This window comes from Alexandromys fortis, unplaced genomic scaffold, assembly GCF_014885135.2.
Source record: "Alexandromys fortis isolate MF-2015 unplaced genomic scaffold, M_Fortis_MF-2015_v1.1 scaffold_56, whole genome shotgun sequence".
NCBI classification, from domain to species: domain Eukaryota; kingdom Metazoa; phylum Chordata; class Mammalia; order Rodentia; family Cricetidae; genus Alexandromys; species Alexandromys fortis.
Window position 1 is genome coordinate 7,394,382 of NW_026067935.1, and position 70,938 is coordinate 7,465,319.

General features: G+C 48.7%; 2 protein-coding genes across 7 annotated transcripts in view; both read right to left on the bottom strand.

Annotated features, from left to right (window-relative positions):
* Positions 1 to 2,935: 2,935 nt before the first annotated feature.
* On the bottom strand, positions 2,936 to 36,617 carry Bcl7a (BAF chromatin remodeling complex subunit BCL7A). Of its 4 annotated transcripts, none has more exons than XM_050146402.1 (7): positions 36,371 to 36,617; positions 35,893 to 35,988; positions 29,394 to 29,475; positions 25,437 to 25,533; positions 16,535 to 16,702; positions 8,194 to 8,315; positions 2,936 to 5,844 (listed from the first exon to the last, which is right to left on the bottom strand). In XM_050146402.1, the coding sequence occupies exons 2-7, from the start codon at positions 35,982 to 35,984 to the stop codon at positions 5,773 to 5,775; spliced, it is 633 nt and encodes a 210-aa protein (XP_050002359.1). In that variant the 5' UTR covers positions 35,985 to 35,988; positions 36,371 to 36,617; the 3' UTR covers positions 2,936 to 5,772. The 4 variants fall into 4 exon arrangements, with proteins under 4 accessions (XP_050002359.1, XP_050002358.1, XP_050002361.1 ...); XM_050146401.1 differs by lacking the exon at positions 36,371 to 36,617 and adding an exon at positions 36,105 to 36,320; XM_050146404.1 differs by lacking the exon at positions 36,371 to 36,617 and having other exon boundaries at positions 2,936 to 3,779; positions 5,735 to 5,844; positions 35,893 to 36,098.
* A 12,132-nt stretch (positions 36,618 to 48,749) lies between these two features.
* Positions 48,750 to 70,938, bottom strand: part of Cfap251 (cilia and flagella associated protein 251) — a 90,468-nt gene continuing 68,279 nt past the window's right edge. For all 3 annotated transcript variants that reach the window (XM_050146607.1, XM_050146606.1, XM_050146605.1), the window contains 3 exons: positions 54,698 to 54,926; positions 53,006 to 53,107; positions 48,750 to 50,635 (listed from right to left, as the gene is read on the bottom strand). In XM_050146607.1, the coding sequence (XP_050002564.1) occupies positions 50,526 to 50,635; positions 53,006 to 53,107; positions 54,698 to 54,926 (441 nt within the window). In that variant the 3' untranslated portion in view covers positions 48,750 to 50,525. The remainder of the gene's footprint in view (positions 50,636 to 53,005; positions 53,108 to 54,697; positions 54,927 to 70,938) is intronic.

Sequence of the window (70,938 nt, forward strand, 5' to 3'; positions counted from 1 at the left end):
CTGTGCCAGTGGATTCTGCTTTCTCCCCCCCCTCCCCCGTTAAGTAAACAAAGTCCCTGTGATTTGTGTTTTGTACAGTTGAACCTTCCCTGGTGGGAGTTGATTTAGCCGAGCGACCAGTTCTGGTAAGAACCTGGGTACACGGAAGAGGACTGGAGCGGGAAGGACAGGCAGCTCGTTAGCTCCAAGGAGAAAACATTCATCTTCCCAGACCTCTTGGACAAACTTCCTACGCTCACCACCCGGGACCAGAGCCAAGTTTCGGCTGGAAGAAGTGAGATTGCACAGGCCAGAAAGAGCCCATGAGGGACTGCCGGGAACAAGCCAGGGGTTCTGCTTTGGGCCTGACCACCAGTGACCAGAAGCCCAGGTACGGTCAAGGCGAGGCTACAATTGTGTCCCCACTATAATCCAGTGAGTCTCTGCTATAGGCTAGAAACCCCTACAGCGGAGGAAACTTCAGTAATCTCCACGAGGGAACACAGATCTGGAAGGAGGGGGAAGTTTTGTTGTTTTAAGAGACAGGCTTTCTCTGTATAGCTTTGGAGCCTGTCCTGAAACTCACTCTGTACACCAGGCTGGCCTCGACCTCACAGAGATCAGCCTGCCTCTGCCTCCTCAATGTTGGTATTAAAGGGATGTGCCACCACCAGCCGGCTGGGATTTTTTTTTTTTTTTGAGCCAGACATGGTGGTACATATACCTATGTACAGACCTCTAACCCTAACACTTTAGAGGCTGAGACAGGAGGATCACAACTTCTAAAGCAATTTAGGCTACATAGCAAGACCCTGCTTTAAAGCAAAAACAAGACCTGAAGTGTGGGGACCCCCTTGCAATCCAAAGGGGAACAGTGCAAGGCTAGTCCTGGCTGGAGAGTGAACCCTTGTCTTAAAAATCCTAAAGCAAAACAAAATGAACCCCAAAACAAAAACCAGGAGAACTTCCCCCCGCCCCAGAGAAAATAGCATATTTGCAATGCTGAAGATTCAATTTTTTGTGTGTGGGGGGGAGAGTCTTTAGCCCAGGCTGACTCAAACACAATGTGGAACTGAGGAGGACCTTGAACTTATGATCCTCTTGCGTGTTCTAGAATTAAAGGTTTGTACCAATCCTGTTTGTATGGTGCTGAGAATCAAACCCAGGGCTTCAAGCTTGTTAGGCAAGCACTCTATAAACCAAGACCTTTGATTTTTTATTTTTTATTTTTTTTTTTAAATTATTTATTTATTATGTATACAATATCCTGTCTGCGTGTATGCCTGCAGGCCAGAAGAGGGCACCAGATCTCATTACAGATGGTTGTGAGCCACCATGTGGTTGCTGGGAATTGAACTCAGGACCAGCCCACCTTTGATTTTTTAAAATTACATTTATTGTGCGCATGTGTGCAGATATACATGTGCCAAGGTGGGTGTGAAGGTCAGAGGGCAGCTGTGGCAGTCAGTTCTTTCCTTCTACCATGTGGGGGCCTGGGAATCAAACTCAGCTCACTAGGGCCTTTTCCTGTAAGTCAGAGGTTCTCAATGTGTGGGTCGTGACCCCTGTGGGGTCAGTGGAACAACCCACTTCACAGGGTTCGTCTAAGACCATCGGAAAACACAAGACATTTACATTAGATTCATAACAGTAGCAAAATTAGTTATGAAGTAGCAACGAAAATAAGTTTTTTATTTTATTTTTTTTTTCCAGACAGGGTTTCTCTGTGTAGCCCCAGCTGTCTTGGAACTCACTTATATAGACCAGGCAGGCCTTGAACTCAGAGATCCACTTGCCTCTGCCTCCCAAGCGCTGTGACAAATAGGGTGTGTGCTGCCATCACTATCTGGCTAACAACGAAACTCATTTTACGGCTGGGGGGGGTCACCACAACATGAGGAACTGTACTAAAGGGTTGCAGCGTTAGGAATGTGAGAGTCATAGGGCCAAATCATCTCATCAGCACCCCCAGCTGCTGTCCACCCTTTGAAGATTTGCTCACTTTTCAGATCTATGTGTATCAATGTTTTACCTACAGACGCCAGGAGTGTGTTGGGCCCCGTAGAACTGGAGTCATAGATGGCTGTGAGCTGCTCTGTGGGTACAAGGAGCAGAACCACGGTCCTGCCTCTGCCTTAAAGGTATGGTCGAAGCTGGCTTTGATTCTTCCTCTTCCTCCTTCTCACCCTCTTCAGTATTTGCTCACCAGAATTGCTGCCATGACAGAATCTGTTTTTTTTTTCTGTTTGGGTGTCCTGTATCCCAGGCTCACCTGGTACTCGCTGTAGATAGGAAAACCTCAAACTTCTTTTTGTTGTTTTAGGTTTTTGTTTTTCGAGACAGGGTTTCTCTGTGAAACAGTTCTGGCTATCCTGGAACTCTCTGTAGACCAGGCTGGCCTCAAACTCTCAGAGATCCGCCTGCCCCGGCCTCCCAGGTGCTGGGATTACAGGTGTGCGCCACCACCGCCTGGCTAAACCTTGAGCTTCTAAACCCTCCTGCTCCTTTTCCTGGTGTGACCATGCTGTTTTACCTGGTGATGAGGACTGAACCCAGAAGGTATGGTCTGCTATGTAGTCCTGGCTAGCTTGCTATTTGCTAAGTAGTCTAGGCCTTGAACTCTCAGCAATCACCCTGCCTCAGCCTGCCCAGTCCTGGCTCCCAGGTATAGACATAGATTGGAGCTCTACCTGGCTGCACAAACTGGACAAGGTACAACTCTGCTGTCTACTCTGGTGCACAAGGTGACTGACAACACACACCCACAAAAAGGAGTGTCTAGTGGCTGGCCTGGCACCCACCCGGTGTTTAATAATGGCAGCTATCATAACTCTGGCTGGCAGCAGAGTCTCTTACAAGGAACGTTCCAGACTTGTGCAGAAGCAGCCAGAGCAGGCATCCATCCTCTTTATGCACCTGATTTTATTCTTTATTATAATAGGTTAAGCCATGGAACTCATGATCTGAATTTTTTTTATTTTCTGAAATGAAACCATTGTACATTGTACAAACAATATCTACCGATGGAATAAATAAGAGAAAAATTATACTGCTGTACAACACACCAAAAAAAACTGTAAGAGAGGAAAAAAAAGGTAACAGTGAAAAAAAGGTCTTTATATCTCTAACCAGGTCCTCGGCGATAACTAACATTCCAAACCATGACACCGTCTGATGGGCAGTCACCACCCTCTAGGAACCGGTCAATAGCCTTCCGGGTTGTGGGTGTAAGTGCCAGCACTTTGTGGAATGTGTAGCCGCCATTCCCCCACCTTCAAGTTTTGGGGGATGTTTGCCCTGGGAGCCCTTTAGGCCATGGGGCCTGATGTCCACGGAAGGCATTTGTTTAGGATCCCCAGCCCCTGGCTCGGCCAGATGAAAGGTCTTAGATTCTGTGGCGGGGATGAGGGCGGGGGTTCGGGGATGGGGACCATCGGCTCCGGAGAGAGGACCGTGGCGGGGAAGGAAGCACATTGATTTTGCAGTCTGACCGCTCCGCGTGGAAGGCTTTCCTGGCCAGCGTGCAGTGCAAGGCTGCTGGCTCTTTGCCTGGCGTGGCCGTCGGGGGCACCCGAATGGTCCCCATCAACAGCCCATTCCTACCTTCAGGCACTTCAGAGAAAAACTAATACAGCCTCGGTACCGTGGACCTCGTCGTTGTCTTCATCCTCAACTGCATCAACTCCTCTTGACTGTCCGGAGAGGCTGCAGTGGACAGAAGAGGTGCAGGTGGCCCTGGCCGCCCTGCTGGCTCCGTGGATGCATGTGCTGGGCTCTCCTTCAGCTGTGTGTTGTAACCGCTTGTTTCCCAGAAAAAGAAATAAATATCCAAATTCATCTTTCACCAAAATGGAGTTTTGCTGCAAAAGAAAAATGTTGCCCTAGCTCTAGAATCTGGAGGTAAAGCCGCCTTGACCTTGAGATATGTTGGAGGTCGTGCATCTGGTTGCTTTCCAGCAAAGACACAGAACACAGTTCTTCATAGAACTGACTGCCTGAGGGGCAAAATTGCTAAGTACAAGAATTTTCTTTTTTAAGACAGAAACATTTTAGCATTGCTAACTTCAACATTAAGATTTCAAAGTTTTTTTTTCTTCCCTTATTTCAGGAGATATTTTTGCATGAGGTATTTAAAATTCAGGAACATTTTGATTCTTCGTGAGTATAGGAAATAGACAGCTCCCTTGAAAACAGAAAAAGAAGTTGGAGCTTTCCTCCCCTCAGAAACTCTTAGAAAATGGAGCCTGGCAGACACTTCTCATGATGACTGGGAGAAAGATCCACACGTCACAAGGTGGTACCTGAATATGCACCAATTAGCAAACAAAACAAAACAAAACAAAAAACAAAAACAAACACCCCGCTCCCCCCACCCCAACATACAACTCGTAGGGAGTCAGTGCTCCAGTGCAGAAAGAAGCGGGGGAAGCCGTCAGGTCTGAGGGGTCCGTGGAGGAATTAAGAGCAAACCAGGCCTCAGAACTCAACAGTTGGGCAGCTGTCCAAGGGGTGTCTCCACTGAGTGAGAGAAAGCTGTCTCGGTGCAAGTGAGTGCAGGGGAAGAGGGAGCCTCCGTGGCTCCTTTCTGGGGCTGTGTGCAAATCTTCCCAGTTCCTCGGTGCCTTGGTTCTGGCCTTTGAGGCCCAATTGTTAAGGTCCGCTCCCCAGTGGAGGCTGACAGCTCATGCTGGAAATGAGACTCCACCCACCTGTTGCCTCTGAGAGTCAGAACATGATGCCAGGAGCATCTTGTCTGGGATCTGGGGCGTGGGAGGACAGGGACGAAGGGCATCAGGTTTCCATGGATTTGAAATCCAAGCAATGTCCTGTGGGAGAGTTCAGCACCAGCTATTCCTGCTGCCTGCTCCCAACCTCCCCAGCCCTGTATGATCCTAAGGAGACAAGCTCGCAGTCAGCCATTCTGTCCTCGGAGGGCCTGGAGAAAGCAGTGCCAGTGTGACTAGAGTGGGGGAGATAGGGTGGAAGTGCCAGAAGAATCTAAAGGCTTTGCATGTCAATCTGGGCTACTGTGGCTTGTAAACCCCTAGCCTCCAAGGCTCCAGGAGGTGAGGGCGTGTCCTGAACCAAGGAGGCCAGCCCTTGGGAAGCGAGGCTGAGACTTGGAGCCCTAGGGGCCCTGGGAGTTGGGGCTGGCTCCAGGTAGGGTGCAGGGTGTGCCCAAACACTGCCCACCTGAACCAGGAGCCACTGAAGGTGCCTGATCTCCTGTTCTCTACCCCACCTGCTCTGAAGCAGTCTCGGGGCAGGGAGGAGAGAGACAGGAAGGGGGCAGCAGCCAACCAAAATGAATGGGCACTTTGCCAGGAGAGATGCAAAAACCAGGAAGCATGCCAGAGGTAACCTCTAGGGTACAAGGCACAAAAAAAGAAAGCGGAAGGAATTGGTTGAAGAGTGAAAAAGCCCCTATGAAAAGCAAATTCCTGACTGGTACCACCCTCAAATAGCTTATATCATTAAATAGAGAAGTGGGGGCAGGGGATACAGCAGCAACACAAATGTAATCTTGGCTTCCGAGACAGTGTGCAGACACTCCTGAGCTGTCGGCCCACTTCCCAAGGACAGTCACTTGAAGGTTCGAGTGTTTCTCTTCACAGCAGAGCTCGCCAGCGTCTGAGAAGTTCCACCGTTCTAGGTTTTTCTTGGATTTGCACTTAGTAAACTTGAAACGTTAGTTCTGTTCGCGCCCAAGAGGAATCGCTTGAGCAGCGTTCTAGAATTAAGCCTGCTGATGTACCTGCCATGAAACATGGACCAAAGGGTTCCACTGGGCATCTACATCTCTTCAGAGTTCTGCTGAGAACATTCCAGCTTCATCTTTTTAGAGGGTGGCACTCCTTCCAAATCCTTCGGGGGAAGAAGAGAAGGGACTGGGGTCAGTAGAAGCAGGGAGGGCAGTTAGGACACCGGTGGGACAGCAGACTGGTTCCAGAGGGAAGCAAGAGAAAACTACTCAGCTCTACCTGGGGGGAGGGGAGGTTCCAGACACACAGCAAACTTGAAACCCAAATGCTTTGGAGAGCGTGTGAAACCCACCTACTCTATGACCACTGTTACTCTGAACCGCGACACGGGGTGTTCCCTCTGTACTTAGCCCCTGGCCTTTGATGCACAAACCTAGACCATGTTTCCCTTGTGACTAGTCTTCCTATCTGTAACCGTGGAGGGAAGCACCCGAGCGGAAGGAAGGTGCTGTGTGTCCCTCAGGTACAGGCACCCGGCTTGCTGCAAATGCTGAGCTCATGACGAGTGGACACAGGGACATTATTCTGGGGAAAGGGGTCCATCCTTGTCCATCCTTGTCACTGAATTCCCCAGAAGTCTTATGACACCCCAAAGGGTATTCACTCACCAGCTGTCACCTCTGGTCTCTCAGACCTCAGCCATCACCCGAGACCAAACGGCGCTCCCTGGCCTCTGTGATGTCTTCATGTCATCACAGGCGTGGAATAAAGCCTGTGCATGGACAGCCCCCTCTTTCCACTCATCCCACCCCTCGAAGCCTGTACTCTCCTGGGCTCATGGTTCTCAAACTTCAGGTACAGGAGACTCCTCTCAATCTAAAGAGAGCCCAAGTCTCCCAGGCTCCTCTCATGTTTCTCTGCATCAACCCACGCCATCTGTCCAGACAGAGGCTTAGTGTCCTGCGTCTGTCTATGAAACTTCTCTACCTGAGCCACCCTAATCCTGGAATAGGGCTTCGTCTGTAGCATGTGCTGTGTTAACTGTGTCAAAGAGGCACCAGTTTGGGCATCAGAACCAAACAGAAGGCTGAGTGAGCGTTCTCTGAGGACTCTGGACAAGGCCTGGCATCAGGGAAGCAGGTTCTCTTCCTCACTACCTTGGAATTTAATTTAATGTTTTATTACATTCATTCTTTATATGTACTGGGTATGCACATGGACATGTGTGCATGTAACAACATGTGCAGAGAGGTCAGAGGATAGCTTGAGGGAGTCATTTTTCTCTTTCCACTACATGGGTCCTAGATTTTGAACTTAGGTCATCAGGCTGGCGCAGTGCCTTGATCAGTGGCGTCATCTCGTTGCTCACCCTCCGGCTTCTTTGAGACAGGGTGTCACTATGCAGTCCTAGTTGGCTGGGAACCCAATATCTAGACTAGACTAGTATTGAACTCACAGCCATCAGCCTGCCTCTGCCTCCCAAGTGCTGGGATTAAAGGCCTGCGCCACCACACCTGGCTTCCTGGTTCGCTTTTTAAAGGGAGACACAGATATAAGAAGACAAAGTGGGCAAAGGTGCTGCCAGGGCTGTTGGGTCCTGTCTGAAGGAGCAGCCTTCTGCTGAGCGGAAGATCTAGCAGGGTGAGTCAGCTCGGGCTGCTCCACATCAAGACAGAGACGAGGAAAGTCCTGGGCTCTCAGGAAGATTGAACAATAGACTCAGGCCAGCAAAAAGGGGTCGTCCTGGCCCCAGAGCGAGGAAGATTTTTCTTCTTTCCCCTTTTTATGATGGGACATGCGAGGCAAGTACTCTACCACCGAGTTACACACAGCTGATGCTTCTGAATCTAACATCTTTTTAAAAATTCTACCTCCTGGGGCTGGAGAGATGGCTCAGAGGTTAAGAGCATTGCCTGCTCTTCCAAAGGTCCTGAGTTCAATTCCCAGCAACCACATGGTGGCTCACAACCATCTGTAATAAGGTCTGGTGCTCTCTTCTGGCCAGCAGGCATACACACAGACAGAATATTGTATACATAATAAATAAATATTTAAAAAAAATTCTACCTCCTGCCCCTGGGTCTTATTTTTGCACTGAACAATCCAAGAGATGTTGATGTTCAGTTACAACACAGAGGGGATCTGAGCAGGGGGCTGGATCAGAAGCAAAATTCCAAAGAAGAACCTATCTGGCCTTCAGGTTTCTGAGATGGAATCTTCCATCTTAAAAGACATGGGGTCACTGGGATGAGGTGATACTTTCATGGACCCAAAAAATACCGTCACTAAGCTGAGACTAGAACACGAGTGTGCATGCTCTACCCCAGAGGCTTCCTGAAGCAGGACCACGAGTCCCTCCTAGCACGGTGGCCCTGGTGACAGAGGCTAACACATTCAGCCGCTGTCCAGTGGACAAGCAGTGTTCCAGCTGTCCGACAGTGAAGCAGCTCGACTTTAGTGGACCACGGAGAAGCCTAGCTCCGCCCCACCGAGGCTGACTGCGGATGGATACCTGAGAGACTGCCGAAGTTTCCGCTGCCAACCCCGACTCTGCAGATGGCTGCCGTTCCACTTTTTCTGAACTGTTGATTGAGTTTTCCATCGGAGACTGTGAATTCTGCTCATCAGAAGCATCTGAGCAAAGAGCAAGACGACAGAAGCTGTTTTCAGACGCATGAGAAGCAGCACCAGATGCGCCAAATACTAAAAATACCTGGATCTGGGTAGTTTTGTGGCTGAGAACTTCCAGAGTTAGATGGGCTAAAACTTGGCAAGTTTTTCGTTTATCGGGTAGCAAGGCAGTTATCAATAGCCAAGCCACAGGGGGGTCTCCAACCCTCCTTCCATGCATACCTACCCTGCCTGAAGTACTTTGTACGCAATGCTGCCAGTGTCTGGTGCCCTCTGCTGGGCACCAGACACCATAGCAATCATCTCCTGGCTCCCAGACTTCAGCAGGCTTTTGTGTTTTTCGAAGGGTTATTTCTCTTTTATGCGGATGGGTGCTGTGCCTGCACTTATGCCTGTGCACCTCATATGTGCCCATTGCCTGCAGTGGCCAGGGAGGAACATCTAATCCCCTAGAATTGGGAGTTACAGATGGTTCTGAGCCACCAAGGGGGTGCCTGGAACCAAACCAGGGTTCTCTGCAAGAGCAGCACATACTCTTAATCACTGAGCCATCTTCCTAGCCTCTAATCTTTAAAAAAAAAAAAAAAAAAAAAAAGAAAGAAAGAAAAGAAAAGCAACAAAATCCCACGTTTATTTATTTACTGTATGTGCTTACTTGCCACAGAGAGCGTGTGGCGGTCAGAGGACAACCTGATAGAGTCTGTTCTCTCCTACCATATGAGTTCTGGTGGCTGAGCTCAAGTTGGCAGGCTTAGGGACAAGCACCTTCACCTGCTGAGCCATCTTGCCGCCCCCTAGACCAGCCCTGAATCTCTAAGTAGTTAGAATAACCTTGCACTTCTGTCCTGCGGACTCCACCTCCTGAATGCTGGGACCACAAGTGTGCACTGCCATTGTGTATTCAGTTCCGAGGATCAAACCCAGCGCTTCCTGAAGGCTTGACCAAGTGAGTACCCCACCAGCTGAACTAAATCCCTAGCCTAAAATTCCTCTTCATAATTAAGGACGTTTCTCCTGTGACCAGAGTAATGACTAGCTGTAAAAATCCAATCTCGCTGGGAGCCTTCACTTGTAAACAGTCGAATGGTCCTGTAGTGCCCGTGCCGCTACAAGACGGTAAGCGAGCCGGGAACTAAGCTGGAGACTTAAAAACACACACACACACACACACACACACACACACACACGCACGCACGCACGCACGCACGCACGCACGCACACGCACAGACACGGAGACATGGGTCACTCTTGATATAAGAGTGCCACACTTTATTGTGCTCAGGGGAAGCCATATAGGGACCCTTTGCCTGCTGGAGTGAACTGAGCAAAACACCTGTGCCCACAGTTGCTCTGAGCACGAGACCTTGATGGCAGGGGAGTGGGTTCTGATGAGGTCTGCAGCTGAAAGATCCCGAGAGCTGGGCGTGGCTAAGGATCCCTATATAAGCTGCCCCTGAGCATAATAAAGTGTGGCACTCTTGTATCAAGAGTGACCCATGTCTCACCCCCACCCCCCACCGTGTCTCTGTTTTTAAGTCTCCAGCTTCATTCCCGGCTCGCAGACCGCCTTGTAGCAGCACGGGCGCTATAGGACCATTTGGCTTTTGACAGCTAACCATTGAGAAAAGAGAAAAAGAAAAGTTAAAATCAACTGTGCCGGGCAGTGGTGGTGCATGCCTCTATAGTCTAGAAATAAGGAAGGAGGGCCTGCAGAATCCCACCTGAGCCTGAGCTCCTCACACAAGGCCACAGCGACAGATCACCCTGACTTTATCAATTTAGATTTTACTTATTTATTTATTTTGGTTTTCGAGACAGGGTTTCTCTGTATCAGCCCTAGCTGTCCTGGAACTAGCTCTTGTAGACCAGGCTGGCCTCGAACTCACAGAGATTCGCCTGCCTGCCTCCCGAGTGCTGGGAAGGAAACTTAAGTGCCTGGCACTTAAGTTTAATTGGAGGGGCTTGCGCACTTCAGTGAAGGAGTACGCAAAGGCTACAGGTGGTGGATTCCTGAGAACCAGAGTTACAGGAGTCGCAAACTGCCCAGCATGGGTGCTGGGAATCGAACTCAGATCACCGTTAACTGCTGAGCCATCTCTCCAGCCCTCACCCTGGTTTTATGCCTTATGTCTTCTTTGTCTCCAAATTTTTTTGAGACAGTATGTCTTCTTCTTCTTTCCTCCTCCTCCTTCTTCAAATTTTTTCAAGATACCATTTCTCTGTGTATCCCTGGCTGTCCTGGATCTTAGTCTGTAGAATAGGCTGGCCTCAACCTAACAGAGAGCCATCGGTTTCTGCCTCCTGAGTGCTGGGGTTAAAGGCGTGTGCCACCATCATCCAGCCTCACCTTGGTTTTAAAAGCCTACTAAGCAACCACGGCTTACTTTCTGAGGCAGAGGAATAACAAAGAGCAAAATCCAAACATGAACTGTGCCCACAGTACTTAGATATTCTTTTAGTTCATGTTTGGATTTTGCAGCTGTCTCGAGTCTGAGGCAGGTGGGGGTGCAGACAGCTAGCATGCAGGGCCGGTAGGAGCTGCAGGGCGGGTAGGAGCTCCAGGCCCTACTGGCACTCCGTTCCTATCCAGACCAGCAGCTCGCCTTTCCATGGCTGGCCAGAGTTCCTGTGCTGGGCTTCCTTACAGCCACTGGGGTGGGGAGGGGGCGCACTCCACTTACAACTCGGGATGCAGAGGGATGAAGTTTAGAGACAGATCTAAGTTCAAACACTGCCATTGCCTCTGGTGAATCATGGGATCCTGTCCAAGATCCCTGCCTCCCCTGTAAATACAAGGTTGACAATAGCCACCCTGGCCAGTGGCATAAGGCTGTGTAAAAAACCAGCGTTTGGAAGGCTGAGACAGGGCAAGCAAGAGTTCAAGGCTAATCTGGGCTCCGTAGTGACAACCTATCTCAAAAACATGCCCTCCCCAACTGCAAATTAACTCCAGGTGGAAGTAACTGGTGGATTATCTAGGACACAGACTCAAACTCTCTGTAAACCTGGAGGTTCTTTCAGAGTTTAGTATTGTCTACTTATTTATTATATATGAACTAGAACTCACTGCACAATTCGGGCTGGTTCCACCTGTGGTCTCTTGAATGTTGTGACTATAGGCCCAGACCTGAACGTCTGGCTTAGATTTGCCTTGAAAATCCACATTAACGGCAGTTCCTCAAAAACTTAAACACACGACCCAGAAATTCTATTTTCAAAAGAACTAAAACCAGAGACTCACAGAGTCTTGACTATGAACGCCACAGTGGCACTATTCCCAAAGATGACAGCAACAGAGGGAACAGCCAAACGGAGAAACAAAATGTGGCCTTCCTTACAGAGGAAGGCCATGGAGACGGCTGGGGGCAGGCGGTAAAGGTACTAGCCACACAAGCCTAAAAATCCAGATTTGCTCCCCAGAATCCACGTAAAAGCAGGGTGTAGCAGCACACGTCTGTAAACCAGCACTCCTGTGACACGGAGAGATGGGACGTGGAGACAGGAGACTAGTCGGCTCCAAAGGGCAAGGCCAGCTGGCCTGGATTATATAGCACAGCAGCAGAGACAGGACGGAAGGCAAGATGCATCACGTTCTTTATGTAACGTGTCCACTCTCACCAGCACACGCACGCACGCACGCAGCAAACTGGTCATTATGAGCAAGGCATGGGAGGGATTATACAGTATGCGCAGTTTCTTTGTGGACTGAGGAGACAGAATATTCTAGACACTGGTGAACTTTTTGTCACTTAGAACTGGTTCAGTTTGGGGGCTGGAGAGATGGCTCAGCAGTTAAGAGCGCTGGCTGCTCTTCCAGAGGTCCTGAGTTCAATTCCCAGCAACCACATAGTGGCTCACAACCATCTGTAAGGCGATCTGGTGCCCTCTTCTGGCCTGCAGGCATACACACAGACAAAACACTATATATATACACATAATAAATAAATAAATCTTTAAAAAAAAAATGGTTCAGCTTGCTGGGTGGTGGTAGCGCAGGCCTTCAATCCCAGCACTGGGGGCAGAGGCAGAGGCAGGCGGATCTCTGTGAGTTCAAGGCCAGCCTGGTCTACAGAGTGAGTTCCAGGACAGCCAAGGCTATACAGAAATATCCCATCTTGAACCGCCCCCCCCCCACACACACAAAAAAAAAGGAAAGGAAAAAAAGAAAAAAGAAAGAAAAGAAACGGTTCAGTTCAATCTTTTTTCTTTCTTTTTTTTTTTTTTGGGGGGGGTCCTGGGTGTTGAACCCTGGCTCTCTCATGGACCAAGCATATCTACCTACAGCTGAGCTTTACCATCACCAGAGTGGAAAAGTGGTTCATTTCATGCTACTTTCTTTTTTCTCTTTGGAGATAGGTTTGGCAATGAAGCTGTGGGGCACAGGCTAGTCTCGAGTCTGTGATCTTCCTGCTCCAGCCTCTTGAGTGCCGGGATTACATGTGGGAACCACCAGGTCTGGGCATGAATTTCAAGTTACTACATAGGAGAAGCTGGAACTGGCGAGAGGCTCAGGCACCTGCTGCTCTAGGGGCTCTTACTCCCTCTTCTGATCTGTCTGTCAGGGCATCACGCACACAGGTGGTACAAATGCATACCTATAGGTCAAGCATTTTCACACATAAATTTTTTTTTTTTAAAAGAAAAAGTTAAAGGGCCAGGCAGGGTGGCGCACTTTTAATCCTAACGCCTAGGAGGTAGAGAGGCAGGAGGATCTGTGTGAGCTCCAGGCTAGCCCAGGCTAGTGAGACCCTAACTCAAAAATAAAAGGGGAGGAGGAGAAATAAGAAAGCGAAGAAAATTTGGGCATGGCAGTAGTGCAAATTTGTTTGGATTTTGTTTTGTTTTGTTTTTCAAGACAGGGTTTCTGTGTATTTTTGGCGCATACCACCACGCCCGGCGGTTTGGCAGTGCATATTGTAACCTCAGCATTTGGGAGGTGGAAGTCTGAAGTTCAAGACCAGCCTTGGCTGCTACATGATATTCCGCTTGGAGAAAAGAAAAAATTTTGTATTCTATTTGTTTGCTTTAACAAAACACATATGTAACTGACCTAAAAAGTCTGCCTTATCGATGGCGTTTGCCTCTGTGGCCAGTTTGTTTTCTGCATGCACCGGGCTCTGCAGATGGAGGAGGGGAGGGTTTAACACACTCCAGACAGTCAGTTACAGGAGATCTGGAGATTCACACTGCCTGTTTGCTGGCAGAGGCATGCCTGGGCTCGAGGCTTCCTTGAGAGCCAGGCCTGAGGGCTCAGATGGAGCCAATGGTGCAGTTTGCAGCGTGCCAGGGCTCAAGACAGCAGCCTGTTCTCTGAGCATTCTGGTGCCTCTGGAACTCACCCAGGGGAAATTATTTTCCTGGGGCCTAAATTTAGTCCAGGGAGCTTGGACATTATGTCATTCCCTGAGCTTAACCAGCAGTAAACAAGTTCAAAGCAAGGTCAACAGCTGGGGGCCAATCCACCCTCCCAGTTTACCTATCTGTAGGGAGGTCACATGGGCCCTGGGCTTATGCCCTTCGCATGGGGAGCTGGGGCAGGTGGGTACAAGCCCAATGGTCTGAGGTGATTGGAAGAGGATCCTGGTATGATTCCCACCTGGGTCTATAAAGCATTTGATGCAATTGGGGTGTAGGGGTATAAAGGAGAGCAGTCAAGAAATGTCACCCCAAATATAACTCTGACAGCTGAGCTCAACTGGCCAGTTGGGGGGGGGGGGGGGAAATGAGGCTATAGCTGAACTGCAGGATCGGAATGAAGCCTGTGTGGCCCCAGAGGCGACACACTTGCCCTTGTTACCTCAGAGGCCCCGCCCCCACACACATACAGCAGGGGCGGGGAGGGCTCTCCTCAGCTCTGCAGCCCCTTCCACACATATTTTGCTGATATCACCACCTCCTTCATCCTTGTTACCCCCTGACAAAGGAAGCCACTTTATCGGTCCCATTTTAGAAACAAAACAACAGGTAGGGGCATGGGGGTCGGTGTCTCCCATCAAAAGCTGCTCTGTAGCCCCAGCCCCTCAGCCTTCTGCCTCAAATGTCATCTAACCAACTAGACGCTGGGAAGCCTAGTGGGTTTGCCTGACTACAAGGGCCCTCAAGGGAGAGGAGAGGGCATGTTCATAGAGTAGACGGAGAGAGCTTCAGCTGTGTGTCATAGCTCACTATTATAAGCCACAATGATAAGGAAACGTGTGTGTGTGTGTGTGTGTGCCACAGCTAGGGACAGGGAGCTACTGGCAGAGAGTAGGGTGTTCTGCAGCTTCCTGAACATACAGGACAGCCCCACAGCAAAGCATTCCTTAGTCTCCAAAGCCAACAGTGCCGAGGCCAAGAACCCTTGCTCTGGCACAAAGTCATATTACCCCATTACCTCACTGGAGGAACCTCCAGCAAGACTGCCACATTCGTGTGTGTGTGTGTGTGTGTGTGTGTGTGTGTGTGTGTGTGTGTGTGTGTGACAGAGAGAGAGAGAGAGACAGACAGACAGACAGACAGACAGACAGACAGACAGACTGGGGATTAAACCTAGGCCTTGCATGCCTGGTATAAGTTCTGCCACTGACCTATAGCTTCAGCCTTTTATTTATTTGTTTTATCTTGTGTATGAACATTCTCACTGCATGTAAGTGCACCACATACATGCAGTGCCCTTGCAGGGCAGAAGGCAGCACTGGATTGTATCCCCCTAGAACTGGAGTTACAGACAGGTATGAGTTACCATGCGGCAGCTGGGAATTGAACCTGGGCTCTCTCTGTAAGAGCAATCAATACTCTTAACCGCTGAGCCATCTCTCCAAACTTCTTCGTTTTGTTCTGTTAGCCCAAGAGTTGCTCTGTAGCCCAGGCTGGCCTCATACTGGTCACCTTGTACCTGCCTCCACTGGGCTGGAATTACAGCCAGTCATCAGACCTTGCACCACCCCCTCTGCTCCTAGCTGCAGTCTCACAAAGGTGCTGTCACCTCCACCCTAAACACCACGTCATTTTTTTCTGTTTCTTTTTTTGTTTGTTTGTTTGTTTGTTTTTCCTTTAAAGATTATACAGTGTCCTGCCTGCGTACACGTCTGCATTCCAGAAGAGGGCATCAGATCTCATTACAGATGGTTGTGAGCCACCATGTGGTTGCTGAGAACTGAACTTCTGAGCCAGCTCTCCAGCCTCCACCTTTTCTCAGTTCTTTAGGTCTAGTCAACCCATGCTCTTGTCTCTCTGCTCATAAAAAGCCAGGGACAATGGCTTTATGAGCTCACCACCTTTGGAGTTCAGCCCCCTCTCTGACTTCCATCTTACTTTTCCAATCCCTCACTCCCCGCCCGCCCCAAGACAGGTTTTTGTTTTTGTTTTTTTTTTTTTTTGTAGCTTTGGAGCCTATCCTGGAACTAGCTCTTGTAGCCCAGGCCTCAAACTCACAGAGATCCGCCTGCCTCTGCCTCCCGAGTGTTGGGATTAAAGGCGTGCTCCATCACAGCCTGGCTCTCACTTATATTTTTTGTTTGTCTTTTTGAGACAGGGTTTCTCTGTGGCTTTGGGGCCTGTCCTGAAACTCTGTAGACCAGGCTGGCCTCAAACTCACAGAGATCTGCCTGCCTCTGCCTCCTGAGCACTGGGATTAAAGGTGTGCGCCACCACCCCCAGGTGAGGTACATATGACTGCAATCCAGGCTGGCCCCAAACTCCTGATCCTCTTGCCTCTACCTCCCAAGGGCTAGGATCACAGGCATGAACTAAACGCTCAGTTAATGTGGTGTTGGGAGATGGAATCCAAAACAACTGTCTGATTTCTCCCTTTTTGATTTCTGTTGTTTTTCAAAATAGGGGTTCTCTGTGTAGCCCCACAAACTCACAGAGATATGCTTGTCTCTGCCTCCCAAGTATTGGGATCAAAGGTGTGCATCACTACTGTCCAGCTGATTGCTTTTCTTCCTCCTTTTTTGTTTTTTTGAGACAGGGTTTCTCTGTACAGCTTTGCTGTCTGTCCTGGAACTTACTCTGTAGACCAGGCTGGCCTTGAACTCACTGAGATCTGCCTGCGTCTGCCTCTGGAGTGCAGGGATTGAATTCTCCTTTTTAAATGGCTCTAAATCAGGCCTTACTTTTCTTCTATGGTCATGGTCTGGGCTTGGCACACTGCAAAGCACTCCTGAGAATACCTGCGGCTTGTCTGGCTGCAGGCTGCTGAGCAGCAGCCCCTCTGTGCCCCACCCCTGCATGGCAAGTACCTTCAGCTCCAGGGCGCTCTTTTCCATCTGCCTGTGCCTCATCGGCCTTGGCTTCGGGGCCATCACTGGGCACAGGTGCGCTGGGCTCTGGGGCAGGGCTGGAGTTGCTGCTGTTCTCCTGTTTGATGGGAGAGGCGTCTGCTATGGAGCTCTGGTTGCTGTTATCATCTGCACGGGAACAGAGCACAGGTTGACATCCTAGAGCCGCTGAGAGGGTAGCGTGGGTACGCGTGGCGTGCCTGGCTAGGGCTCAGCTTTTCTTTGCCTCAATGCCTTTGGCCTCACAACCTGTGAGGCCAGGAAGTCTCAGAGCTAGATCACCTCCTCCTACACCTCCCCCACAGTTCTTAGCTAACTAAGAAGGTCCCTGTGTCTGGGGCCAGACAGAGATGGTGGCAGATTGGTAACAGCCAGAGGCTGGGAAGCTCCTGGCCTTGACAGGACCCCAGCTGTTCAGGAAGGCACCAGAGCTTTGGCTGCTTGACGACCAAGGCATGAACATTTCATGCAAGGAGGGGCCACTGACTCTGCTGGGGGAGAGGCTATTTTCTTTAAGGGTGTCACCCTAAGCAGGCTGACCCGGCTCCAGTGGACTGGGCCATACCCATGAATGTCTGAGCAGCACAAATTAGATTCAGCTATCAAAAAAATAAATGAGTAAATAGAGAGCTGAGCGGTGGTGGCGGACACCTTTAATCCCAGCACTCAAGAGGCAGAGGCAGGCAGATCTCTGAGTTTGAGTCCAGCTTGGTCTACAAGAACTAGTTTTAGGACAGATTTCAAAGCTACAGAGAAATGCTGTCTCGAAAAACAAAACAAGGGCTGGAGAGATGGCTCAGCGGTTAAGAGCATTGCCTGCTCTTCCAAAGGTCCTGAGTTCAATTCCCAGCAACCACATGGTGGCCCACAACCATCTGTAATGAGGTCTGGTGCCCTCTTCTGACCTGCAGGCATACACACAGACAGAATATTGTATACATAATAAATATTAAAAAAAAAAGAAAAACAAAAAAAACAAGAAAAGAGGACACATAGGCCTGGAGAGATGGCTCAGCAGTGAGACCACTGGCTGTTCTTCCACAGGATGCAGGTGTGGCTGCCAGCACCCACACGGTGGCTCATAAACATCCATAACTCCAGTTCCAGGGGATCTGACCCTCTACTGGCCTCCTTACATGCGGCAAACAAACACGAAATGAAAATAAAGAAATCTTTTTTTTTTCTTTAGACATGGTCTCACTATGTAGTCTTCGCTGACCTGGAACTTGCTAGGTAGACCAGGCTGGCCTTGAACTCACACCTGCCTCTGCCTCTCAAATGCTAGAATTAAAGGTGTGTGCTACAATGCCAGATAAAATAATTAATCTTTCTGGGTGATGGTGGCACACACCTTTAATCTCAGCCCTCGGGAGACAGAGGCAGGTGGCTCTCTGTGAGTTCACGACTAAACTGGTGCACAAAGTGAGTCCTAGGACAGGCTCCAAAGCTACACAGAAAAACCCTGTCTCAAAAGAGAGAGAGAAAATATTTTTTTTTAAATATGGAAACAGCGAAGATAGATGGGATGGATGGAGTGGCTCTGGAAGGTCTTATGGGATGAACATAATAAAGATACATTGTATATATATCAAATTCTCAAAGGATGAAAATATTGAAAAAAAAACTTTGGGGTCATGAGAACTAATTCTGGGAGGGGAAAACCAGGTATTTTGTGCATGTAGCCTTGAAATAGTGTTACTACAGCATTCCACCTCATTTCCTGAAATTTCAGACTGGATTCTTGTTGATGCAAAGGCATGGTGGCACAGGCCTTCACACCCAGCACTGGGTAGGCAGAGTTAGGTGATCTCTGTGAGTTCCAGGCCCGACCGGGTTATGTAGCAAGAGAACCAGAAATCATTACTTATTTCTTATGTGTGTGTGCCTACAGGTAATTTTCCATGCACCATCACACACATGCTTGTGGAAAACAGAAAAGTTCCCCTGAAACTGGAGCCTCCAGGTGGTTACAAAGTGGTGCTGGAAACAGAATCCAGCTCTTCTACAAGACAAATAAGTGCTTTTAGCCACTCAGCCATCTCTCCAACCACTGAAATCACTTTTTTCTCCAAAGATTTTATTTATTTATTATGCATACTGTTCTGCCTGCATGTATCCCTGCAGGCCAGAAGAGAGCAGGAAGTGTGCGTGAGTGTGGGTGTGCCCTTGCTGCACCAGACCCCATTAAAGATGGTTGTGAGCCACCATGTGGTTGCTGGGAATTGAACTCAGGACCTCTGGAAGAACAGCCAGCGCTCTTAACAGCTAAGCCATCTATCACTTTTTATAAAATTTATTTTAATTTTTTTTTGAAGACAATGGTTTCTCTGTATAATAGCCTCTGTAGTCCAGGCTGGCTTCAAATTCAGAGATCCGCCTGCCTCTGACTCCGGAGTGCCAGGATTAAAGGTGTGCACCACCACTACGCAGCCCTTATTTTAATCATGTGCTCGGTTTGTGTGTGTATGTGCAGGTGACTACTATGTGCACATGAGTGGAGGTGCCCATTGGAAGCTCTGGATCCCCTGGAGCTGGAGTTACAGGTATCAACCACATGACTAGTGGTGGAAACTGAACTCAGGTCCTCTGGAAGAGCATCAAGTGCTCTTAACCACTTGAGCCACCTCTCCAGCCTCACCCACAAAATGTTTTAAATTATTTTATGTGGATGGATGTTTTGTTTACATATATGCCTGCATCACATGCATGGTTCAGCACTCTTAGGTGCCAGAAGAGGGCATTAGAGTTCTTGGGTTTGGAGTTACAGATGCTGGGAATTGAACCAGGGTTAGCTGAGCAACCAATGCTCATAACCGCTGAGCCATCTCCCCATCTCCCACCCTAAGCACACCAGTAACTTTTCCTGGCACTCAAGGCAGAGGCAGATGAATCTCTTGAGTTCTAGGCCAGCCAAGGCCACCTGCCTCCTAAGAGTCTGTCCCCCAGACAAACCCACGAAAACTGTCTACACACTTCTTTATTTTGGTGTGCACACATTTTGTGTGCAGAGGCTCACACCTGTGTGGAGGTCAGAGAACAGTCTGGCATTTACAAATTTTCCAGGAATCTGACCTTGGGTCTTCAGGTTTTCCCTGAAAGTGCTTTTACACACTAAACCATTTCCCTGGCCCAGAATCAACTTGAAAAGAAGGCTGGCATACGTCTCATGGTAAGGTACTTCCTAACCTCCCAATGCCCCGAGTCTTATCCCCATTATGGGGAAAACAAAAGCAAATACAAACGCTAAGGAAGGAGAAACAGAGAAGAATACTAAATATTATAGAAATGTAAGAGACCTAACCAGTAAGGATGATGTGTGCCAATTATTTGGATCTAATTTGGAACGCATCGGCTTTAACACATTTTGGAACAATTGGGGAATTTGCATACAGTCTGAATTCTTAAAGCTATTAAGGGATTATTTTAATTCTGTTAGAAGAGATAATGGCACAGTGGGTCTGGGGAAATGTCACCCTATGGCAACGTATGCTGAGATGGGTAGGTATAGATTAAACATGTCTGGGTGGGGAGGAGCTCGGCTCAAACTGCAGACAACTGTCAGGGCTCCACAGACTTCACACCCGAGACATGTGCTTTTTATGCAAATTACACGTCAATCACAAACATTACATTAAAAATACATGTGACAAATGTGGCCTAGTGTTCATAAAAACTGAAGCAGGGAGTCGATGAAGCTTCTCACACCGGTGTTCTCTCCAATGAGACTGAAGCGGGGATGAGAGGCACAGGGAAGCGGTGTTTGCGGTAAAGCTGGAGAAAGATCTGGGGCCCAGGGTACACCTCCCCTTGTCCTGAACCCACTTCACAGGTACAGTCATTTTATTTTAATTTCTACAGGGGAAAGCATAAATGCAGTCCCCAAGTACCACAAATCACACAGTCGAATTCCCACACTGGGAAGAATCATGGGTGAATCAGCAAATCCCAAGTGTAATGGGGAACCGTGTCCTTGTTTTTTTTTTTTTTTTAATATTTATTTATTTATTATGTATACAATATTCTGTCTGTGTGTATGCTTGCAGGCCAGAAGAGGGCACCAGACCTCATTACAGATGGTTGTGAGCCACCATGTAGTTGCTGGGAATTGAACTCAGGACCTTTGGAAGACAAGGCAATGCTCTTAACCTCTGAGCCATCTCTCCAGCCCTTGGGAAGCACCTTCTGGGCCATGCTGCCAGCTATGTATGAGGCAGTCCTTTCAGATCAAAGGTACCCAAGTGGTGATCTCACAAAAGCATTCATGACAGCTCATGCTTCTAATCCTAGCACTCAGGAAAAAGAGCCCCAGGAGAAATACCAAAAATTTGGGATCATCTTGCTCTACACAGTGAGTTCAGGCCAGCCAGCACTTAGAATTGAGATTGTGTCTGCAACGAAACAAATAACACTATAATCTGAGGCTGTCTTTGTAAGCGATGCCATGTGTGGGACCTTGTAAAAAGGAGACGGCAGAGGCACTCCAAGAGCTCTGGGCACCTATTATGTGTCATGCACTGAGAAAGAACATTTGTAATTACCCACTATGTTCTGAAATCAAGGTCTTGTCATGGGGTCCAGGCTAGCCCCAAACTCAGACTCGAGCAATCCTCTAGCTTCAGCTTATAAGTAGCTGGGGGACTACAGGTGCAGTGTGAGGCCCAGGCACCACATTTAATCAACATACTGATGGGCACCTACCTACCTGGTATTGCTACCAAAATTTTTACAGATGGGAGAAGTGATCCCTCAGATCTATCTGGTTTTTTTTTTTTTTAAGACAGAGTCTCCTGTAACTCAGGCTGGCCTCAAACTTGCCCTTACATCTAGGATGACCTTGAACTCCTGATTATCCTCTTTCTATCTCTCCAGAGCTGGGATTACAGGTGTGTGCCTCCCATCTGATGTGGACCAAGGCTCAACCCCTACTCTCTCTTTTACCTCCACCTGGAGAGAGCACCAGGCACTCACACAGCCCAGCTGGTCTCATTTAACTATACTCTGGAATGGTGGTTACATAAAAGCACTCTCTTGTGAATTCTTGACTTGAAAAATATGTGCTCTCCTCATTTACCTTTAAGAAAGTCTAAATTTTCCTAGGTCAAGGCCCAAATGCATGTGTGATGAAAATTCTGTTAATAAATGATAGTAAGCATTAATGTCTAACCAGGCAGATGCTGGAGCCTGGCCTGGGAACCGGATCCACAGCTGACATGGCTAACTCTAGAGACAGACAGCAGTGAGGGTGACCGCCACAGCTCCTGCTGGGCCCCTTCCCCAGTCTCCTGGAACATTTTTGCCAGGCCTGCATCTGTCCCCAGGATTTCATGCTTGTTTACCCCTGCCTTGGCCTTGGCTGCTCTGAGCTATAATGGAAATGATGGGAGAAGGTAGATATGTTGCTTATGTCCAAGAGCCGGTTCTTTCCGCACCAGTCCAAGCGGCAAGTCTAGATTCTATCCACAAAGGCTCTCCTAAGTCAACTTTAGCACTGGAAGTTATCAACTGGCTAATGGGGCAAGGTGACATCCCTTCTCTGAGCCTTAGCTCTTCATCTGTGAGATGTGTCTTGTTACCAGACGCTTGGCATATTGTGATGGCTTCATACATGGTAGCTGTTAACACGCCAAGGCTCTTCAGAGATTGTCTCATCTAATCCCTACGAGGACTTCATGAAGCAGCCATTGCCATTACATTCTACACGTTAACATCAATCAGAAGGCTAGGGGTTACGTCACTAACTCAAGGTGACACAGTTAGGGGAGGCGGGAAAGGCAGAGAAGGGCTGCCAGGGAACTGGGCCATAGTCCACATCTCACCCTGAGAAGGAGATGAATTCTACCCTTGAACTTGGTACTGATCAGATGGTGACCTTGAACTTCTGGGATTACAGACCTGTACCTCCAAACCCAGCTTACACAGAGCTAGGGACAGGACCCAGAGCTTTGTGCATATCAGGTGAGCATTTTTTGCTTTGTTTTGTTTTTGAAACGGAGTCTCATGTAGCTCAGGTTGTCCTCGAACTCCTGATCCCTCTGGCTCCATCTCTGGAGAGCTAGAATTACAGCCCTGCACCACTGTACTCAGCGGGTCTTTCTTTGCTCATTACCCGCAGCAAAACCCTTTGTCTTTACGAAACCAAGCCACTAAGACACAAGTCTCCTCGATTAGGTGCCAGGGACTGGGAATGCAGAACGGTTAGTTTGGGTCAATGAGGTGTGCTGGGTAATAATTTTATGCCAACTTGACACAGGTTAGAGTCTTTTGAGGGAAGCGAACCCCAATTGAGAAAGTGTCCCCACGAGTCTGGAAGCCTGTGAAGCATCTTCTTAATTTGTGACTGATGTGGGAGGACCCAGCCCACTGTGGGTGGCGCCACCCCTGAGCTGGTGGTTCTGGGTTCTATAAGCAGGCTAAGCAAGCTAGGAGGAGCAAGCCCGTAAGCAGCACCCCTCCATGGCCTCTGCATCAGCTCCTGCCTCCAGGTTCCTGCTCTGTTTAAGTTCCTGTCCTGACTTCCTTCAACGATAAACAGCAATATGGAAAAGGAAGCTGAATAAACCTTTCCTCCCCAGCTTGCTTCTGTCATGTGTTCACCATAGCAATAGTAACCCTGGCTAAGACACAAGTGCACCAGACTTAATTGCGCCACCACTCCCTTTTGACTTCAACTGATCTACTGGATGCCACCTTGTTGTACAAAGGGTTTAGAGTGGCCAACAGTACACACATGGCAGGGGCCGTCGAGATGGCTCAGTGGGAAAAGGTGCTTGCTGGTCACCAGGCTTGATGACCTGAGTTTGATTCCTGGAACCTACTTGGTGGAGCGAGAGAACGGTCCTCTAACATGATAGTTTGCATGTCTCCCTGACTCACACACAAAATAAATAAATGCAATAAAAAACTTCATAAGTAAAAATGTTAAAATTAAGATCAAAAGCTGGATGCATATCCAGCACCTGGGAGGCGGAGACAAGAAGATTACCACAAGTCCGAGGACAGCCTGGGCTTCATAATAAATTTTAGACCAGCCTGGGATGGATATATATGTGTATGTATGTATATGTATATATATATATACACATACACACACACACACACACATACACACACACACACACACAGTGAAATACTGTCTCCAAAACAAATAACAAAACAGTTCACAATACAGGGTTGGCAAAATGGCTCAGTAGATAAAAGCGCTTGCCACCATTAGTCCTTGGGACCCACATGGTGGAGGGAGAGATATGACCCTCACAGGCTATCCTCTGATTTCCACATGTATGCTATAGCATGCGCACATATAATAAATAAATGTACCCGGGTGTGGTGGCACACGGTTTAAATCCCAATAGTTGGGAGGCAGAGGTGGTAAGATGTAAGTAAGCCTACTCTACACAATGAGTTCTGGGCCAGCCTGGGCTAAAACAGTGAGACACTGTTCTTTAAAAAAACAAGACAAAACAAAACAAGTAAACAAACTAAGGAGACCAGAAAGAGGAGGGAGGGGAGGAGAGAAGAAAGGAGGGGGGGGGTAGTAAGCACTGTAAACTCTGGTAGGATGGGGCCAGCCTGGGGCTGTCCAGGCAGGCTAGTGTATCCGCGTCCCCTAAGGGATGACAGCTGTTTCTGCCATAGACAGCTGCTTTTAGCACAATAACACCTGACTTCTCAAACAACAGCAAAGCAGGCTTTCTGATTTATAAATATCAAAAGCTGCTATAGTTTGAATCTTAAATGTCCCCAAAGGCCCATGTGTTAAAGGCTAAATCCTCAGCTTGGCGCAGCTGGGAGGCGGTAGAAACTTTAAGAGGTGGAATCTGGGGGAGATCTTTTGGCCCCCTTAGTTTTGAGATACTGTTTCACGCCATAGTCCAGGCTAGCCTAGAATTCACTAGGTAGCTCAGATTGTCCCAGACTTGTAGTGGTCTTCCCGTCTCTGCCTCCCGAGTACTGGTTATAGGCATGCATCTCCTAGGATGCCTGCTCCTCTTCCTCTTGGGCCAGCAGCTTTCTCTATCTCGCTGCTTCCATCACGATGTGCTAGCCCACCAGCTACCCCCGGACAATGGCATCAACTGTATGGACTGAGCCAAAGGCCCGGATAAACCCTTCCCCTTCCAAACTGCATCATCTCAAGCATTTTGTCACAGTGACGGAAAACTCAGGTTTGAATGTCTATGGTGGCTCTCTTTGTAGGGATGGCAGCCAAGAGGGGAGAGGCCTGTCAGTTCAGGTTGTGCACATCCTGTGCTTTGGCTTGGCTGTAAGGTATGTGTATTTTATGGACACTTCACGGAGCCATAGGACTGTGATTTGAGCCTTTCCTCTCAATACGGTGAGAGAGCCAGACAGACAGACAGACAGGGTGAAAACGGGAGTCTGGCTACATCATGGACTTAGCCTCACCACGATGGAGGGAACAGATACTCATAACTTCTAAAATCAGACAGCCAAGGAAGTTAGGCTGTTAAGAGAGGGCAGTGCCCAGGTTCCTGGTGACCATGAACTACTCAAAAACCCATCCTGGAGTGTCCCAAGAGCAAAGCAAAAATGGAGAATGGGAAATACAGTTGTGGGTCTGGCATGCCACACCCCCAAGTCTTCCTGGGTGGGCAGGGCTGCTGGGATATCTGTGAGACTGAGCCCTTGGGTGAGGAGAGGGTGTGATTTCTATGCTTCTGTTTTCTTTCTTGGCTAGGTATGCCAGGGAAAGAAATGGCTCCTCCTTGGCACGGGGGCCTGGCAGTCTTGCTCAGCCCTCCTACCCTTTGCCTGGAATGTGAACAAACCTGCTAGAGAAACAAAAACACAAGTATGGGCTTCGTGAGGCCCGGGCAGGGAGACCGGCTGTGGCGAGACTCACCGTGCATGTCCATCATCCCTGGTGACGAGCTGTTCTCTGGAGTGGTCACCTCCGAGCCACACTTCTCATCCTTGCCTTTCTTTTTATTCTTGTTTTTCTAGAGGAGAAAAATGGAGCAGAGACCCAGTCAGTCAATCATGTCCGTGTGTGTGCACACAAGCGGCCCCAGGGAGTGGCATGAATATTTAATTGCATCAAGCAGTCAGAGCCACCAAGCCTTGGCAGGTTGTCTTTGCCTGCATTTGAATGTGGCCCACAAGGTGTTCTGTGTCCACCTCAAGGTGTTCTGTGTCCACCTTGAGGGGATTCCGAAAGATAATCTCACCTGTCTGCAGGGCTGTCACCTGCTGCCAGGCAAACACTCTGCCTAGTGGAAACTTCATCTAGAGGGAGAAACTACGGGAATGGTCATGGTCACTGTCACGCTGGCCGGAGCAGGTACGGCCATGGGTCTTGAGCTCCTGGGGCTGCCATTCTCAAAGTGTTGAGAAGGATGGAGACCTCAAAGAGGCAGTGGGAAATGGAGAGGGATGCTTTGGGGGTGCTGGGGATCAAGCCTGGTCCTCACATGTACTAGATAAGTACTCAGAAGGTGAGCCACACCTAAGGCTCAAGGGAACAGAATCATTTAGGTTTCTATGAGTGATGGTAAAACACTCCTAATATAAATGATGGACATTCTGATCAATCAATGTAACAATACAGAGACAAAGGCAGCTCTCTTTAGATTTTAATCAGAAAGATCTGTGAGACACGGACATGTTAAGATACCTCAATAACCCCTAGACAAAAAGGAGCAGAGCAAGCAGCTGCCAGCACTGTTGGGGTGTGCTGAGGGGCTGTATCTGTGTGCTTCTGGAAGGATAAACACAAAATGGGTGCATGGGTGCCAACAGGGATGTAAACTCAAGAGAGGGTGTGTGCAGGCAGGGTAAAAGGCAGACTCAGGAAGAGATATGTTGCAAATTTAATATTTAAATAGGGCTGAAGAGATGACCCAGCTGTTAAGGACACTGGCTGCTTCTGCAGAGGACCCAGGTTTAGTTCCCAGCACCCATATAGTGTCTAACAACCATCTGTAACTCTAGTTCTAGGAGATCCAATGCCCTCTTCTGGTCTCTGTGGGAACTGCATGTATGGGGTACACATACACATGCAGACAAAATATTCATGCACATAAGAAATAAGTAACTTTCTTTTAACTTAAAGTATAAATGAACAGAGGCAGAACATATATATGATTACTGGTGGCATGGGGAGTGACTGCTAACAGGTACTGATGAAAATGTTACAGAATTACTAACTTTTACATTATATTTACTTAACATGAATGCATGTGTGGAGTGTGTATGTGTGTGGGGGGGTTGCATAGTGCATATGTGAAGGTCAGAGGAAATTTTCAGGAATTGGATCTCTCATTCTACTATGTGAGTTTCAGGGATCAAACTCAGGTTGTCAGGCGTGGTGGTAAGTGTCTTTACTACTGAGCCATTGTAGACACTTCCGATCCCAGCATCCTGTGGTGTGAAGAAACACAAAGCCTCATGCATGTTAGGCAAATATTCTACCACGGAGCTATACCCTCAAAGCAAAATTCACTCTTCCAAAGAATGCCCTTCAGCCTGTAATCCTTGCATGACAGAGGCAGGAGGAGAGAGAATTCAAGACCAGTGTGGGCTACAGAGCAAGACCTTGTCTCAATATATATACATATACATATATATGTATATGTATATATATATAAACAATGAAAGCCAAAATGTACACTTCAGATTTAGAGTTAGCAGGGCCATAGTCATTCAAATTCCTCGGCTAGAATTTATAACAGGAGTTGGAGAGATGGCTCAGCAGTTTGGGCACTTACTGCCAAGCCCCAGGACCTAAGCTGCATCCCTGGGACATGGTAGAGAGAAGTGATCCCCTCAAGTTGTCCTAACTTTCACTCATGTGCCATGGTACACAAATGAATGCACATACACACACACATAAAACAAATAAAAAGAAAATAACATTTGAATTTTGACACCTGTTTTTCTTATTAGAAAATAAAAACTTCAAAAACGCTGTTTTGAGAAAGATGGTATAACCAAGTCCTAGTTGATTATTTTTATCTATTTATTTTTCTTTTCAATTTGTTTTTTTTGAGATTGACTGTCCAGTCTGGCTGTCCAGAAACTTGCTCTGTAGACCAGGCTGGCTTTGAACTCAGAGATCTGCCTGCCTCTGCCTCCCAAGTGCTAGGATTAAAGATGAGGGCCACCACTGCCCAGCTCCTGAGTATTCTAAAACCATAAAGTTGACCCTTCCCCCACCGCCACGTAGATTCCTGGTTTAACCTTCAGAGAGCTGTCTGGGATGGGGCCCAGGAATCTGCATCTCACCCAATTGCTCAGCCCTAGAAGAGGGTTAGGCAGCACACTCCTGAATGGCTCAGAGGTGAAAGGGCCTCAGCATTTCAGGAACACTATGCTAAGTATTCTCCAGGCGACACAGTGCACATTCTGGGTACAGAAACCACAAGCTTGGCATGGCTCCTCTACTACACAAGGAAGAGGGCGGAGGGCCTGGTGAGGTGATGCGCCCAGCCTCACAGGTCAGCCAGGGCTTGTCTGTCTGACTATCTATATCCAGTGTTCTTTGCCCAGCTGGGAGCTGTCCCATCCTTCCCACGGCCCCCTTGATCATATTCCACTTGGCACTTCCCTGATGACTGTTTCATGCGATTCTATAATTATCTTCCCTCAGCAAGATTAGAAATTCCTTGAGAGCAGGGACCAGGTCTCCTCAGATACAGCCATCACTTCTACACCACCTAATGACGGGCTGGAGGCAGGAGCTGCCTCCGAGGACTAGGGCCAGCCTGCCCTTTGTCCAGTTATGTGAGGATAGGCCAAGCCTTGGTCCCTTTATGGTAAGAGGGACCTCGGTGGCTTCAGAAACCCAGGTCAAAATGAGAAGGGTTGGCAATCACCTAAGTTCTCAGGCCAGTATCAGTCCCTGACTCCCCGTGAGCATGTGATCTCAGTGGTTACTGAAGATGGGTCAGAGGGGCAAGCCCCTTGTGAGGGAAGCTTAGCCTCCATCTTTACTGAGGTAGCTGCTGACCCATAACAAAACTTATCAACCACGGCCATGTTGCTCCCAGAAGCAGCTGGGGCCAAGCTCTCATCTTCTCAGAGGAGGGCATTAAGTGTGGGTATCCTGGGCAGGAGTGGGCATGGAGAGGGCCGGTAAGACAAAGGCCTTTTGGTGGGAAGTGGGTTGGCTGCTTGCAAGCATCCTTCTCCAGGACCCAGCATGGCCACCACAGTCAGCTCCGTCCCACCTGCCTCGCTTAACCTGCCTGTAGCCCTTCTAGGGGGTGGTGCAGGCAGGCATCCCTAAACCAGGCTCTCTCACTCCTGGTCCACCAACAGCCCCAACCGTTAGAAGGCGCTTGAGGAAGAGCGAACACACACATGTCAAAATCAGAGAGATCTCCGTTTTGACATAACTGTGTAACTTTGGGGAAGTGGCTGTGCCTCTCAGAGATCATGTAAAGAAATTTGAAGAGATGGCAAGTGAAAGACGATGGTATGAAGCACGAACATGGGGCCTGGCAGATGGATGGGCGTTCAGGATGGGGTCACAGTGAAGGCAGAGGCTTGGTATAGCTGAGTACCACTCTGCCTGCTCCTACCCAGAGTGCACAAAGTGTGGCTTCACCGACACTCTGAACACAGAGGACAACCTTCAGGGGACAGTCCCTGTGCCCTACCCTATTCTAATCTGGGGTATGACTGTAGGGGCTGATGACACAGGTCCAGGGGGCTCTCTAGGCCTAGGCTGGGCTGTGCCTTTCAAGCAGTTCGGCTTTGGGTCCCCAGGCCAGTGGAGAGAGACAGACAGTCTCTTCTCCCTGCTGCGTGGAGGCCACCCTGGGTAGGGAAGGAAGACACGACAGCCCTATGTACTCACGTCATCAACTTTTGGCTCCGTCACAGGAACCCACTTGTAGATTCGCAGGGACGTGTCGCCAACAGTCACCCATTTCTTCTCCCTGCAGGGAATGAGGAAGAGCCCGTAACCAGGGGGCTTTGGACCGGACTCTGCTAGTGGGTGGAAGGTGACAGAGGTCACAGCTACAAAGAGCTGTCTGTGTAGCCCAGGGGCTAAGACAACAAGGTTTGATCACAGAGATATGGCTGGAATCCCAGTTCCGCCCTTGGTGGCTAGGGCCCTTGGCTTTAGCAAGCCTCTCTTTGCCAAATCTCTCAGAACCCAGCAATGCCCTGCCCTCCAATCATCTCCCCTTCACAACAGTTTAGGGGTGTGGGGGAGGGGGCGTTGAGAGGCAGGCTGAGCCTGGCCTTGTGGGGACAAATCCTTGCACCTATCCTTCAGGTGAGATTCCACATGGACCATGGACTCCTGGTCACCCGGGTTCTAAATTTTCCCAGGACAGGATCCAAGTGCCCAGCTGAGAGAGACACAGGTGTACAGATAGGGAGGAGACAATTACAGGCCGTGAGAAGGGAAAGGGGGCGACGGGTTTCATCAAGGATAACAACTATGCCCTCTCCGACCCACTGCCTTTTGCTGGGCTACTACTGTCAGACAGTGTCATTTCTTGCTCTAAATAGTCAGAGGCCATGTACCTGGGTGGGGACAGGCACGACTTGGGGAGAGTTACCAGAGGCACAGATGGGGTTTGAACCCCAACTGTCTGGGCTCCGGCTTGGTCATCTCAGGGAGGCAGCCTGAAGTTTCATTGTGTTCAGAAAGGAACCCAGCTGATCCGAGGGACCCACAATGAGAAGAGAGATCAGGGTCAGACAAAGGCATGGCTGCAAGTCCCACTGCTACCTAGGCAGTGTGAGGACTTTGGCTTCTCCACCCAAACTTTACCTATGTCTTCCCTCGTATGCTACTGTGACACACGACAGTCTCCACCATGTCACTACTGAGGCTTCGGGCAGCAGTGTGCATGCGTGTGTGCACGCACATGTATGTGTGTTAACCAAACCATACACCTTCATCCACAACTCTGCCTACCCAGGTCTCCAAGTCCCCGTCAGCTATGGCCTGGCCTTTATCATGAAAGGAGACCATTTCTGGTAGCTTCCATGTGCTAAACACAACATCACAAGGCCACGTGTGGCAGCAGAAATCACCTTCCCACTTGACAGATGAAGGAAGTGGGACCAAGGAGGTGAATCCAAACTCTTGGCACCACTGTTAGGCCCTGCCCATGCTTCTTGGGCATCCCTCTCCCGCCTCCTGCGGGCAGAGCGCACAAGCCACAGGCCCAACCTTTCACTCTCTACCCAGAAGGTACCTGGAGGGAAGGGGCCACTCCCAGGATCAAGGTCGGTGACAAGAGAGAAGCCAAGCTCTGGGACCCCTCCCCCCTCTCCTTTCTCAGACCCCAAAAAGGTAGGAACAGGTCTTGTGGGTGAGGAAACAAGTAGCCCACGGCCAAGGTCACACAGACAAAACTGGGAGAACAAAGAGTGAATGTAGGTTGTGACGCCAGAGTCCACCTTCTGCTGTTCTGCTGCCTGGACTATCCTAGAGACCACCTGGGGACAAAGTCAGCACTCACAAACCCTTGATGAGCTTCCTTGGGCTGAGCCTTAGTAAATCAAGCAATTTAAAGTTAGAATATATTAAAAAAAATTTTTTATTTATGTAATTAACTCATAACACAAAAGCCATGGTTCAGATTGAAAAGCACGCCTGAGCTCTGAGCCTCCCAAGATGACAGGAACCAGGGTGAATGTCTGAAGTTATCGGGCTATGTTGTAGGCCACCGGCTGCACACTGGGTCCTTCTTCCCCAGCTGGTCACCCCAGAGAAAGAAAACAGTCTGCAGCACTATTACGAGGTGAGGACAAGCACCAGAGACTTGCCCTTGGGAGCTGGGTGTGATGGTGTACAATTCTAGCCACCTGAGATCCCACCTCTTGGGAGGCTGAGGCCTGATGACTCTAGTAGGTCCCAGGGGGCTCTAAGCTACATAGTGAGACCGATCATAACAATAAGTAGTAATAATAGGGGCTGGTAGGTGACCTGAGTTAGGTCCTCAGAACTGACCCGGTGGCAGGAGAGGACCTACTCCCACAGGCTGTCCTCTACCTCCACAAGTGCATCGTGGACATGTGAGTGCTCCCCCCGTCTTGTGCGCAAGCACAGACACAAAATAAATAAAATAAAAAAGAACTTTTTTAAACAACCCCAGCACTCGGGAGGCAGAGGCAGGCAGATCTCTGTGAGTTTGAGGCCAGTCTGGTCCACAGATAGAGTTCCAGGACAGCCAGGGCTACACAGAACAAACTTGTGTACAAAAAAGGGGGGGATCTGACCTTGGGATTGACCTTTGACCTCTGACCTGGGACTTGGCCTTTGGTCTCCTAGGAAACCAGACAGAGCTTCACAAAGGCACTGTCTCAAGGGAGCAGCTAAGATGACAAGCGCCCCAAGCCCATCATTGGGGGACCACACAGCTGGCTGCTCCCATGGGGGATTAGACAATTCCCATTACCTTACAGCAAGGGCAGCAAGCAATTGGCCAAGAGTCGAGTCTTGTCTGACCTCAAAGCCAGTGGTGGCACAAGACTTTAATCTCAGCAGTTGGGAGGCAGAGGTAGGCGGATCTCTGAGTTCAGGACCAACCTGGTCTACAAGAGCTAGTTCCAGGACAGGCTCCAAAGCCACAGTAACCCGTCTGGGGGTGGGGGGTTGACTCAATTACCAAAGCAGAAAAGAATGAAAGAAAGAGGGAGTCATAAAAATTCAGATTTTTGGCTACTCTGGAAACATGATCTGGGGCCCACATGCCCCTGGAAGGCACAGCTGGCTCCAGATGACACACATTGGCTCCCTCCCAGCAACCACCTCTCACCATCTGGGAGACATTCACACTGACCACCAGGCTGCACCTCAACTTAGCCACAAAACTACTCAGCATGGAGCCGGAGTCCCCCTGCCTCCATGGCCCCCGAAAACCAGTTTTCCTCCCGTCTACCAGAATCGAGCTCCTGCAATAAAAGGGTGCAAGGAAGCCCCAGATGTGGGACTCTAGCTCCAAAGTTTTTCCCCAGCTCAGGCTCTTCCATAAATCACAGGAATCCATCTCTAGATTCTCAAGGTCAAGGTAAACCCCAGTGTGCCCCAGGGGTCCCCAATGACTCCAAAGAGCTCTAAATCTATCTTTTTACATCCACTATGGGACTAGTCTTTGTCACCTTGGAAGACCTGTCTCAAGGATGGGTGGGAAGCCCCTATTAAACTGGCCACTCTGCCTTCGTGGCAACTTGTGAAAGGACCCCTTGGGCCCAGGCTGAAAGGTGCTGGACCAATGCCCACTATGCAGCTCTGACCTCTCTGTCTTTCCCACTCATACTGGGCCTCCTAAGCCTGGCCCAGTGGCCCCATTTCCCCAAAAGGGGTCAACCATTTTGTTCTCCCTCAGCCATATTCTGGCCACTTCACACCACACCAACCTACTCTGCCGGGACACCAGACAGAAGAGAAGGGAACCAGCTGCCAACTGTAGGTACAGAGGCCATAGCTCACACTGGCTTCTTCTGCAGGGCAAGGAAGGGTAGGGCCGACCCCGTGAGGAGAAACACTACCCTAGGCTTTCGGACTGAATAGAATGGCAGGCACCTCAGCTCTCCTCTGGTTAAAACACAGAATGACTCTTGATTTTGAATTTTTCAGATAAATGGATAACTTTTCAATACGTGTTATTATTATGTGTATTTCACGGAATATACTTACACAAAGTGGTGTGTGTGTGTGTACAGGCTGTAGACAAAACCTAGAGCCCTGTGCATATTAAGCTCAAATTCTACCACTAAAGCACTAATCTCAGCAGAAAATTTCATTTATTTTTATTTTCTTTTGAGAGAAGCTTGAATGTAGCCCAGGCTAGCCTTGAACTTACTATGTAGTTGAGACTGGCCTTGAACTCCTGGTTCTCCTGCCTCTACAAAAGTGCTGTGATCATAACCATGCACCACCCAGGGAGAAAGGTTTATTTTTTTTTCAATCATTTTGCTATTTATCTGAAATTCAAATTTAGTTGGGTGTTCTGTATTTTCATTTGCTAATTCTGGCAACCCCGTGTCTCAGCCAGTGGTGAAATGCATGGTTGGTGGCCAGTTAATAAACAGCAGCATCGCCTTCAGGGTTGATCACCAGCCTGTGGTACAGGCAGAAAAGACCAGATTCTGCCCCCAAGAAAGCCCCCTCCAATTTTGTTAAAACGGGGAGGGAAACAAAACCAAAATTTCTACAAAGGACATTTACAAGGGCTCCTGTGTACCCTGGAGACTCCACAGACTAGCCTGTGAGTCCAACAGTTCAAGAAGGCAAGGGGGCACAGAATCCCAGGGTTGCCAGGGTTCGAGAAGCCAGTTTCATATTCTGCCCAAGGTCACACCAAGGAAGAAAAGTAGAAACTTAACCAGGAGATCCCAAAGTCTGAGGATCTTAGGGGTCACGATACTCTTATTCCCCCAAAACATGGGGAAGAAGGCAGCCACATCCCCCACTCCAATCCCAGGCTTGGCAGGCAGAGAACCGGCCAGGACTGAAGCCTCCAGGCCTGCTGCTTTGGGGCCCGCAGGGTGGAAAGCCCCATCCCTCCATCTGCCTGCCCTGCGGAGCAGCTGGCAGACCCAGCCGCAGCTGTCACAGCTTACACGGGCCCCTTTCTACCCTCCAGGCCGGTGACAGACAGAAGAGACTCACGCCCAGCTATCAGTTCTTTCTTTGCACCGGGACTGAGGCAGAGGAGGGGGGCCACCTCAGCCCTCCCTTGAGAATCCCACAGGAGAGGGGGCACTGCGTTGTTTTCCTCCGTGTTTTGGCCTGCAGCTGTTTCTGCCATTTTTAAATGGCTCCAGTTGGGCACTGGGAGCCTTGCTCAGCAGGGGAGCTCCCAGCACCCAGGACTTGGATCTCAACTTTGGAAAGCCTCCCCTTCTCACGGTTGTGAAAATTCTTTGTCCCATTGGAGCCAAACCCAGCCCACGGCGGGCATCCGGCCATCGGCAGACAGCCCTTTCCATAGGAGGCCCGGGAGCACGTGGACTTTATTGATTTTTCTCCTTGCCTTTTTTGTTGGGTTTCACTCTGAAAGGACAGCTAACTTGTGACACCACCAGACCTGAGACAGGCCGAGTAATGTTTAAAAAAAAAAAAAAAAAAAGACAACAACAACAGAGACGTTACTCAAGAAATGACACCCCCAAAAGAAACCTCCTGCAGTGGGGCCTGGCCAGTTTCCATAAAGGACAGGACCAGCCCGCGGCCGCTGACACTTGGGAACACCCTCGCGGCGGCTCGTCTTCCTCTCGGACCCCAGTGAAGTCGTGAGGGAAAAAAAAAAACATAATAAAGTTGAAATCTGGGGGCAGGGAGTTTTCAACAAGTCTGACCCAGCCTGGTGGTGGACTACTGGCGCCTCCGGCCTGGCCTCTGGGGCCGCCTCGGAGTCAGATCCCGACGAGGCCCGTGAAAATGTTCCATCCTACTAATTATAACGAGGCCACGCCGGGCACGATCTAATTTGAGCTTGAAAACACGCACGGCCCACACCGAATCTCGCGGTCCCCTCCTCCTCCCCCAGAGCAGAGAACAAAAACAACGGTCGCTCGCTCTCTCCGCAAAACAAACACCAGCTCCAGCTTGGAGAAGGCAGACACGGCCCAGGACTTGGCTTCTGGCAGCAAACATCGAGTCCCCCGAGCTCCCGGTACCGCGCGGAGCGGGTGGGAGCCATGGGTGCCCCGCTCCCATCCGCGCCACCGCCTTCCCAGCGCTCGCCCCCATCTTCCTTCCTCGCCCGGAGCCCTCGCTCCAGGCTGCCCAAAGCGCTAAATTTAAACGGCTCGCGCTCGGCAAACTCCGCAGACTCGAGGGCGCCAAGGCCTGGGAGGCGGGGAGCCGCGGGCGGGTCGGGGCGTGGGGTGGATGTGTGTGCGTGTTGGGGGGGGGAACCCCGGCGCCGCGCCGCCCCGGGAGAAGACGGCGGCCCGCTCCGCGCTGCACAATGGAGCTCGCGCTCTGCCCGCCGCCGCCGGCATCACGGCCCCGGCGCGCGGGAATCCGCTTTCATGTGACTTGCACAAAAAAAAAAAAAAAAAAAAAGAAATGGCTTCTGGGGCCGGCTGCGAACCCCCCTCTCCCGAGCTCCGAGCTCCGGGTTGCAGTCGCCGCCGCGGCCGCCGCCGCTGCTGTCGCCGCCACCGCGCCAGGTGGGCGACCCGCGCCAAGCACACCTGGGCAGCGGACGCAGCCCCCGCGGGGCGCAGGTGACCCGGGCCGCGCGTCCTCGTCAACTCCGGGCCCGGGGGCCGCTGCGCCCCGCGGCTCTGTGCGCTGGGTCCGGGCTTGCTGGCGGCCGCAGCGCGGTGCAGCGAGCCGGGGCGAGCGAGCGAGCGAGCGAGCAGGCGCCTCGGCTTACCATTTGCGCACTTTCTCGATAGCCGCCATGACCCTCTTGATATCATCTTTGGCCCGGCTCCTGGTCTCGGCTCGAACCGACCTGCCCGACATGGTTCTGGCGGGGAGGGAGAGAGAGGGGAGAGAGAGGCTGGGGGAGCGCGCCCGCCGGGTCCTGCTCGCGACACTCGCCCGCTCTCTCACTCGCGCACAGACACACACTCACACACTTACGCACACACACAAAGCCTGGTGCCGCCGCGCGCCCGGGGCCCAGTGCGCAAGCGCCGGGCGGCAGCTGCACAGAGCGAGGGGGAGCGGCGCGGCCGCCAGTAGTGCGGCCTCCGGGTGCCGCCGCCCTCCCCGGGGAACTGCGGGGACCTCGCCCCGGGAAACGATCAGGGGTGACCCCCGACCTCCCGGCACGCGGGACTGGCCTGCGCGCGGACTCCCCCGGAGGCCGCAGGTGCGGCGGGAACCCCTCCCCCCAAGTCACACACCCTGGGGATGGCAGACTGGAGGCCGTGGGTGCCCTGGTCTTGGGTTGGTGGCCGCGGGCGCGATCGTGCAAGTTTCTAGTCGGGCACTTGACTTCTAAGAGTTAGAGGCGGCGGTTCCGGACTCGTGATCTTGGAAAGAGTGGAGACGCCGGTCTCTGGCCAGCTAGCTGCCTTGTTGAAATGTGCGAGCTAGGACGTCTGCCTCACCATGCTTAAACTAGGGTCGTAGTTTAACGTTCCCGAGCCTGGTGGCAACTGGCATTGTCGCAAGACTCTCTTCCCTTTGCAGATAAGTTGCCCCAGTCACGGATAAACCTCCCTGGGTTATGTTAGAGGACCACAAATTAATTTTAAACGGCTCCTGGTGGAAGCACAGTGTACTGACCGGGAGCAGCAGGTTAACTGGACTGGTTCAGCCCAGAAAGACTTGAGAAGCTGTCCCCCATCCTAGGACAGAGCTGGGTGGCAGTATCTACCGCGGTCAATCAGGATAGGGACAGGTGGGTGTGCTGCTGCGGCTAAACCGACTGGACTGAGCGAATGCTTGCCCAGATGGATGCTGGGAAAAGAGATGACCTAATGTGGGCAAGCCAGTGCCTGGAGAGGAACTAGCTAATCACCAGTCATTTCACAGATGGGGAAACTGAGGCAAGGAGTAATTCCAGGTTGAAGCCATAAACTTCATCTGTGACTACAAGCACCTCACCTAAAGTTTGGGGGTGTTGCGAGGTGGGGGGTGGTAGAGAGAAGTAGTGGGGAAATGAGAGTGAAAAAACTGTGGGCTTTCCCCCGGGCATATCATCTTTACCATTTTAAACACACGGTCCTAATGTGAAAAATAAAAATAACAACAATAGTCGGGCGTGGTGGCACTTGGAGGCAGAAGCAGGCAGATCTCAGAGTTCAAAGTCAGGTTGATTTACTTAAGAAGTTTGAGTCCAGCCAGGACTATGTAGTGAGACCCTGTCTCAAAAACAAAAACCAAACACCCAGGTTGTGGTAGCACAGCCCTTTAATCTCAGCACTCAAGTTAGAGGCAGGTGGATCTCTGTGAGTTCAAGGCCAGTCTGGTCTACAGAGTGAGTTCCAGAACAGAGAAATCTGTCCCCAAAACAAACAAAAGATTGGGACAATTATGTCAGAGAACCGTTCTGAGTGCTGGATTGGGAAAATATGCCGTAAATCAGAAATCTCATATTTTTGCCCCTCTGTGCCTGACCATCAAATATGTGCTTGGGCCCCAAGAAATTAACTTTTGTTTAGTGCTAGGCATTGTGCTAGATAAGTTCTGTACCACATTTCCCACACAGAGTATATGTGTGTGTACATATATGTATATACTTTAAAAATCCACATATCAGGTCAGCAAGATGGCTTAGGAAATGCACTGGCAGCCAAGCCTGAAGACAGGAGTTCAATTGCCAGAACCCTTGTGGGAAAGACGGACCTGATTCCTCAAAGTTGTTCTGATTGCCACATGTTTACATACATGCATACACACACAGACACACACTGAAATCTGAGAAAATTTTAAATCCAAATACCAGTTGATGAATGGATGTCTTTACACACAATGGGATTATTTATCCACAAATAATAAAAGGAATACCCACAGCGCTAAACATGCTTGGAAGTTTGTTCAGTGGAAAGATGCGGGTGTACAAGGACGAAGACTGTATAACCCCACTTACGTGAGCTTTCTAGATTAGGCCAGGGGTTGAGGGGAGGCGGGGGTGAGGGCTAATGGGTGTGGGTTTTCATTTGTAAAAGTGAAAGATTCCTAGAACTATGTAGAGGCGACTGTCCCGTGCCACTGAGTGGTTCTTTAAAAACGGTTACAGCGAGCTGGGCGGATGGCTCAGTGGTTAAGTGCTTGCTACAGAAGCAGAAATACTAGAGTTCAGATCCCCAGAACTCGTGCTAGTAGACTTGGCAACTCGCCTCTCATTCCAGCCTTGAAAGGCAGAAACAGGAGAGTCCCAGAAAAAGCTACTCGGGAGCTCTGGGTTTGATTGAGAGAGCCTGCTTCACTTTAAAAAAAAAAAAAGGTAGCTAAGATGATTCTCAACTTCAGCTTCTGGTCTCCACGTGCATGCTCGCCCAAGGCTGTGCATATGCACCCATACCATGCCTGTAAAAATGCAATACACAGCACACACTCATGAAAATGGAAAAAGGAGAAAAATGGCTATAATAGTCAGTGTGATGCTATATGAATTTGACTATTATAAAAAGAAATCCAAATTTATTAAACCTAGCCAAAGTTCTACAAACTGGGCCCCCAGTCCACACAGCAGCCGCTAGCGCTAAGCAGCCCTCACCCTCTCGACTGCTCACCCCGATACCTGACTCATTTCTGGTTGCTGTCTAGCCCCTGAAGGTATTTGTGGTTTTAATCCCTGATTAAACCATAAAGCTTTCTACAAATGTTCTTTTTCAATCTAGTATGTCATTTTTTTATAGTTTCCTGTCCCTGAAGATATTTCTTTCTTTCAACAGGACTCGGTTGTTTTATAGAATGTGTCTGACAACACTAATGTGTCTGCTGGGTCTTGCTCATGGTGTTACATTTCCTTGTTAGATGCCTAGCTCTCTTTGCCTGGGTCAGATAGTATTTTTATTTCTTTTCCTTCCTTCTTTGCTCTCCTATTAGCCCTCTTCTTCCTCCTCTCTCTCCCTGCAGGGTCTCCTATAGCCCAAGCTAGCCTTGAACTCCCCTGCCTCTGCTTCCCGAGTGCTGGGATTAAAGGTGTGCACTGCCCGACGCCTCCCAGACAGGTTAAGACTACAAGATGATCTCAGGATAATGGAAGTTTGTCACCACTAGTGTCAAATACCTTCCCAACTCTGTGCCTTGTCTTTAAAATGAAGATAAAGTAGCACTTCTCACCTCACGGGGTTCTTATGAGAATGAAACAGTTAGTTTTGTTTTGTTTACATGCTTGTGTGTACCAGAAAGCATTTGCTAAAGATGAAACACATAAGATCACTGGGATCATGAAGCCCCACCCAGGAGACCTGCAGTTTAGCGACTCACCAGTGCGGTGTCCACGGACAGGGGTGCTCCGTGGTTTGAGGAGCAGGACATTAGCCAGACCCAGAAACGTGTGTGTGTGCTGGGGAGAAAGTTCCAGCCACATAAAGCACTAGTGTCCCTTCCTGTGAGACAGGGACAGAAAGGACGGACTGCTCATAAAGCCGACCCAGTGGAGACAATCTCTCTCCTATTTTTTTTTTCCGAGACAGGGTTTCTCTGTGGCTTTGGAGCCTGTCCTGGAACTAGCTCTGTAGACCAGGCTGGTCTCGAACTCACAGAGATCCGCCTGCCTCTGCCTCCCGAGTGCTGGGATTAAAGATGTGCTCCACCATCGCCCGGCTGACAATCTCTCTCCTTGAACAGAAAGCAAACACCGTAGCTGTGTAGCGAGCTTTCTTTTGGGCCACCAGCCAGCCCCCAAATCATGACACGGAGACTTAGCTGTAAATACTCGGCCTTATCCTGTGCTTGTCCCCCTAGCTCTTATAACTTAATTTAACCTGTTTCTCTTCATCTACATTTTGCCTCAGGGCTTTTTGCTTTTCTTTCATTCTGTATGTCCTACTCAGTGTCTATCTGTCTGGCAGCTGCCTGGCCCTGGGCATCGACCTCTCTTTTTCCCTTGTTCCCTCCTCTAGTTCTCTTCTCGAGCCTAGATTCCTCCTCCCACTTATTTTCTCTGCTAGCCAGTCCCACCTATCCCTCTACTGCCTAGCTATTGGCCATTCAGCTTTTTATTAGGCCAATCAGGTGCCTTAGGCAGGCAAAGCAACACATCTTTACATCACTAAACAAATACAGCCTACAGAAATGTAGCAATCTTTACATAGTTAAAGTAATATTCCACAACAAAGCTGGGCCTGCCTATGCAGGCCTGTAATCCTAGTATTTGGGGTGGAGGTGGAAGGGTCAGAAGTTCAAAGTCATCTTTGACTATAGAATGTGTTAGAGGCTAGCTTGGGCTACATGACATCCTGTCAAAGGTGGGAGGTGGGAAGAAAGGAAGATTAATGTGTTCAAGGTGAGATAATATCCACAGCCTTCTCTAACACTGAAGTGTTAAACTCAGGCAGTCTGGCTATGTGACCTCATGACTTGGAGTAAAGTTGAACCTTTCCACAAACAGTCCGTGCTGCCAGGCCTGGTCCTTATGTGACTCTGTGCTGTAATTATACAAGCCACCACACCTAGCTTGTATTAGTAACTTTTCTGCTGCTCTAGCTGGACACGGTGGTGCACGCCTTTAATTCCAGTACTTAGGGGGTAGAGACAGGCAGATCTCTCTTAGTTCAGGGCCAGCTTGGGCGACAAGAGTGGACCCTATCTCAAAAAATAAATTAATATTAAATAATTTAATATTATTAATTATATTAATATAAAATAATATTAATATTAAAAAGCTTTCCACTACTCTGACAAAATTTTTGAAAAGATACTTCATTTTATCTATCTATTTATTTATTTTTGAGATGGGGATCTTACTCTATAGCCCAGGCTGGTCTCAATAAAAGATGATTCTATCTATCTATCTATCTATCTATCTATCTATCTATCTATCTATCTATCATCTATCTACCATCTATATCTATCTATCTATCTATCTATCTATCTATCTATCTATCTATCTATCTATCTATCTATTTTTGAGACAGGGTTTCACTATGTAGCTGGGTTGGAATTCACTCTTGTAGCCTAGGCTGGCCTCAAACTCAGAGATCTGCTTGCCTCTGCCTCCTGCCGGGATTAGAAGCATGCACCACTTCACCCAGGTGGTATACACTTCAAGGGCAGGGTGTTTATTTGGGCTTACAGGTTCAGAAGCTGCACTGCATGGTTGGGGCAGTGGCTCAGCCATGTGGCAAGGTAGATGCAGGGAAGAGGTGTGGAGCAGAGCTGCTCATGACAGCAGGATGCGGAGGAGCTAGGGAGATAGGAAGAGGAGAGGGGAGGGCAGGGAAGTGGGGAGAGGAGAGGAGAGGAAGAATCCTGTAGACCCTTTAAGAGCAAACCCCAGTAGCTTCCACTCAGCCTGGCTCCTAAAGGCTGGAGAGCAAACCTTTAATTCATGGCCTATGGGGCACAGTCCAGTCAAACTGTTGCATGTATGTTTCACAAAAGTAGAATAATACAGTGTGTGCCGCCTGTGTGTGTGATTTCAGTTAGCATGTGCTTAAGGCTCATCCATGTTGTAGCATATTTTTAGGGACTTCCAAACCACTTTCCAAAGCAGGACCTGTTTATATCCCATGTGTGGAGTCCAGCTTTGCCAGCTCCTCAACAACACTTGGTATTGGCACTTTTTTATTTAGCCAACTAGGTTCATGACATGGTATTACACTGTTTTTTTTTTAAATATTTATTTAGTATGTATACATTATTTTGTCTGTATGTCTGCAGGCCAGAAGTGGGCACCAGATCTCATTACAGATGGTTGTGAGCCACCATGTGGTTGCTGGGAATTGAACTCAGGACCTTTGGAAGAGCAGCCAATGCTCTTAACCACTGAGCCATCTCTCCAGCCCCTACACTGTGGTTTTGATTTGTCTTGATTTATTTACTTGTTTTTGAGACAGGGTCTTGCTATGTAGCCCTGGCTGGCCTCAAACTCAAGGTCATTCTGCCGCCTCTCTCTTGTGTCAGGGTTGTAGGCATGCACCGCCATACCCAGTGCTGTTCATTGTTGTTTAAACATTCTCTCCCTTTGTGTGTGTGTGTGTGTGTGCGTGTGTGTGTGTGTGTGTGTGTGTTTGTGTCATGGCGCGTGTGTGGAGGTCAGAAGATAGTGTTCAAGGAGCAGTTCTTCTCCAAATGGATCACAGGGCCCCGACTTGATGGTCACAGGGCTGTCAGCCTTGTCAGCAAGCACCTTTACTGGCTGAGCCGTCTTGCCAGCCTACACTGGGCTTTTGATTTTCACTTTAGCAGATACATAGAGGCCAACGAGAAAGGCACATGGGAGGCATGGCCTTTGGAGAGCCTGGGGAGACTGGAAGGTGCCGTGCACAGTGGCGGTCTGTCCATTTGCAGAGCTTGCCTCTCCGCAGATTCTCTTCCAATAAAGCCCCTTTCTGTTCAAGCTAACCAGAGCCCCCTTCTACCACCATTAATCAGAGGCCGTAATCAATACACACTCAGCTGCCCCTTCATCTTATTAAGCCTTATTAAGTATTAAGTATTCTTTCTGAGTACTGTTTCCAACACTTTTCTGAACTATGGGACAGATTCTTCACTGTCCCCTTTCCCATGTATCCCTCCACCTCCAAGACACAAATTTGATCCTCCGCTCCCTTCCATTTTAATCCAACCTAGCCTTTTTGTTTGTTTGGTTTTGTGTTTTGTTTTTGTTTTTCAAGACAGTGTTTCTCTGTGTAGTCCTGGCTGTCCTCGAACTCACTCTGTAGATCACACTGACTTTGAACTCAGATCCGACTGCCTCTGCCTCCTGAGTGCTGGGATAAAAGGTGTGACCACCACCATCCAGCTTAGCCTTCTTGATTTAGTACTGCAGACCTGGATGTAACCCACTGCCTCGTCTAGACTGACCTTCTGCCCCTACCTCATCCCTGGTACCCAAGATCCTTCAGCTATCTCTGTCTGTTCTCACTCACACACCACTTGGGATATTTTACTTCATTTGTATAATTTCTCCTTCCTCCTTTGCACTGTCTCTGCCCTGACCCCAGGTCTCTCCCAGGCATGTTTCTCTGTAATGTAACCTTCTTAAGGCAAGGACCAGGTTTGCTGACACAAAGTAGCACACATGGCTGACACTGGGCCTTTGCTAGCCTGGGCATCCGAGAGTAGCAAACTGCCCTGGTTCTTCTATCCCCAGCGTGGGGAACATCACAGAACAAACAAAAAAGAATAAAAAAGTTTTCTGCTAGGGGTGTGGCTCAGTGGTCTAGCGTGTGCTTAGCATGTTCAAGGCCCTAGGTTTAATTCCCAGCATCACCTTCAATGTTGGTATTCCTGGAAATCTTGAAAGGATGAATAGGTACCCCTAAGGACTCAAGACCTGTGGAGTGAAATACTCTTTGAGTTTGGACCTCAGTTTAGTTTCATGAAGGAACCTATCAGCTTCAGGGTTGGCACTACACACACACACACACACACACACACACACACACACAGAGTCTATATATATACCCCTTAGATTCTCAGAGTAACATCTTGTCCCATATGAAGGCTCTTTGGTTGTGAAAAAATAAGAATGGGATCCAAAAGTGGTAAAAGGTGTTCACTGCCAAACCTGATGACCTGATTTTGATCCCCAAAACCCATGTGGATCTGCAAGCTGTCCTCTGACATCCACATGTATACCTTAACATGCATGTGTCTTTCTTCTTACAAAATAAGAAAATAAATGCAATAAAATTGAGAGGGGGGGAGAAAGAGTAAGCGAGCAAGTGAGCTTCCATTCTAACCTTTGGTGGTCTCTGTTTTCTCTGCCCCTTTCTGTGTATGAAATCATTCTTGTTCAGGAGGAAGACTCCCATGTGGAAGGACAAGGTGCCAAGGAGGGAACTCAGAGATCACCATGCCTACAGCACCCCAGGGGGTACACTCACACACACCCTTCCCAAGCTCCCGGCGTTGGGACACACTGTCTGCTCTGACTGGAATGCTCCCCTTTTTCCATGGTTCACCCTGGCTGTTTCTTCAGAACACAGTCATCTCCGATGTCTGTCTCCTGGGCCCGGGGCTTCTCTCCTGCCTCCCAGCACAGTGGGACTGTTTGTTTAACACATGCTCCTAGGACGGAAGAGCTACCCCGGTCTTATTCATGGGGGACAGGCACGTCACATGGGACAGCTAACTCTGGGCATAGTCTCTAGCGTGTAGTAAATGTGGAACCCAGGATTGGGTAAACAACTGAAGTTCTTTGTTCTTGGCTTGTGAATGAAGACACGAAGGGCTGGTGGTACAGTTCTGCTGTAAGGAGCCTGCCTAGCATGCACAAAAGGTTTGGGCTGGAGAGATGGCTCAGCGGTTGAGAGTACTGGCTGCTCATTCAGGGAACTGGATGGAGTTCAGCTCCCAGCACCTAACGGTGGCTCACAACCGTCTGTACCTCCATTTCTAGGCAAGCTTCCACTATGAAGGTTGTTTCATACATGTAGTGCACTCTGCCTCCTGACTGCTGGTGTTACAGGTGTGCACCATTGTGTGTGATTACCACAGGTGTAATGCCAATTCCCTGTCTCCTTCTTTCTTCTTCGTGTTTCTGGAAGCAGAGATAGCAGAGTGTAGTTAAATAACATGAACATAGGGAGGCAACTTGATACTGGTTCCCAAGGCCCCCTGTCTATTGCGTCAGTTGTGAAATGGCTGCCTGCTGGGATCTACTGGTCAAACCCTTAGAGAGCATGCTCACATTGAAAGCACCTGTGACTCCTGGAGCTATAGTTCAGGATGCAAAAGTCCCACCTTAGAGCCTGCGTAGGGTGGGTCAGGATAGTCAGAGAGCCAGGGTGTCTGGTGTGGTGGGTACCAGTGTCTCAGGAACGTTCACTGGAGAAAGACACAGGGCAAAGTAGCAAAGGCAGGCAAGGATGTAGACCCCACCTTCTAAAAGGCAGCTTTTGTTGAGTCTGGGGGTGTGGCTCAGTGGCAAGGCACTTGCTTAGCATGAACAAGACCCTGTCTTTAGTGCGTAACACAGCAAAAATAAAGCACTGCCCCACCCATTTTAAAATCATTTTAGATTTAGGGGCATTGGAAGGCAGAACAGAGGGTCCCCACAGACCCTTCACGAGCTTCCCCGACATGAGTTTTACAGAGAGGACCACGGAAGGTTAGTGGCAGCCACAGGATGCCTGTTTCTGGGGCACTATTAACTAAGTCCTGAGTTCCTTTCAATCGCCTGCGTTCTCCAGGCAACATCAGTGGACAGATCCAGGGACCATGCCACATCTGGCCTTTGTGTCTCGGTCCTTCCTTAACATCTTTTGAAGGATGTAGGCAAGTATTGCTGTTACTTTTGTTATCGTCATCATCATTACTATTTTAAAGACAGGGTCTTGTGTAGCCTAGGTTAGTCTTAAACTCCCTACATAGCCAAGGATGACCTTGGACTCCTCCGCCTGCCTCCATCTCCTAAGTGCTACGATTATAGGCTTGTACCACCATGCCAGGCAGAGTCAGTACTTTGTATAGGATTCAGTACAGTTGTGATAATCTGCTAGGGTGAGGGACTTGGCCTGTGAGGCAAAACAAAGTCAGAAGACTACAATCTGTGGGCAAAACAAGGCTACTTCTGCTTTTGTTCAGTCTGCAAGCTAAGAAATATTTCTTTTCGGGGCTGGAGAGATGGCTCAGAGGTTAAGAGCACTGGCTGCTCTTCCAGAGGTCCTGAGTTCAATTCCCAGCAGCCACAGGGTGGCTCACAACCATCTGTAATGAGATCTGGCGCCCTCTTCTGGCATGCGGGCATACATGGAGGCACAATGTTGTAGACATAATAAATAAATCTTAAAAAAAAAAGAAATATTTCTTTTCATTTTCAGAATGGTGAAAAACATTAAGAAAAAAATGATGTCACACATAGGAGTTACGGAGCCCAGATTTCTGGTGACATCACTAAAGCTGTGTTGCCTCACTGGCATGGCCACTCTTTGCTACATTGTCTATGTTGATGTTTGCCCTATACCATAAGTTCTGCGGAACTGAGATAGAGACCACTGGCCTTGAAGTGCTATTTACCTTGGGTTCCGTTGAAGAATTTGCCAGCCCTGATGTGGAGGGTTGAAAGGATGTGGCATTCACTTCAAATCCAAAGAAGAATGTTGCACAAGGAGGGTGGCCCTTTGTTCCATCCCGGCTGCCCGGCTAGCTTGCGCCCAAAATAACCACACAGAAACTGTATTTATTAAATTACTGCTTGGCCCATTAGCGCTAGTTTTTTTTTAAAAAAATTTATTTATTATGTATACAATATTCTGTCTGTGTGTATGCCTGCAGGCCAGAAGAGGGAACCAGACCTCATTAAAGATGGTTGTGAGCCACCATGTGGTTGCTGGGAATTGAACTCAGGACCTTTGGAAGAGCAGGCAATGCTCTTAACTGCTGAGCCATCTCTCCAGCCCCTAGCTCTAGTTTCTTATTGGCTAATTCTTACATCTTAATTGAATCCATTTCTATTAATCTGTGTATCGCCACATGACTGTGGCTTACCGGCAAGATTCTAACCAGTGTTCGTCTCAGGCAGGAGATCCGTGGTGTCTCTCACTCTGCTTTCTTCCCAGCATTCAGTTCCGTCCACTCCGGCTACCTAAGTTCTGCCCTATCAGGCCCAAAGCAGTTTTTTTATTCATTAGCCAATGAAAGCAATACATGAACAGAAGAACCTACTACACCATAAGAACTAGGTGTGGATGGTGGCATGTGACTGTAATCCCAGCACTTGGAAGTGTTGTGTAGTAATTTTCCCCAATGTAAAACCTTCCATCTTGGAGGAAAGTTCACTAAGACATGGGATGTTCCAAAGGGAGGTGAAACTTTCCATCAGTCCTGCAGGGGGAGCTCTGCAGGCTCAGGAAGAAAACAGCCCAAAGGGTTTAGCAAGTCCCTGAAACTGATCAGATTCACTAGGCCCTTCCCTCCCCGAATATATATGAATGGTAAGGCCTGCTGAGTGAAACGCTGGGACAAATGGAGCTGTCCGGAAGAGGCTTAGACCAACTTACATGCCTATTAAGTTGCCTGCAGGCTGTGCAGTAGGCTCCAGGCTCCCAACTTTTGTGAGCTATCACCCATACTGGGGCTGTGGTGATGCAGCTGTCTTTGAGTCATTTCGGTCCCTGTAAGTAACCCCAACAAAACTCATTGGTTCACCAAGTTGGACTTCAGTGCTTTCCTGACTTTGGTCCCTTGTTTGGGTTGAGTAGGCTGTAGTGATATTTTGTTTGTAATCTAACAAATCAAGCTTGACTGAAGATCAGAGTGCAGAACTAAACCACTAGATAGTCACAGAGGCCAGGCAGTGGTGGCACACGCCTTTAATCCCAGTACTCAGGAGACAGAGGCAGACGGATCTCTGTGAGTTCAAGACTACCCTGGGCGACCCAAGATTGAATCTGTCTAAAAGAGAAACAGAGCTCACACAAAGGTGATCCCAGCACTTGGGACCACATGCCTTTAATCCCAACAGCACTAGGGAGGTGGAGACAGGAGTGATATGGCTGGCAGAGAGAGGAATATAAGGCAGGAGGAGACAAGCTCAGATGCAGTCTGAGGATTCAGTCTGAGAGGCAGTCTAAGGTTTCACAGAGAGAGCACCAGTCAGAGGATTCGTAGCAACAGGACCACCCCTTCGGTCTGAGCATTGGTAGAGGTAAGAACTCTCCAGTGACTGACTGACTTACTTCTCTAATCTTTCCACATTAACCCCTATATCTGACTCCAGGGTTTTATTATTAAGAGAGATTAGAATTCACGCTAGAGGAGATGTTTGTTCATATCTCCCCAGAAGTAGTGGCACATGACATCAATTGATGGCCACTTGAACGTGATCAGTTCAAGGTCACCCTCAGCTATATGAGAAGTTAGAAGCCATCCTCATCTGCATCAGTGTCTACCTAAATCCATCAATAAAGAAACAGAAGTTTCTGGGTCTACAAATACTGGGGACCCCTGCTGAGTGGGTACATAGTGATGTTCAAACCGTAGTCCCAAGAGAAGTTAATTCTTGTCAGGACACTTCTCAGTTCTCTGGTACAGTCTCTGCCTGTGATAATAATAGTTGCTGTCGTACTGGGAACGGTACCCTGTGCCAGGAATGCTCTGTCTTCTCCAATCCACACCACCTCCCCAGGAGCTATTCCGGGGCAAAACTAAGGGCTTAGCCACACCCAGGGGCTCAGGGGTGTCACAAGGGCTATAAGATGTCAGAAGCAGACCAGGGACCCAATCTCAATTCTCAGAGCTGGCTGGGGATGGGTGGCCAGGTGGAGAGGAGGGGTGGGCGCTGGGGAGGAGAGGTGGGCGCTGGGTAGGAGGGGTGGGCACTGGGGAGGAGGGGTGGGCGCCGGGGAGGAGAGGTGCCTCTGGAAGACTGCTCACTACTGGTCTGTGAGTTCACAATCTCACAGTAACACACAGCCTCCTAACCAGAAGCCTCATTTTTCAAAAGAACATTTCCAATAAGGTTTTTGGTGTTCAAGTTTCTGTCCTTTGATCTCAACACTCTGTGATCTGTGAGCCTCTTTGCAGTGTCCCATCCCCAGGACCAGTGGGCTCTGGTGACAATGCTGGCCTGTCCTCTCCTTTGCTCAATTGTCCTGAAGCTGCTCACTGACTCTGCCTTGGTCAAATATACTGAGAGACAACACATTCAAGTCACCTGCTGGAAGTGTTCCAGGTAGAAGGGTCCCCTGACTGTGTTGGGACGGGAAGAGTGGGGTACTGTGACTAACTTCGCTGTCCCTGGCTATTTTGGCCTTCCTGGAGGACTGTCCATAGCCAGGACCTTGGGCTTCCTTCTCTATGGCTGGATGAGCATGGTGAGATCATCCCAACTTGCTTTTGCCGGTGACACCAACCCTGGTGGGTTCAAGTGGCACTGACAATTTTGCTCATGACAACCATTGCAATATCTGTAGTCAGGAACTGCAAAAAGTGCCAGATTGGAAAAAGGAAAGTCCTGCCTGGTGTCCAGGCTGCGCTCAATTCCAGTTTTTTGTTTTTATGAGAACAAGTTATTTGCCAGTTTCCTGTTTCCTAAAATGTCCCCAGGAACTTTTTAACTAGCCTGGTAATCTATCTCTTAGGCCCTGAGCAGTTACAAAATCGATTCATAAAGCTTGTGGTTTTTTCCCATGATTTTTTTTTTTTAAAAAAAGAACAAAACATAAACTGGGTTGCAAAGCCCTGGTGACAGACTCCATTCCGACAATCAGGTGCCTGCTGACTCCTGCGGCCTGCCCCAAGGTGGCCACGACACAGCCTGGTTTGGGGTAGATAGTTCTGTTCCTCATTCCAGACTATTCCAAAGATTCTCAGTGTGACAAACTTGCAGCTGCACCCTGAGGAGGGCTGCGTGCATGTGCAGAGACGCAGTGTGATTCTGGGTCTCTCCTTAGGAAGAAGGCTCTAAAAGGATCAGAATCGTCCCTTCGCGCAGGAGAGGTGGCTCGGTGGTTAAACGCACTATCTGTGGGTTCCGTTTCTAGCTCCCACAAGGCAGCTCACACCTGTCTGTAGCTCCAGTGCCAGGGGATCTGACACTCACGCAGACATACATGGAGGCAAAACACCAGCACACATAAAATAAGAATAAAGAATTTTAAAAATGTTTACCTCCCTTCAAAGAGAACCGTCTCTTAATGCTGACATCTGAGGAGAAGGCCCTGGTGGGGTAGGCAGATACAGTGATGGAAGGTACCAGAGGGACACTTGCTGGAACTCGACCTTTGAACTGAGGGAAAACTCGAAGGGCAGGTCATAACACTCTCTTATTATGCCAGCATGCAGGAAACAAAACATCACTGTAAACTCAGAGATGTCCTTAAGCCCCTGATCTTGCCCATCGAGTGCCCTGCAGCCCAGCAGAGGGTGAGGTGGTGAAGCAGTTATATCATGAAGGGGCAGGGCTATGGGGCTTCTGGCCCAGGTGCAGTCGGTGGGACACACGTTGCTTCTGCTTTTTTTTTTTTTTTTTTTTTGGCAGAGTTAAGCATGGCCAGTGATGCTCGTTGGAACGGCCACGCACAACTGCTTGGGTATTCTGCTGAGAAAGAAAATAGTCTGCTACTCCCAGGAGCCCAGAACTGCTCCTCCCAGCCACAGAGGCCAGCAGTACAGACAGCGCTCCAAAGGAAGGGCGAGAGCGGCCCATGAAGCAGCATACACGCCATGAGGAAGGCCTGCTACTGGCTGAGAACCCCCGCCCCCAGTCAAGCTGTTCTCACCTTCACCCACTCTTCCCTTTCACAGACAGTGTAATGTCCAACTGTGTGAATTCCATTGTCTAAGAGAAAGTGGCTTTTAATATCTAAATGTTCTGAAGATTAGGGTGGGGCAGGCGTGTACAGAAAAGGAACACCCCTTGGAAAAGGCACACGTGCGTGCATGTGTGAGCACCTGGAGTGCTTTGTGCCTCCAGCATTCCCAGGGACTTCACTAATTCAACAGTCCGGAAGTCTCGGAAATGGTTAAGCCAAGAATTTCAGTCGCGAATATTTCTGGGGTGATTTCGTCTGGAATTTCTTCTTCGAGGCAGATTTCTGAATCTAGACAGGCAAGAAAAGAAGACAAATGCCTTTTTCAGGGATAAAGCTCCTAATAAGAGGGAGTTCTAAAACCCAAGGGAATGACTCTAGGCCAAAGTGGGAGGCTGGCTGGAGAGGTGGCTTGGCAGTTAACAGCGCTGACTGCTCTTCCAGAGGACCCGGGGTGGATTCCCAGCATCCACACAGTGGCTCAAAACCATCCGTAACTCCAATCCTGCTCTCTCTTTTGGCCTCCCTGGGCATCAGTCATACACACAAGCAAAACACCCATACCCATAAAATAAAACCCTTGAAAAGAAAGAAAAAAGGGGTGTGCGTGTGAGAAGTAGGTACTATTTTGAGCTAAGGGTCACTTTTGACTCTTGGAACCAGTTTACTGAGGAGGAGAGCCCTGTTAACCAAGGTCCTGTCAAACCTGGTTAGACAATAAAAGGAAATGGTGGTGGGGAGACAGGCCAGGAGTCTGTGTCCGTAGTCTCAGGAGCTGTGGACTGACCGCCAACTACCCTGGGCTTGTGGGTAGAGACTTTGCCAGCCGGAGAGGGCCTGGAAGAGCGGTGTGAATTGGCTCTTCCTGAGAGTACAGACACACCAGGGACACCTGGGAGTGGCAACTGCTGAGAAGCAGAGGTGGGACATTCTTGGGGTACAGTGAGAAGAGGAAGAGGAGTTTTCATTCATTTGATGCTGGGGGCGGAATCCAGGGCTTTGGGCATGTGAGGAAAGCCCCTACCATCAAGCACACCCCAAGGCTAGCATGACCTTGGGGAACTCGAAGCTGATGGGGAGACAACATGAAGGCTACAGTGCTCTCCATACAAGTGAGGATCGAGCTCAGATTCCCAGAACCCATGCAGATGCCCATCGATGGAGAGGCCTCTTACAGCTAGCGCCAGGCAGACAGATGGGGATTTGGCGATAGCTGAGTTGTGAGAACCCCTGTCTTCATGAATATAGTAGAAAATGATCAAGGAAGATACATGGTGTTCACTTCCGGCCTCCACACTCATAAACAGACACATATGCAAGCATAACTATTCACATACATGCAAATAAGAACACACATCTGCACATCAGATTCATGTACACATGCAAGAAAAAGAACTAGACGGGTGGGTGAGGTGGCTCAGTGGATGGAATTCCTTGTCACCGAATCTGAAGGCCGGGTTCTATCATCAGGACCTACACGGTGGAAGGAGAGAACATAAACACGTGTGTACGCGCACCCCTCCCCCCCACAAATACACACACACACAGAATATAAAAAGACATAAAAGAAAATGTTTAAGAAAAAGAACTTAGAACCAGATATGGTGCACACCAGTAATCCTGGCACTTAGAAGGCAAAGACAGGAGGATCAGGAGTCCAGGGCTCACCCAGGCTACATAGAGAGACCACTCACAAATCAAAAAAAAAAAAAAAAAAGAAAGAAAGCCAGGCATGGTTGTACATCCATTTACAGCACTCAGGTGGCAGCAGGTGGATCTCTGTGAGCTTGAAGCCAGCTTTGGCCACATAGTGAGTTCCAGGCCAACCAAGGCTACATAATGAGACTCTAGCTCAGAAAAAGAAAGAAAACCAAACACTAGAGAAAGAGAGGAAAGAAATGGGCTGGAGAAATGGCTCAGTGGTTAAGAGCACCAAAGGACCTGGGTTCAATTCCCAGCTCTCACAACTGTCTGTAGCTCCAGCTCCAGGGGATCTGACACCCTCACACAGACACACATGCAGGCAAGACACCAATGCACATAAAATAAAAGTAATAAATTAAAAAACCAAAGAAAGAGAAATAGAGCTTTAAAGTCCTAGTAGCTTGGAGTTGAGTTTGTATGGCCTACCCAGGAGTGGCTTATGTTCACCCACCCAAGCCAGAAGGATGAGCCCAGTGTAATAAAGAAAGGACAGAGGGCTGGGCGGTGGTGGCACACACCTTTAATCCCAGCAGGAGGCAGGGCACGCAAGTGTAGACTACTTAGTGAGTTCAAGGACAGCAAGGGCTACACAGAGGGAAACCTTGTTTGAGAGAGAGAGAGAGAGAGAGAGAGAGAGAGAGAGAGAGAGAGAGAGAGAGAGGGGAGGAAAGAAGGGAGGGAGGGAAGAAGGCAGGGACGGAAGGAGGGAGGGAGGGAAGAAGGCCAGAAAACCGGAAAACACCACAGGAAAAGCAGAGCGGAGTGAAAGCTCTCATCCAGCGGACGCAGCCAAGGCTCACTTCTCTGCCATCGCCTAGTCACAGGATTCCCAGCAGACTGACTGTTGCGTGCAGGGTCTTAAGGAGAGTGGCTTGTACCAGTCGGGAGGAACAAATGCCCTTAAGTCTATAACAAATTAGTGAGTGGTGGCTACAAGCCCAGACAAAGGCCAAGTACCTTTGACAGGGGTGGCCGCAGGCTCGGATTTCCACCCCTCAGGATTCAGGCCAAACAGCGTCGCGAAGCAGTCATACATCTCCTCCTCTGTCATGTGCTCGCCTGGGCATGGGGGAATCAAAGGAGTCTAGTTAACTCTGGGGCTCCATCTCACAGCAGGGTCGAGAACTATGAGATCCTTTTGTCTGTTGTTTTGAGGCTGGGTCTCCTGTATCCTGGGTCTCCTCGGCCTTGCATCAAACTTTCTATAAAGCTAAGGTGATCTTTGAACTCCTGATCTTGCCTCCACCTCCCAAGTGCTGGGATTCCAGATTGGGGCCACCAGATCTGGTTTATGTGGTACTGGAGATCCAACCCAGGCTTTGAGCACGCTAAGCAAGCACTCTACAAATGAGCTACACCTTCGGTCCTTTCCTTCTTCCCGCCTCTGCTTCCCAAGTGCTGGGATTTCAGCTGTGTGCCACCCCTCTGGTTAGAGATCTTTTTTTTTTCTTAATTTTACATTTGTTTATTTATTTGTGTATATGCGTGCGTGCGCGCATGCACGTTGTGTATACCGACGTGGTGCATGTTTGGAGGTCAGAGGACAGTTTCGGTTCTCTCCTGCCACTCTGGGTCTTAGAGATTGAACTCGGGTCCCCAGTCTTAGCAGTCAGCACATTACCCGCTGAGTCATCTCGCTGGCCCAGAGAGCTTAAAGAGATGTACTCTGCCATTTCTTTAGATAGAAAGAGTCCTATTACAGATGGTTGTGAGCCACCATGTGGTTTCTGGCGTGCAGACATCCATGCAGACAGAATGCTGTATACATAATAAATAAATAAATGTTAAAAAAAAGTCCTATTCTGTCACAATACACCCTTATATGATATTGCAGAGCTGGGAGATGCTGGGGCTTGTGGGAAGAGGCAAGGCAATGAAGACTGGGCTCTGCCTTATTTCAGACTTCCTCTGCTCAGACCCATCCTATGTTGGCTGCGATAAAATGTCCCATTTGTCAGATGTGCAAGACAGTACAAGATGGCCCTCACATAGCAGGTAGAAATAGACGTTCACTGTAGTGTAGTTTGACATCCCAAACCCATCCTGACCGTATTCTAGCCCAAGGAGATTGATAAACTGGCAAATACCTCCTCATTTTACAAGTCAAACTGGGTGTGATGGTATATGTCTCCAATCCCAGGTCTATGGAGGTTGAGGCAGGTGGATGGAGAGGCTAGCCTGGGCTACAAAAAAAAAAACAACTCAAGGCTAGCCTGGGCTACAAAACAACAAAAAGCACATGTGAGCATGCTGAGACTAGAAGTCTTGGAGAGTTGAGAGGGAAGCACATTTTTCTTTAAGTTTTTTTTTTTTGCATTTTTATTTATTTTGTGGGTGGAGATGGGGGCATGTGCCTTGGCCAGTGCTTGGAGGTCAGAGTACAACGTTTTCCACCATGTGAGTTCTGGGAGTTGAACTCAGGTCATCGGGCTCTGCGGCAGACACCTTTACCCACTGTGTCATCTTGCTGGCCCATGAGTCACATGGTCCCCATTTCTAGGTCAGGGACCTTCTCATTAACCCACACTTGTCAGATATGCAAGACACTACAAGGTGGCCCTGTCCCACGACTGTTCGTCATGACAGATGGGGACCCCATGTGTCTGCCTCCTCTGCTGGGAATGGCTAGAGGATGTTACCACATGTTACCTTTAGTGAGGAGCAAGTTCAGGAAGTCCTCTCTGCGAATAACGTTTTCCCCTTGGGAATTGGTGAAACCCAGTATTTTAAAGCTCTCCCGGATGCCGGCCATGGTATTTCCGTAAGGCGGCCTATGATTAAGATAAACCTTGAGGAAATCCGGCAGGTTGATTTTGTCGATCAGCTTCCCTGTGTCCACGTACTCGCTAAACTTGATTTCGTTAAACATGTCTTCAATCTAGAGAAGAGACCAGGAAACGAAGCAAAGACTGTGGTCAACACAAAAGATACTTGTTTATGCCACTCGGGAAAGCTGGAGAGGAGCATGAGTCTGTGGGTTGCGTGATGTCCCAACCTTGAAGGATGCTGAAGTCCCAACCTTGGGGACCTTACTAGAAACGAGGTCATGCTGGAGTAGGTGCCTTCCAATCCAGTATGTCCACTGCCGCACCATTACGGCTCGGAGCTGAGCACAGAGTGGTCCCATTCACACCTGTTTCCTCATGGTCAGGAAACAAAATGTGTCAGAATGTAGGAGGAGCCCAAAGGAGTCAGGCCAGCAGCCGTCCCAGGGAGATGAGGCCCTGACGACACTGGGAGTCAGCCCGGCAGCTATCCCAGGGAGCATACGGCACCGATGGCGCTGACTGTAGAAGCTAGCAGAGGCTAAAACTGTTGTGTTGTTAGCACATTCTCAGCCCTGGACTCGGTCTTTAGCATCGAAATAGAATAAACTAATAAATAATTTGTTTGAAGACTTACTTTTTAAAACTATGACCATGCATGTGTACCTCTCTGTGCACACACATATGAGTTCAGGTACCTGTGTCAGCCAGAAGAGGGCGTGGAGTCCTTTGGAGCAGGAGTCCCAGGTGATTGTGAGACCACCTGATGTGTGGGTGCAGGAACCAAGGAGAGGAGGCGGGCGAGCACTCAGCCCCTGAGCCGTCTTTCCAGTCCCTAATTCCTATTGTTTTTAAGCCACCTCGTCTGTGGCACTCCGTCCTGCGCTGATGATGTCACACTGTCCATACCATGGGGACTTATGTCTCTTTCCACCCTGAGAATCACGCAGTAGCTCAACCACTTCCTCACCTGAGAGATATGTGTCAGTTTGTTTTAAGGGTAGGATCTACCCAGGCTTGGTGGTACACACCTGTTTCTCTGTGGTCAGGAAGCAGTGATACTACCATAAGTTCCAGACCAATCTGTGCCCACATTGCAAGTTCTAAGCTAGCCAGGGCTAGATAGCGAGATGCTGTTTCAATAAACAAAAGAGTACTTCCAAAACCATGAAGATAGAATCTAAAAAGACTTAAAACTAAGCTTGGCTGAATGAGTACTTCAATGAGAAACTCAAATATGTGACTTATGCCCTAGTAAATTTCTTTTTTAATTAATTTTTATTTGTTTTTTTTAATTAATTTTTAAATTTGGTATACAGCCAGCTGTGGTGACACATGCCTTTAATTACAGCACTCAGGAGGCAGAAACAGAGGCAGGTGGACCTCTAAGTTCAAGGCCAGCCTGGTCTGCACAGCTGGTTTCAGGTCAGCCAAAACTAGGAAAGAATTCTAAGAAATTCACTAAACCCTATTAGAACTGATAAAAAGTGTCAGTGATATTTCAGGGTATGATATCAATATGTATCAATATGGGAAGAATCAGAACTGGAGAGATGACTCAGCAGTTAAGAGCAGTGGCTGCTCTTGCAGAGGACCCAGGTTTGTTCCCCAGCACCCACGTGGCAGCTTGTTACCATCTGTAACTCCAGTTCTGACACCCTCTTCTGACCTTAGCAGGCACTGCACACACATGGTGCACACACACGAAGGTAAAACACTCACATAACATAAAAGGTTCAATATATGAAAATCAATTGTATTTTTATACATTGAACACAATGAAGATTAAGAAAATAATTCTGCTGGGCCATGGTGGTGCACGCCTTTAATCCCAGCACTGGGGAGGCAGTGGCAGGCGGATTTCTGTGAGTTTGAGGCCAGCCTGGTCTACAGAGCGAGTCCAGGACAGCTAGGACTACACAGAGAAACCCTGTCTCCAAAAACAAAGAACAAAGAAAGAAAAAAAAGAGAAAATAATTCCATTTCTTTTTTAAATGTATGCATGAGTGTGTGTGTGTGTGTGTGTGTGTGTGTTTTAATGTAGGGTACATGTGTGGCACAGGGCACATGTGAAGAACAGAGGACACCATGTGGGTTTGACATTTATCTGTGGAGCCATCTTACCAGCCCAATGATTTTATTTCTAGTAGCATCAAATTCAATAAATACTTAGGAATAATTTTAACAAAAACGGCTTAAGCTCTAAAAACTATAAAATAATGTTGACATTAAATTAAGGGAACGATGATTCCCTTACTCGGCACTTGGAAGACCCAATGGTGTCAGGTGGCTGCACTGACTGCACTCCAGGTGACGATCGGTCACTTGTCTAGCATGTCCCAGACCTTGAGTCCACCCTCAGCAGCACCAGAGACCCCAGCTAGCTTCTTTTGTTATTGTGAAAAGTGACAAGCTGATTCTGAAATTAATACTGCAAGAATCGACAAAATAGTAGAAAAAAGAAGAGACAAAATCGTAGGGATGAAGTAACACACTCCCCGCTGCTCAGTTTGAAAACTCACTGCCGTCCTACAGCCACCAACATGAGGTGGCTCCGGCGTAGGGGTGGACAGTTCACCGAAAGGGATTTAGAGCATGGAAATAGGCCGGCAAGGTGGCTCAGAGGTTAAGACTGCTTGCTGCTCTTGCAGGGGACCTTGCAGCATCTATAATTGGTGGCTCGCACCCTGTCATTCCAGACCCAGCACTCTCTCCTGGCCTCTGTGCACACACGCACGTGTGTACACACACACACACACACACACACACACACACACACACACACGTACCCCGTGATGCATCTATGGAGGATCCAGAGACAACTTGCTGGTGCTAAATTCCTGCTTCTACCATATGGATCTTGGATATTGAACTTACATCATTGGGCTTGTGACTAAACACCTCTACCCACTGAGCCATCTTGCCAGCCACAGACGTTTTGCTGTTTTTAGCCTTAAATTTTATTTTTTTTTATTATTCTATTTGAGACAGGGCCTCACTGAGTAGCCCTGACTTGCCCAGGATTCACTAGGTAGACCAGGCTGACCCAAAACCCTCAGAGATCCACCTGCCTCTGACACCAGAGTGCTAAGATTAAAGACACGGACCACCATGGTCTGACTTAATTTTTATTTTTGCTGACCTAGCTTGCGATTCAATTGCCGCCAGCCAGTCACTCATAACTTTTTTTAATTACTTTTGAAGTCACCAACAAACTAAAGGATAAAATCATGGGCACCTGTCCATTCCTCCACGCGCTGCTTTCTTGAGCCGCCTGGTTTCGTGAAAACACTACCGAAGATGGAAAAGTTTCCATCTCCTGCCTCCCCGCTGGCTCACTCCGCTTTGTTGCGGAGCACGCGTCTCTAAAGCAGGGTTATTTACTTTCACTGTAAGGGTACTTAGAAGAAAACGAGATCGTTTACAACCTGTTGCTCTCAAGCTGTTGCCGGCACAGTTGCAGCCTGCTGGGGCCTCCGCTTTCATTCTTCCCCTTGCGGAATGTTGCCGCCTAGATCCATGTGTCAATGTTGGAGGGAAGAAGGTGCGACCATTTTCCCGGCGTGTGAAGCGGAACTGCTAGATGCTGGCAGCCTGAGCTCTTGGGGAATAGCATTATTGGTTATGAGGAACTGTAACTGAAACTGTGTGCACTGTGTGCGAGGACACTGCTTCCTTTAGCGTTTACCGGGTTTTCAGTTGGCATGGCTGCGCACTATTATATAGGCACAGATTATATAGGATTTTTAATGAATATTAAAAAGAGCATATTAACATGTTGTGCTATATGAATAAATAAGGCAAAAGATGAGTACTATCTGAAGAAAACCTCTAATTTCAATCATTATGAAGATTTATTTATTGTTAGTTTATGTGCATGAATGGTTGCTTGCATTACGTTATGCATATGCGCCATGTATATGACTGGTGACTGTGAGGACCGGAAGGGGTGTCAGACCCCCGGAAACTGGAGTTTCTGATGACTGTGAGCTGTCATGTGGGTGCTGGAAACTGAGCCTGGGACCTCTGAAAGAGCAGTAGGTCATTTTTTTAAAAAAAATTATTATTTCTTTTTATTTTCTGTGCATTGGTGTTTTGCTTGTATGCCTGTGAGGAAGTCAGATTCCCTGGATCTTGAGTTACAGACAATTGTGAGCTGCCATGTGGATACTGGGAATTGAACCAGAGTCAGTGCACTTAACCACTAAGCCATCTCTCCAGCCCCAAGATCAGTAACTCTTCACTGTAGTAAGATCTTAGCCTCTGAGCCACCTTTCCAGTTCCAATTTTTAATGATTTTAATACTATTGGTGCTGAAATGTCTCAGTGGCTAAGAGCACTAGCTGCTCTTGCAGAGGATGGGGGTTTGTTCCCACCACCCACACGGCGGTTCACAGCAGACCATAACTCTAGTGCCAGGGGATCCAATGCCCTTTTCTGGCCTCTGTGGGCACCAGACACACAGGAGGTATACAAATACACATGCATGTAAAACACCCATATACACAAACATTTTTAAATGATAAAATGCAAAATATTTTAATGACTTTAATACTGTTAAGATATATACAACACCACAACTTACTTGGTAGAGAGTAAAGTTAAGGGACAATTTCAGAGAGCAGATCCATCTCCAAATACAACACTGCCACTTTCTGTGTACGGGATCTTGAGTGCTTTACTTATGTTCAACTTTCTTGTCTTCAGAGAGTAGAGCAAAGCACAACACACACACTGGGCAGTTTATGCGTTGTTTAGTCTGGGTTTTATTCTTGTGGGGTTTTTTGAGACACGATCTCATGTAGTCCGAGTTGGCCTCAGTCTTGCTATGCAGCTGAGCAGGACCTTGAGCTTCGACCTCAGAGGCGGGTGTCTGCACGCCTGGTTTGTGTGGCACGGGGTATCACATCCAGGCCTTCCTGCAGGTTAGGTGAGCGCTCTGCCATCTTAGCTACATGCCCAGCCTGTGCTGGGTTGTTTTGAAACATATAAGTAAAGTGTCTGCACAGGGTAGGGACTGAACAGACAGTAATTACACTGTGATTATTATATTTTCTATGTGCTTACTAATTAGAATTCATGTAATTACAATATAAGTTGTAATTCTACGTTAATACATATGATCAAATTTATAAGTAATAAGTATATAAATTATAATACATATACATTACCGGTGGAATATATGATTTAACTCGATTCCAAGGTAGGGGACTGTGATGACAAAGGAATTGAAATGCCTGCTTTAGTCATACCCAGAGAGTCCCCAGATCTCAGCCAATGCTGGTGACACAAACCACCCAGTAGGTGACTTGCGCTTCCTCTCTCAGAGCCTCTGCTTGGCTCAGAGGGTAAAGGGCTTGCCGCACAAGACAGGCTGCCTGAGTTCAATCTCTGATGAGAGAGACTGAGTCTAGAAAGTTGTCCCCCGACCTTCACACGCACACACCATGCACACACACAACGATAGTGTTGGCAACTTGGCACCCCCACAGTTCCTTCCTGAGCTGCTGTGCAGGCGTTAGTGACAGGGATAGGTTCTGCCGCAGGTCTAAATGAAATTTGTGCCCAGGAGAACTGTGGGGAGGGATGTGGGCACTCAGTGGCCTCTGTATGTTCTGGTGTGAGGACCACTCTGGAGATTCGGGCGGCCCGGAGGATCACATAGAATGTTCTTCTGTCGTCGGCTGGGCCTTCTATGACGTTCTCACCCTGGCCCCTCATCCCCTAAGGCAGTGGGCCATTCCATCAGCCTGGAGAGTTTGCTAGTTCTGAGGGCAGCCCCTGTGCCCAGAGATGCCAATTTCATTAGTGTGGGCACAGAGTCAGTCATACTATTTAAAGCCACGTTATCAGAGACGTGGTGGAGGTGGTGAAGCCTGGCAAGAGTTCTCAGACTGCTCCGACCGAAATGGCCTGGAGGGCTTGTTAACAAGGGGATCCCGGCTCAGTGAGCCAGGGGTTGGGGATGTGGAACTGCACATGTTCAGTAATGTGCTTAGAACCACTGTTCTTGTGGAGGAGGAGTCACAAAGTGGCATTCATGCAGAAAAGAGTCACAGCAGGCCTGTGGCTTTCGGCAGAGAAACACAGGTGGCAGCTGCAGTGCCCGAGCTGGTTGTTGGGGTTTGCATCTGTTCCCCTGGGAAGGTGCAGCAAGCACTTTTCAACTCTGCTTCCTCTGCCCGGCTTCATATGGGAGACTGTGAGGGACATCCTCTAAAATTTGCAAAGAGCAGGCTGGGGAGATGGCTCAGTCGAGAGTGCTTGCTGCTCTTGTAGAGTCTTGTTCCGTTTCTAGACCGCGTGTCTGGCAGCTCACAACTGCCTGTGACTCCAACTTCAAAGGTTCTGACCCCTCTTTTGACTCCTGAGGACACCTGCATTCATGTGCACATGCAGATGCACACACGCAATTAAAAATAAAAATGAGTCAGACCTGGCGGCGCACACTTTTAATCCCAGCACTTGAGAAGGCAGAGGCAGGCAGATGGATCTTTGTGAGTTCAAGGCCACCCTGGTCTCTACAGTGAGTTTCCGGATAGCTAGGGATATTTAGTAAGAGACCATCTTTAAAAAAAAAAATCACAAAAGCTTCTTTTGGAGTAACCATCTCCTGCCCTAGCTTGTGTGGCTCAGCTTCTAGCACTGACTCAGGTTTACTGGAGGTAGAACATTTCAATTTCTCACCTGACAAATAATTTTGTTTATTTACTTGTTTACTTAATTTTCTTGTTTGTTTGTTTTTCCAGACAGGGTTTCTTTGAGTAACAGCCCTAGCTGTCCTGGAACTCGCTCTATAGATCAAGCTAGCCGTGAACTCACAGAGATCCACCTGCCTCTGCTTCCCGAGTGCTAGGATTAAAGGCGTGCGTCACCACCACCACCCAGAGAATAATTTTAAACATTTAGACGTTAGCGTGTTGGCCCTTGTTGGTGTTGCTACTGCAGTGCCTACAACACAGGGTGGCCCTAGCTCCTCCCACAGGCTGAAGCCCACTGCTGAGCCCTGAAGGCCTTTCGGTTTGCAATGCCAGCTGTCAGTCACCGGAGCCACTGAGGGCTTTTGAATCATGTCTTATAATTACGTTTTATAAGCTCCTTATTAAATGGAGAGGAGTGTGATGCACTTGAACTGAGCCCATTCTCATTCTCAGAAGAAGGCTCTGGGTGACTGGCATGTTCCCTTCCATGAGAGTGTCATAGGCTCACGGGCCTGGAGGACTCTCCAGGTTCCCGACACCCTCTTCCTGTGGCACAGAGCTCCTTGACATACGGCCGTCAGTCCTTCACCACAGCCCATCCTGCTGCCCACTGCAGCGTTTCCACACTGGTCTGGGGCGGAGGAGTGGGCTCTAGAGGATGAACCACAGCCAGGCAGATTCTCCGTGCGGCTGTCTGGAGACTCCCTGGAGCCCCTCTGCTACTTATCCTCCACTCTGCTCTTGAAACCCAGAGCAGCCTCCTCTCATGCTGGGGACATGTCACCCAAGGCCTCGACAGACGCTGGAACCGAAACCGCTGAGAGTACTAACCCTTTAACCACTGGTTTTCTTTTATAGAAAAGATCTCCCGTAGGTAGTCCAGGCCAGCGTCAAATTCTACAGGTAGCTGGGGATGACCTTGAACTTCTGATCCTTCTGCCTCCTCCTTCAAGCTGGGAGAGAATGGGTGCCACCGCACCTGGTTCCTGTGGCCATACCTTTTTAATATTAACGAGATACTTTTCATGCAGAATGCCTATAGTTTATGCACTTCGACACACAGCAGCACAAGCACCAATGTCCTCTTTGAAATCCACAGGTACAAGATTTGCTTTTACCATAGATATTAGGGCATGTCCTTTTATCTTCGTTGTTACTGTCACTGTTTTGTGGTCATAGGTATCAAACCTATGGTACTGCACATGTTCAGTAAGCTATCTGCCTCCCCTTCTATCCGTATTTAGCAGAGAACGTTTACCTTTCTCATCAAAAGAAGCACGTTCTGGCTTCTGTGGCGTAGCCACTTCTCAGCAGCACTATGCCTGCACTGTGGGGATGTTCAGTAGCAGGAATCCTAGACACTCTGAGGCACCTAGATGCGTGCTGGTTCCAGTAGTGATATAACAGGGATAGAAATTCCTCTGATGATGTGGGAGTGATTTCTTATTAATAAAGAAACTGCCTAGGCCCCTTGATAGGCCAACCCTTAGGTGGGTGGAGTAAACAGAACAGAATTCTGGGAGAAAGAAGCTTAGTAGAGGAGTCGCCATGATTCTCCTGCTCCAGACAGACGCAGGTTAAGATCCTCCCTGGTAAGCCAGCTCGTGGGCTACATAGAATATTAGAAATGGGTTAGAACAATATGTAAGAGCTAGCCAATAAGAAGCTGGAACTAGCTGGGCCAGGCAGTGTCTAATAGAATACAGTTTCCGTGTAATTATTTCGGGCATAGGCGGCCGGGTGCCGGGGACGCAGCCCTGCCGCCGCTCTTAATGCAACACTCTGACAGGCAGATACAAGACTCCTACCTGACAAGGCAGTTCCACTCCTTGGTACAAGCATGGGAGAAATAGGAAGCTATGCACACAGGAATGTGGCTGAAAATGCTCCGGCCTTCATGACAGCGCCACTCCTAACAGCGCAAGCGGGGACAACCCAAACGCCAGCAAATCGTGTACAGACAGACAAACGTGGCAAAGCTACAGGGCTGAAGAGAATATTATTCAGCAATAAAAGGAATAAAGGGGGGGGGGTCAGAAAGACACGCCGGGCGGCGGTGGCGCACGCCTTTAATCCCAGCACTCGGGAGGCAGAGGCAGGCGGATCTTTGTGAGTTCGAGGCCAGCCTGGTCTACAAGAGCTAGTGCCAGGACAGGAACCAAAAGCTACGGAGAAACCCTGTCTCGAAAATTTAAAAAAGAAGAAGAAGAAGAAGAAGAAGAAGAAGAAGAAGAAGAAGAAGAAGAAGAAGAAGAAGAAGAAGAAGAAGAAGAAGAAGAAGAAGAAGGACGGCTCAGCTTTTAGGAGCACTGACTGACTGCTCTTGCAGAGGGTGTGGGTTCTAGCACTGATAACTGATATAGTGGCTCATAGTTATCCGTAATTCTAGTTTCAGTGGATTTAACTCCTCTTCGGGCCTCTGTAAGCTCCAGGCATGCACATGGTGCACATATATACATGCAGACAAAATAGTCATTTGGGTAAATAAAACAAATAAATCCAAGGAATTAAAAAAAAGAACCACCATCACCATCCTCACCATCACCACCACCATCATCACCATCATCAATACCACCATCATCACCATCATCACCACCACCATCAGCACCATCACCACCACCACCATCATCACCATCACCACTATCATCAAAGAAGCTGAAGAGAAGGCTCAGCAGTAAAAAGTAGTTGCTACTTTTTAAGAGGACAGAATGCCTTCTTCTGGGCTCTATAACCAACTGCATTCATGTGCACAAACCCACACAGAGACACACAAGTAACTAAAAAACAATAAAAAGCCAGGCAGTAGGGGCACGCAACTTTAATCCCAGCACTGGGGAGGCAGAGGCAGGTAGCTGTCTGAGTTCAAGGTCAGCCTGATCTGCAGAACAAGTTCCAGGACTACATAGAGAAAAACATGTCTCAAAAAACAAACTAATAATAATAATAACAATAAAAACATGTCTCAAAAAACAAACTAATAATAATAATAACAATAACAACAACAATAATAAGTGGTTAGAGGATTGCTCAGCAGTTAAGAATATTTCTTGCTCTTGCAGAAGATCCAGGTTCAGTTCCCAGCGCCCACATCTAAAACACTTACAATCATTTAAAACTCCAGTTCCAGGGGATGTGATCCCCACCTCTTGTCTCTGAGGGCATGCAGGCAAAGCACATACACATATATCAAACATAAAAAATTAGCCAGGCATGGTGACATGCGCCTTTAATCTCAGCACTGTGGAGGCAGAGGCAGGTGGATCTCTGTGAGTTTGAGGCCAGCCTGGTCTACAGAGTGAACTCCAGGACAGCCAGGGCTACATAGTGAGACCCTGTCTCCAACAAAAAAATTAAATCTTAAAAGAACAAGAATGAAGGTCTGATGCATGCTACATTCTGAATGAATCTTGAACGCATCAGGCTGAGTGCACTAAGTGAGGCATATCACATACTGTATGATCTATTTTTATGGGTGCACTGAGGCATATCACATACTGTATGATCTATTTTTATGCAATCAAGAATAGACAAGTGTGCACAGACGGAAGACAGATCGGCAGTTGCCAGGGCTGGGGGAGGAGGGGCAGAAAGTGGCTGATAAGGGTGTAGGGTTTCTTTGGGGGATGATAATATCCTGGGGTTGCACAGGGTTGATGATTGCACATCTCTGTAAAGAACCCCCAAATCACTGAACCGCACACAGAAAGCAGGTGCATTGTATGGCGTGTGTTATGTTACAGTAAACCTTTCAATAAGGTGGAGCCATAGCAAAAGCAAGCAACACAACTGTTCAATTCTAGAACACTGGCATTTTAGAAAATATATTTTTCCCACCATCACTATGCTCCATCCAGTCTTTCATAGCCACAAAGCTAGTAGAGATGGATGCATGCTTGCTGTGGAAGCTTCCAGCAGAGGGGATATAAGAAAAGGCACATGCCCTGGGCAGGGTGTGCTTCAGCAGTCAAGTGATGGCCTCACACAGAAACAAACAAACAAAAATCCCCAGAACTCCGGCAACATTCCGGGATTTCTTTTCGTCTTTGTACCAGGGCACATGTGTCAACACAGAACACAGAGTCAGGGCTCAGCCTGCGTGGTTCAAAGTCTGGCTCTGCCCTCAGAAGCAGAGTGGCAACACAAGTTTCCTTCCTGTTCCAAGCCTCACTTTTACCACCCATAAAAAGCAAGGGCCTGCATGCTTCCTGAGGCCACTGAGAGGACCAAACCCCACAGGGCGTCCTTCAAGATGCTAGATACATGCAGAGAGGGCAAGAGGGAAGACCCCCATCTGCCTTGCACTTGGCCTTACAGTGCCATCACCTGCTTTATCCAGAGGCTCTCAGGGATTCTGGGATTTATTTATTTAAATGCTTGCTGGGTGACGTCCTTCTCTAGGCCCCGCCCCGTTGGCCAGTCAGGCTTCCCCTAGAACATCTCTCTTAACTTTAGGATGGAAACAACCTGATGTTTACTTTTCAGAGCAGGGCCCAACATACTAAGTGTGGTGGGGGCTTAATCAGAGGAGGAAAAGTTCTGTGCGTGATCGCTTTCTCAAGTTTCCCCCTTCCATATGGGTGAGCTTGCACCATTGGCTGCGGTTTCTACCCCAGCTGGGACCGGTTCTAACAGATTAGCACACAAGGCGCTCAGAGAATCCTGTGTGTTCATCTCCTGGGTTTTTGTTCTGAATACAAAAGCAATACTAACTATATGCTGGCTGGTGAGGAAAACATGCATAAAAACAGATGTATTAGCCCCTCCCTCTTCACAGCCACGCTGTCTGTGTGGGGAGAGGACGGCGGGTAAGCAAGCCGTCTTCTCACAGATAGACTCTGGAGATGGAGGCTGAGAAGAGCCCAGGACAGGGGGTAGAAGGTGAGAGCCGGGTGGGATGGAGACCGGCCAGGGAGTCCCACGGTGGGTGGTCACATGCAGCCTGAGGTAAATAGCTGTGGAATCAGGTTAAGCGTGACCCTTTCTGGCGATTTCAAGAAAGCTCTCTTGAGGGAGTGGGCTTCATGTTTGTGTGCAAAGCAAGGAAGATAGGAGCATGGGGCCTGCGGTGATGTGGAGTGCAGAGACTGGGGGGGCCTGGGTCCTCTGGAGGAGACAGACCACAGTCTGCTTTCAGTTGATCTCAGAGGTCCCAGTTGACCTCAGACTGAACGCTATAAAAAGCAGGAAGAGTTAACCCCCCAACTTGCAGCCCCCAGAAATGGCTTGGAAGCTGTTCCTTCAGATTAGGCACATGAATATACAAGTAATAAATAAGGTAATTGTGATGATTCAATTGGGAATTGAACTCAGGGCCTTCATATATGCTAGATAAATGTTCTACCACTGAAACACCAGAAAGTTCATTTTGAGACAGGACCTCACTAAATTGCCCAGACAGGCCTTAAACTTATCATTCTCCTGCCCCAACCTCCTGAGTAGTTGGGATGACAAGCAGTGATCGAAGAATCTAGAGCCCCTACCCTCGCTCTTGCTCTCCCTCAAGACAGAGTTTAAGATGTATCCCAGACTGGCCTCAGCCTACATAACTGAGGTCAACACTAGATTTCTTTCTTATCCTCCTGCATGCTGGGGTTATAGGAATGCATGTGATTCTATGCTGTGCGGGCACTGGGAACCAGGGCTTTCTGCATGCCGTCCAAGGCGCTCCACCGAGCCCACACAGCAATTTCACTTCTTAGCAGCTCCAGAGTATAGGCCTGCCTTATTTTGTTGATCCTATCTCCCATCATTGGTCATTATAATTATTCCAATTTTTTAAAAATTAATTAACTAATTAATTAATTATCGTAGACCAGACTGGCCTCAAGCTTGCAGAGATCCTCCTGCCTTTGCTTCTCAAGTGCTGGGATTAAAGACGTGCCCCACCACACCCAGTCGGGATACGTTCTTAAAATATAATGTGTTGGGGCTGATGAGATTGCTTAGTAGTTCATGGTGCTTGCCACCAAGACTGATAACCTGGGTTCAGTTCCTTGGACCCACATGGTAGAAGGAGAGAACCAACTCCAGCAAGTTGTCCTCTGACTTCCACAGATACACCATGGCGTGTGTGTGTGTGTGTGTGCGCACACACACACACACACGCACACATGCACACACGCACACACACAGATACAGGCACACACAGACACTCACACACAAATGCACACACAGCTGAGAGGTCAAGCAATCACTTATTTCCTCCCTAAATGCCCTGTACAAGGCTACCACTCCCGAATCTGCCCGGCAGTTAGGGAACTTGGTACTTGTTCTGAGATCCAGCACTAACACCAGGGATTCTGCTCTTCCCTCCGTCTTTGCTGCTGAATGAGGCCACTGAGCGCCATTTGCTCATTTACTCATTCATTCAATTAACATTTGCTGAGTGCCTGCTATTGGGGCGCTTGCTGGGGGCACATATGTTTCTACCAGGATTAGCCTTAAATTTATGGAACAAAGAGGTTGCACTGATGTTAATTCGCCACAAAACCCAGCCCACATTAAACGGTGCTGTGTCAGCAAAATGGAAAGGGGGCTGCAGGAGGGCAGGGAGCGAGCAGCAGGCACGGGAGACTGCCGGTGAGGTGTGCTCACTGCACGTGCGCCTTCTGTAGACAAAAGGGGGGCTAGAAACTCTTTGGGGGGAGGTTGTATTCTTGGGAAATTTGTCTTCAGCTTACTGCATTGACTTCAAGTCCAGAGGTGGCTATGGTGATGTAAGAAAACCATGAATACTGCCGAGCCTTGGGGTGGAGAGGGGAGGGGCTGGTTTGGCTTTGCACCTGAGTCTTGTGTGTGCCCAAGCTGGCTAGGCCAACTTTTCCACACAACTTCTCAGGGAATTGGGGTTGGTGGGTGGGGTAGGGGCACAGTTACGTAGGAAGCAGTGTGCCATGAACTCCAGCAAGAGCCAGGTTTAGAAACGTAAAAGCCCTAAACAGGTTCTTTCCAAATCTTTTTAAAAAATCTTTAAAACCACTATAAATCCGACATGAGAACAACATATCAGAAACATCTGGGTAGCGAGTGCATCAGCTAACGGAGCCTGCACACTGGTGTGGGGCACATCTGGATCACGGGATCCTCAGCCATCTCCAAGAGCAAAGGCGTTGGTGTGCACAGTGGGGTGGTGCTGGGGTGGAATCTGGACCCCGGCCAGGCGAGACCCACACCACTGAGCTGCGCCTCCAGCCCAAGGAGATGTTTTCTCATTTGGGTTTTTTTGAGGCAGAGTGTTATGTAGCTCAGGATAGCCTAGGACTAGCCTCATAGCTGAGGATGGCCTTGAACCTTTGAGGGCTGGAGAGAAAGCTCAGTGTTAGCGTGCTGGCTTTAGCATGTGTCAATCCCAGGTTCTATTCTCTGAACATAAAAGGGAGGGAGACCTTGAATCTCAGAGCCTGGAATCGTTTAGGAGGATGGAAAGACACGGGATGCTTTTCATACACTTACCGTGCCCCATGGACTGAGCTAACAGCTAGTTATCCACAAAATCCTTACAGTAATCCCAGGATGCGGCTGCCACCATTGTCCCACACAGAGCTGGGGATGGAACCCACATGCTAGGCAAGAACTCCATCACTGAACTACACCCCAGGGCCTAAGCAGAATCTCAGTTGGGAACCACTCTATCCTGCTCCAGTCCTTACAGTGAACATGAACAGAAACTGTCTCAGACTCTAGCAAGGGGGGGGGGGTGGCCAGGCCTGGCAGCCTGGGCAGTATGTGCTCCTGGACAGTGATGAGGTCAGGCCCACTCTTACCAAGGGGTGACCAAGGCTCCAGAAAGGAAGCTCTTCTCAGTATCTAGGCTTGTGGTCTCCTAGGCACAGGCAGGGGTGAGGACGGACCACAGTCAGAGGCACAGGCACATGCAGGGGTGAGGACGGACCACAGTCAGAGGCACAGGCACATGCAGGGGTGAGGACAGACCACAGTCAGAGGCACAGGCAGGGGTGAAGATGGACCACAGCCTGAGGCACAGGCACAGGCAGGGGTGAGGATGGATCACAGTCAGAGGCACAGGCAGGGATGAGGGCGGACCACAGTCTACAAGACACACACAGAGATGCTCACTGGGTCTCTACAGCCAAATGTTCCAGACAGCCCCAACTTCTGTCAGCTGGGAGAGGAGTCAGCTAGATCACGCCTCTTAAAGGCATGGAATTTCCACTGAGGAATTTTTACAACCAAGCTCACAAAACAATAGAAACTTGTATGCTGATGCTATACACGTAAAGATACCCTCACTAAACTACATATGTATATGCAGTCTAATGCTGATGTACAGAGATGTACATATTTATATCACAGAATGCCAATTCTTTGTTTAAAAATACAGAAATGACTATATCACAAATAAACAATAGAAAAGAATTCACCAAAATATTAAGTGATTGTCTCTAATAACTTTGAGTTTTTTGTTGTTTTGGTTTTTGAGACAGGCTAGCCTCAAATTTGCTATGTACTTGAGGTTTACCTTGAACCTTTGAAGCTCCTGCTTCCACATCCCAAGTGCTGGGATTACAGGTACAAGCTACCACAGCCAGGTTATATGGTGCTGGGGGTTAAAGCCAGGGATTGGTGCATGGTAGGCAAGGATTCAACCACACAATAGCATCCTTAGCCCATAGTCCTGTCTTGTATATTTTAAAAAGTTACACAAATATTTATTTTTATTTTTTAACTTGTTCAAGGTTTTATTTATTTTTAGGAATGTAGTCTGTGCACCATCTGTGTGCAGTGTCCACAGGGGCCAGAAGAGAACATCAGATCTCTTGGAACTAACATTTCAGATGGTTCTCAGCTGCCATGTGGGTGCTGAACATTGAATCTGGGTCCTTTGGAAAAGCAGTCAGTGTTCTTAACCACTGAACCATCTCTCCAGCCCTGAAATTAATTTTTTAATGTGTGTGTTGTATTAGCTCAAGACCTCACACACACTAGGCAAATGTGTAAGTAAGTAAGGATGAAGACCCGAGTTCAGATCCCAGGACCTAAGTAGAGCCAGGTGCAGCAGCGGCACCTGATACTCCAGCGGTGGGCAGTGCAGACACAGGTGCATGCTGGGAGCTCACTGGCCAGTCAATCTAGCCAGAAAAGTGAGCTCCAGCCACAGTGAGAGACCCGTTCACAAAATAAATAAAATAGAAATAAATAAATAAACACGGTTGGGGAGATGGCTTGAAGCATAAAAAGAATTGCCACTTGCCAGGCGGTGGTGGTGCACTCCTTAATCCTAGCACTTGGGAGGCAGAGGCAGGCGGGTCTCTGTGAGTTGGAGGCCGGTCTAGTCTCTACAGAGTTAATTTCAAGACAGCCAGGGTTACACACAGAGAGAAACCCTGTCTCAGGGGGAGGGGGGAGTAATTGCCACTCGACAACACAAACCTGGCAACTTGAGTTCAATCCCCAGAACACATGG

Coding starts and splice junctions, on each gene's coding strand:
- Bcl7a (XM_050146402.1), bottom strand. CDS start 35,984: ATGTCGGGCAGGTCGGTTCGAGCCGAGACCAGGAGCCGGGCCAAAGAT. Junction 25,534..29,393: donor CGGAGCCAAAAGTTGATGAC/GTGAGTACATAG, acceptor TTTCTCCTCTAG/AAAAACAAGAATAAAAAGAA. Junction 8,316..16,534: donor AGAGCGCCCTGGAGCTGAAG/GTACTTGCCATG, acceptor CTCTTTGCTCAG/ATGCTTCTGATGAGCAGAAT.